Source organism: Gopherus flavomarginatus, chromosome 23 (genome assembly GCF_025201925.1).
Source record: "Gopherus flavomarginatus isolate rGopFla2 chromosome 23, rGopFla2.mat.asm, whole genome shotgun sequence".
NCBI classification, from domain to species: domain Eukaryota; kingdom Metazoa; phylum Chordata; order Testudines; family Testudinidae; genus Gopherus; species Gopherus flavomarginatus.
Genome location: NC_066639.1, coordinates 1,429,920 through 1,489,863, shown reverse-complemented (window position 1 = coordinate 1,489,863; position 59,944 = coordinate 1,429,920). Strand labels below are relative to the sequence as shown.

The 59,944-nt window shown below is 48.8% G+C and overlaps 2 protein-coding genes across 3 annotated transcripts; both read left to right on the top strand.

Annotated features, from left to right (window-relative positions):
• Nucleotides 1-6,564: 6,564 nt before the first annotated feature.
• LOC127039434 (butyrophilin subfamily 1 member A1-like) lies at nucleotides 6,565-23,509 on the top strand. 2 transcript variants are annotated; one of them, XR_007770961.1, is made up of 7 exons: nucleotides 6,565-6,670; nucleotides 7,122-7,238; nucleotides 7,926-8,273; nucleotides 10,242-10,523; nucleotides 10,807-10,914; nucleotides 11,569-11,724; nucleotides 23,175-23,509. XR_007770961.1 is itself a non-coding variant. In XM_050933186.1 (6 exons), exons 2-6 carry the CDS (start codon nucleotides 7,139-7,141, stop codon nucleotides 11,616-11,618), a joined length of 888 nt encoding a protein of 295 aa, XP_050789143.1. In that variant the 5' UTR covers nucleotides 6,565-6,670; nucleotides 7,122-7,138; the 3' UTR covers nucleotides 11,619-12,134. The 2 variants fall into 2 exon arrangements, 1 of the variants encoding a protein (XP_050789143.1); XM_050933186.1 differs by lacking the exon at nucleotides 23,175-23,509 and having other exon boundaries at nucleotides 11,569-12,134.
• LOC127039442 (butyrophilin subfamily 2 member A2-like) lies at nucleotides 13,967-46,132 on the top strand. Its single transcript, XM_050933195.1, has 12 exons — nucleotides 13,967-13,981; nucleotides 19,880-19,900; nucleotides 20,913-20,933; nucleotides 24,729-24,749; nucleotides 26,103-26,123; nucleotides 26,813-26,833; nucleotides 32,906-32,926; nucleotides 33,601-33,621; nucleotides 37,166-37,186; nucleotides 38,700-38,726; nucleotides 42,304-42,336; nucleotides 44,379-46,132. Exons 2-12 carry the CDS (start codon nucleotides 19,897-19,899, stop codon nucleotides 44,939-44,941), a joined length of 774 nt encoding a protein of 257 aa, XP_050789152.1. The 5' UTR covers nucleotides 13,967-13,981; nucleotides 19,880-19,896; the 3' UTR covers nucleotides 44,942-46,132.
• The last annotated feature ends 13,812 nt before the right edge of the window (nucleotides 46,133-59,944 follow it).

Sequence of the window (59,944 nt, the reverse complement as noted above, 5' to 3'; positions counted from 1 at the left end):
TCCAGGTGCACAATAAATTCTGCCTCCTTAAGCTCGTGTTTCCATGCCTAGAATTCAACTCTCACCAGGGTAGATCAGACTGAACAGGTTTCAAACCTCCAGGAGGCTCTTACCTTCTAACAGGGATGGCTGTTTTCTAGTAAAATCACTACCAGGGAAGGAGAAAACTCAGAACAGGTTCCTCCTGGCGCTCATGTACGTGAACCCGAATACTCCCTCAGTCCTCAAAGAGAGACCTGGAGAAGTAGAGTTGCTGAAGCAAAGCCACAGGGGTCTCTGAGGTTTCCCTGGCCCCTCGCCCCTGTCCTGCCTGTCTGATGTCAGCATCTCTCTGTGAGGTCACCACCTTTGACGGATAGTCTGAGGTCCTACAAAGGTCTTTGTGATGTCACTGTCACACCCCTCCCTTACTGAGGCTAGTGTCCTGCCCCTGGCAGACACTTTGGAGGTTTGAGCTACTCCCTGTGGATCACCCCACTCAAGGAGCGTTCATTCTAGGAAACAAGCCGGCTAGACAGGAAACCTCAGATGCTGCTCCCAATGCTACACTCAGTTTTTCAGAAATTAGTTGATTTTATTCATAGATTCATAGACTCTAGGACTGGAAGGACCTTGAGAGGTCATAGATTCTGGTCCCCTGCCCTCATGGCAGGACCAAATACTATCTAGACCATCCCTGATAGACATCTCCAGAGATGGAGATTCCACAACCTCTCTAGGCAATTTATTCCAGTGTTTAACTACCCTGACAGTTAGGAACTTTTTCCTAATGTCCAACCTAAATCTCCCTTGCTGCAGTTAAGCCCATTGCTTCTTGTTCTATCATTAGAGGCTAAGGTGAACAAGTTTTCTTCCTTCCTCCTGATGACACCCCTTTTAGATACCTGAAAGCTGCTATCATGTCCCCTCTCAGCCTTCTCTTTTCCAAACTAAATAAACCCAGTTCTTTCAGCCTTCCTTCATAGGTCATGTTCATCAGAACCTTTAATCATTCTCGTTGCTCTTCTCTGGACCCTCTCCAATTTCTCCACATCTTTCTTGAAATGTGGTGCCCAAAACTGGAAACAATACTCCAGTTGAGGCCTAACCAGCACAGAGTAGAGCGGAAGAATGACTTCTCGTGTCTTGTTTATGTAACCCTTCTGCCCCTCTGAGTTGGCAGCAACAAGGGCCGGGTTCAGTATCAAGGGGTTCTGTTTCAATAACCCAATGCCAAACCAGCTCGAGCCCCCACCCAGTGACCTGGGGAAAATCTTACACACACCCCTAGGGCGCCTCAAAGAGGCAATGCTTCCCCTCTCGCAAGCACAGAGTCTCGGTGTAGCAGAAAAGGTTTAATACATGAGATAAACAACAAACACTAATTGGGAAAACACCTCAACTAGAGTTCATAGACCAAACCATGAGCAAAGACCCACCCCAGGAAATTGGGCTGTGTCCTCTTTCCTGGGCTGCTTGAGTCCAGCAACCCCCAAATCACCCACAGTCCCAAAAGTCCCACAATCCAAAAGTCTCTGTCCTGGGTCAGTGCAGCCCCAAAGTTCGAGAGTCTATCTGCAGAGGTCCCTCCCCCCAGCCTGGGTAGAAGGGGCACCTTACGTGGTCCGGGGCCAACTGCCCTGCCTCTCCATGGGTTCTGCTCCCGCCTTCTCCACGAACTGCTCCACTTTACCATTCACTCCACTCTGCTCCTCCAACCGTCTTCACAAACTGCTCCGCTCCACCAGCTGCTCTGCTCCACCAGCTGTCCCGTGAGCTGCTCCAGTCATCCCTGCAAACTGCTCGGCTCTGCTCGCTCTGTGGGCCGCTCCACCCGTCCTCACAGCTACTCAGCTCTGCCAGCTGCTCCGCTGCCACCAGCTGTCCCATGATCTGCTCCAGCCATCCCCGCAAACTGCTCCACTCCACCAGCTGCTCTGTTCCACAGTATAGCTTCAGGCTCCCCCACTAGTTAGCACAGTACTCAGTGCTCTCAGCTCTTTAGTAATTTCAGCTCATAGTAGGGGAGCCCCAGTGCTAGTGCACCATTAGCCAAAAGTGAGTTCAGCTCAGTAACCTATATCCGGATTCTTAAAGGAATAAAAAATCAACTCTGACATTCCACAGTGGAGAGAGGAGGATGTGCAATTGGTGTTCCAGGCCCTCACAAGGGGCCTATACCATCAGGTACACATACCAGTCCCCAACCTCTCTCCCTTCATGGGGTTTTGGAACCCATGTCCCATGTTTAGCAAGTACCACTCAACTGAGGTTGAGTCATCTCTGTCACGAAGCAGTCCCACAGCTCCCCATTCACACAATCAGGGTGACAAACTTTTTTTTTCTCCTGCCCCAATAACAAAGAAATTGGGGATCCCAGAGCTGTTAAAATAACCATCCCAGTCTGCTGTGGGCTTATGCTAAGTGGAGGGTGGATGCCAATGCAAATCTTTCCCCATTCTTTGAAATTATTGAAATTCTTTCCACATTCCCTACAAATCACCACCAGATATCAGGGTAGCGCTCATCCTAACTCTGCTTACATGTGCTTATATGGATTGTCCTGAACTTTACTATGCCTCGTGGTAAGGCAGGGCAGGGCAGGGTAGGGTTAGTAAATCAAATTTAGAGGCATTTGATCAAGCTTTCCTGAGATACAGGCCACTTAAAAAAAACCCACAAAGCAAAACAAAAACACAGCATTTCATAAAATTCATAGATTCTACCAACTTTCAGGTTTGAACCCAACCCTGGGTGAGAATCTGTAATCATGTGGGTAACATCTACCTCCATCTACATTTTTAAAAAATGATTATTGTTACTATTTTATTATATTATTTTGGAGAAATGTGAGTGGTCATATGGGTACCTTAACTCTGCATTTCCTGGTTTTCAGACATTTGAGTTTTGATGAACTTAGAGACTCAAGGTGGGGAAGGTAATGTCTTTTATTGGACCAACTTCTGTTTGTGAAAAAGACAAGCTCCTGAGCTATGCTGAGCTCCTCTTCAGGACTCTAGCTTGAAAGCTGAACTGAGGCTGAGATAGCAGCAGAGGACAGGGGTCTTCTTGCCATGGGGACTGTGTTTAATTATAAGTAAGTGAAAGTACAGTGTTTAATGCAATCTTGTGAGTAAGGATGAAAGGGTTGTAGAAAGCAGTCAGAAGATTCTCTTTGAAATGTATCAGAGGGGTAGCCGTGTTAGTCTGGATCTGTAAAAGCAACAAAGAATCCTGTGGCACCTTATAGACTAACAGACGTTTTGGAGCATGAGCTTTCGTGGGTGAATACCCACTTCATCAGATGCATGTCAGGAGTGTCTTTGAAATGGAGTCAGGTAACTTCGGAAGCCTGCATATTTGAGTCTGCAGGCAATTCCAGCTCAGCAGGACTGTAGCAGTTTCCTGTTTCTTTAAGAGAAGACTCTAACTGCCCCACATGACAGGCTTTGAAACGATGCCACCTTCAAGTCACAGTGTTACTTTCACTTTCCAACTCGGCAAATGCGGCAAGTCTGGAACAAAACCCAATTTCTTAAACAAAACAAAAAAAAGTATGGAAGAGTGGTGAGAAAATGCTCCAGCTATTTTATAGCCAGAATTAGCTGAGCATCTTGATAAACTGGAATAATCAATTAACATGTAACTAGCTCAACAAAAGGAATAAGGTCTGACCAAACTCTGAAGATTTAAAATTTCTCGGAAGAACCAACCAGGTGGGTTAACTTTGCTTCAGAATAACTGCTTATAACTGCTCATACATGCTTCTCTGGGCCATCCAGAGGATTCAGGGGGCCTGGGGTAAAGCGATTTTAGGGGCCTCTTCCAAAAAAAAAAAGTTGCAATACTATAGAATACTATATTCTTGTGCGGGCCCCTGTGAGTTCTGGGGCAAATTGCCCCAGTTGCCCCCCACCCCTCCGAGTAGCCCTGATTATTAAAAATGATTAAATAATCCTGTGATAATTTATTTTACTCTTCATCTAAACTTTCCATGACCTGTAGGTTAAAAATGATTTACTGTCAAATACACTGCAGATTATGTTCCTAGCAATGTAACATGAGATTTTTACATTTTGTTGAATCAGTAATCTATTTCTTTTGCTACTGTGCTTTATTCAAGATTACTGGGCCTCGTACTGTTTTCAGGGGAAGATTTATAACAAGCAACTTCCTATATTTTGAATAAGGAAAGAACTTTACTGCACCAAACCTAGGTGTCATCAGTCTAGTTTTCTGCTGGTTGTCATTGCAGTTTTCTATCTCTTGATTGTGGGGGTGAATCCTTCTGCTTCTGTATAAAATAAAATTATGTCCAGAATTAATCAAAACAGAAAACTGCATCCTTTTCTCCTTCTGAAATCCATGGGAATTAAGCATGTGCCTAAAATTGATCATGTGTTTAAGAGTATTGCTGAGTAGGGACTTCAGGACATAACTAAAACGGGGCAAATTTATACACTGTGTGACAGATCATCTCCTCGTGTGTAAAAAACTATTGGAGGGGAGTAAAACTAGTAAAAATAATGGTGTTTTTGTTGTGAAATTACTTTTTTTGTTTTGTGTAAAGTATTTAGTTTATTTTTCAATTTTTAATCAAGTCGTATTGAACAAAAATTTAGATTTTAGTTTTCGTCTTTTCAGTTTTGATTTTAGCTCCCTTTTTCACCTTTAGAAAGAATAAGGAAGAGATCAAAAAGGGTTTTGATTCTATTTTATTAGGACTTCTCACTTTGAAGCATTTAAAACATTAAAATAATAGGGAAAAATCCGTTTTTAAATCAAATTGATAATTTTCCAAAAACTGCAGCACTGTAATTTTGAGATTATGTGAGAATCATAGAATCGTAGGACTGGAAGGGACCTCGAGAGGTCACCTAGTTGGTCCCCTGCACTCAAGGCAGGACTAAGTATTTTCTCGACCATCCCTGACAGGTGTTTTCCTAACGTGCTCTTAAAAATCCCCATTGATGGAGATTCCACAACCTCCCTAGGCAATTTATTCCAGTGCTTAGCCACCCTGACAGTTAGGGAGTTTTTTTCCTATTCTCCATCCTAAACCGCCCTTGCTGCAATTTAAATCCATTGCTTCTTGTCCTGTCCTCAGAGGTTAAGAAGAACCATTTTTCTCCCTCCTCCTTGTAACAACCTTTTGTGTACTTGAAAACTGTGATCATGTCTCCTCTCAAGCTTCTCTTCTCCAGACCAAACAAACCCAGATTTTTTCAATCTTCCCTGATAGCTCACATTTTCTAGACCTTTAATCATTTCTGTTGCTCTTCTCTGGACTTTCTCTAATTTGTCCACATCTTTCCTGAAATGTGGCCCCCAGAACTGGACACACTAGTCCAGTTGAGACCTAATCAGTGCGGAGTAGAGCAGAAGAATTTCTTCTCGTATCTTGCTTACAATACTCCTGCTAATACATCCCAAAATGATACTTGCTTTTTTACAACACTGTTGACTCCTATTTAGCTTGTGATCCACTCTGACCCCCAGATCCCTTTCCACAGCATTCCTTCCTAGGCAGTTATTTCCCATTTTGTATGTGTGCAACTGATTGTTCCTTCCTAAGCAGTGTGCTTTGCATTTGTCCTTATTGAATCTCAGATTTAATTTAAAGTAAAAGCAAATTTCTAGCCCTTATGGTTGCAGAAGAACATTTAAGACTATGACATGAGTGTACCCTCAGGGCTCAGAAACCAAAAGCAAGAAATAGGAATCAAAATGGTTTTTTTAATTGATTTTTAAGTTAATCACATATCTTTTTTGACCCACTCTGTAATTTTTTTTACAAATTATGTTTGTGTGTATGTGTGTGTGGGGGGGGGTTGGTATTGGCTTTCATAAAGAAACAAATGTAAAGTTTAAAATTAATTACAGCATGCATATGTTGCCAAATACCACATTCGTCATGGATACTCCAAAAGCATTATGCAGTTTTACAGCTAATGAAAGCTACAAGAGGAGACCATACAAAACCAGACTATACCACACAGACGTAATCCATTAGGGTGGGACTTATGCTGACTTTTGATTTTTGAATATTGGGCCTGGCAGTGCTGCTGCTCTGTTATGAAAGGGACAAAGAAACAAATTTCAGCTTTCTACAATAATTCATGCAATCTACACAAACCAAGGAATCACACCTTTTAATTGAATTCCTCAAAGTGCTGTAATTCTTTGGCAAAAGGGGTCCCAAGAAAATATCAGATGTTCAGAGTGGATGAAAATAGATTTTTTTAAAAATTATGTTTTTAGTTTAGACCAGAGCTTTTTCTTTAACTTGGATTTTTTCATGTTAGTTAAATATTGGTTTAGTTTTCTAATATAAAATTGTGACAACTGATGTTAAGGCCTTAATTTATTATAATCTATTAGTATTGTGAAGCAAGGAGATTCTTTTCCCCAAGAATCAGGCAGCACAAACGATACTGAAGAGGTTTATTCACGGCACCAGGAAGACTGATGGACAGCTTCCAAAGTATGGTGTTACAGTAACCAGTTATGTACATTTTCTTATCAATTCATTTGCATTTATCTTGTATTTACAGAGACAAATATTGTTTCAGAAAGAGAATACTTAACATGTTTGTACTGTTCTTCCTCACTGAGAGGCTGAGTTACTGGGCGGACATCTGACCATTTAAGTTATCAAGTGTTTACAGCTGCCATTGTCCTTGGGCCTCAGGTAGGCCTGCTTGCTGGTTATGTGAGTTTCTAACTGAATTTGTAACTCTTGCCTAACAAGATCATTTACATTTATATATAAAAATAATATTCAAGTAGCACATGTTTGCTGCAGACGTTTCAAAGAAAGTCAGATGAATGAACTGGTTCCAGTCTCCTGGAACCGGAATTTGTTGAAGGGCTCAAACAGCTGCAGAGAAAATATTTTCTTCATTTCAATGAACCCAACTAGCTCTGTTCAGTGATAGGAGTTGAAAAAGCAGGAAAGCTTGTTTACCTCTTCAGTAAAAACAAGGTGTGAGAGGATGATCTATGCCAGCTCTAAAATCCTGAAGAACAGGGTCACCCAAAACAATCAATTCAGTTCACTAACTGTGGGTATTAGTTACTTTGTTTAACAAATCGGATTTAAATGTAAAATGTTTTTTTTTCTTCCCCATCCTGTTGTCTAGATCAAGTTACAGTGAGGATGAAGGTTCTCTCATCCTGTGCTACCTCCATAGGCAGCTCTTCTCTGCTCGGTTTGATCATTTTCTTCATTACTTTTCACATTCACAAGCTGGAATCAGGTAGGAATCCCATTGTTCCTACTGCTGTTTATAGGATTTGTTTTATCATAATGATTTATAAGTTGTGCCTATTCTATTCTTTTATACAAAACTGAACAAAAACTACAACAAATTCCAGATTCAGTCAATACCGGTAAAGAATAAGTCTCCTCTTCCTCCCCAGCCCTTCAGGAGGAGTAATGCCTACCCACCGAACACGACACAACTCATTATCTCTATCTCTCTAGGTACTTATACGGCTTTCATCACCATAGTATCTGAGCTCCCTACGTTACATCCTCTGTGACCTAACCGTTTGTCAAACACCCAGGCAGCCTGGCCTGAAGCTGAAGAGATTTGGGCTCAGTGAGACCAAGTAGTGACCCAGTCCCACTAAAAACAGGACGAGGGGGGTAGAGTTGAAAAACTCAGATCACCCTACCCATTCATTGGGCACTGAAATGTCTCTATGGCATATTAAAATTAATATAAGTGAAGTTACCAGTGACACCTATACCAAAGCTTGCCTATCACTTTCTAATACAGCCCACCTTTTCAGTTGCTTGTAACTTTGCTAAATTTTAAATGTTCAGGCTGTAAATTTGCATGCCAGGTGTCTTGGACCATTGAAGTTTGGACCATTAAATCTGTCATTTATATTGTTTTTTCCTTCTAAGTTTGTTTTTTTTGCTTTGGTGCATTTGACAGCCCAGTTCAAAGTGAACGGTCCTGGTCACCCTGTAACTGCCATTGTGGGTAAGGCTGTTGTGTTACCCTGTTACCTGTCCCCCAGGATGAGCGCTGAGAACATGGAGGTGAGATGGTTCCGATCTGAGTTCTCTTCAGTTGTTCACCACTATCATGAGTTCAGGGATCAGTATGGGCAGCAGATAGCAGAATACCATGGAAGGACAGAGTTATTGAAAGATGGCATCCTGGATGGGAATGTTTCCTTGCAGATTCTTAATATCAGAAGCTCTGATGAAGGACAATACAACTGCTTTGTTCAAGATGGTCTTTTTTATGAAGAATCTTTGTTGGAACTGAAGGTAGCAGGTCAGCAGTTCATGCCTTATTATCTTATGCCATTGTGTATTATCTTAGTGTGGGCTGCAGGTTTTATTCTTTCCTACTGCCACAACTGTGACTAACAACTTGTGAATTATTGCAGAGTAACACAGTGTGTCTAGATTTCACCACACGGCCACAGTCATATACTTTGGGAAAGATGTTGAAAACTTTCCCAACATTTTGTTAAAGACATTTGCAGAATGGGCAAGAGATTTCCTTGCCCAAAAGAAATTCTTGATTGACTCCAAAAGGGGCCCTTAGTTAGGAGGGAAAGGACTTGTAGACAAATACAGGTCTGGTTTACACTAGACAATTAGGTCAGTTTAACTACATCACTCAGGGGTGTGAAGAATATATCCTCCCTCCTGCCCCGCCCCCCACCCCCGAGCAACATAATTAAGCTGACCTAAAACTAATGTCTGCACTTGACAGTTTTAGTGCAAAAAGTCAGGTGTTTGTGCAAAAACCACGCTAGCGTCTTCACTGGAAATCCACCCTAAACTGCTGAGATTCAGTGCAAAAATAGAACCACCCTAACAAGAGTCTTTTTGCTTTTTGTGCTGATGCTTTTGGCTGATGTACCAGTGAAAACTCTTGATTGCTTTTACTGATCTAATTGCCCTCCAGAACTGTCCCAAAATGCAGAGTGGGAGTGGCAGCTCTTTGAAGCTTGAAGGTCTGAGCTCCTCTCTTTTAGTTCTGTTCTAACAGCCGGTGCTGTCACTGCACCAGGACACAAAACAAATTATTATTGTGGAATGCTCCTGCTGCCTCCCACAATGCGAACAGAGGCAGGTAGACAGAATGTGCTGTGCAGAGTCAGGGAAGGAGGCAGGGGCTGAGGTCAGGGTCTTCTGTCCTCCTGCCTCAGGACTGGTGGCTTCCAGGGGCTGTCACACACACACACACACACACACACACACATCCATCCCTGCCACAATAATGATGTGCTTTATGTGCTGGAGCAGTGCATAGTGGGATAGGTACCAAAATGCACTCCTCTCAGTGTGATGCAAATGCTGCATATGTAAACATGCTCTGATGCCTGTGGAAAACAATGTGAACACAAACCAGTGTTTTTCTTTTAGAGCTTCTCTATCACTGACAAAAGTGTCAGTGAAAAAACTTTGCAAGTATAGACATAGCCTAAGTCTCCATGCAGACAGAACTGGGTCAACAGAAGAAATCTTCTGTGAACTAGTTACTGCCTCTCGGGGAGGTGTATTACCTATGATGCCGGGAGAAGTCCTCCCTTTGGCATAGGTAGTGTCTACACTGAAGTGCTACAGCAGAGAAGCTGCGCTGCTGTAGCATTTCAAGTGTAGACAAGCTCATGGCCTGCCAATTTCTCTGCCGTCATCTTGAGGATGTGTGGCTAAGGTGGGACTGCTAGGTTTATGTGGCCTTCTGATGTGACCACTACTGATTGTTATTTAGTGGTACAGTCAAAATCACCTGCAGCTTTCTGATTGGCTGAGGCCATATGATGGGGGCGGGGGTAGAAGTTTTGTATTTACCACTCGTAGATAAGGCTGAGATTTGTCCCCTGCTGTTTTGACACTGTAACCATGGAGCAAGTTAGATTTATTAATTTAAAAAGCAAACCAACAAAATGTCTATCCAATGCACTAAAAATGGATTTTTGAAAAAATCGTATCCCATTTAGATATTTAAATGAAATGGCCAAATTTCCCAATGTGTTCAACATTCCATTGCTCTTGGGCTGAGAGGGCAATATGTCTTACTGACTCAGCGAAATTATTTTAAATATTTGTTTACATGTTCTCCTGTGTACGTGAGTAGTGGGAATTCACAGATTCCAGTATTCATTTATCCCTTTTGCATTAATAAGTGATCTCTAGTGAGAGTAAGGGATCCACAACCTATCTCTCATCCTTTTAGCTTTTAAGCTAACTCGTGGAATTAACACACACTTATGTAATTTTCTTCTAGGTTTGGGCTCCAATCCTCTTATCTCTGTGGATAGTTATCAGGATGGAGGGATCCGGGTGCTTTGTCAATCAACTGGGTGGTATCCAGAGCCAGAGGTACTGTGGAGAGATCTCAATGGGCAAGAATTATCATCGCTCTCTGAAGCAAAATCCCTGGGGGATAATGGCCTGTTTGAAACAGAAAATGCCGTTGTTATAAAAGAACATTCAAACCAAAACTTGTCCTGTTGGATCAGAAACACCTTTCTCAATCAAGAAAAGGAATCAACAATTTATATAGCAGGTCAGTTATCAGCCAATTTGCCATTGAACTCTAAGAATCTCTGAATACCAATGAATCAAATCAGGCCTGTTCATTCACAGATAAATAATTGTTACAGCTGTGTTGGTTGGAGTCATTTTTAAAATCAGTTTCTGGTCTTTAGTGTAGATGACGTGATGTTTTCACTGTTATGACACAGAAGTCTTGACGAGGAGTTTTTATTTATTTGTGTGCAATACAAAAAAAAAATTTGACTTTGTCCCTGCTTCCAAATTAATGCAAATCCTGGGGTTTTGTTTTGCAGATCACTTTTTCCCAAGACTGAATCCCTGGATGGTGGCTCTGTGTGTGATCCTGATGGATTTGTTTGGTGTCAGTGGCCTCACTGTTTATTTATTGAAAATTAAAAAAGGTAAATGTTATAGGAGAAAATATAGTGAAATTAACAAGAAATGTTCTTCTAATAAACGAAAAAAGAACCAGAATGAAATTTTTGACTGGGCCAAGCAGGGAAAACAGATAGCTGCACTGCCCTACTCCCCGCCCAATCAGTGGCACAGAGAAGGAAATATTATTGAAGTGTCTCTTTGCTCCAGGGTGTAGTGATTTGCATCAGCCCATTACCGGGCACAGAGAGCGTCTCCCCCCAGAATTTCCTTTTCCTCATCTGACAAGTAAATATTTGGTTGAAAGTGAGGTCATTATAAAGAGTGTGTGTAATTTTATTTTGAGAGCAGTTGTTTGTCATTTCATTTAATGTTAAAAAGGAATTGTGATGAGATGAAACCTGATAAATTTCACCCCAAAAGGTTATATGAAAAAGTTATACATAGTAGAAAGTAGGGGATTAACAGACATCAGCTCTCATCCTAAACTTGAGTGCTGGCAATATGAGAAAAGGAAGTGGAGAAAGGAAAACCTTTTTCTCCTGGCATTGAGAACATTAAACCTATCAAAAGCTCATGAATTATATAATCACTGTGTGACTTTCACAAAACTCAGACAATTGCATAATAAAGAGAAAAAAATCTTAATAATTTATATTTATTTCTGTTTATTTTAGGAGAATGGGATAGAGAAATTGGTAAGTCTCATATTCTTTCCTCCAACAAGTAAATCTTTTGTACAACCTTGTCTCCTCAAGTTTAATTATTTAATCTTTTGAATATTTATCTCTAGTGTAGACACAAAATTAGTAAAACGTGAATGAAATGTTTTCCAGGTTCTAGGAATTGAAATGAAAACACTCCTTTCAGTCTGCATTAACTAAAAATATTCCAAATTCAATTTTATATATTCTGTTTGCTTTATTTATGTGTGTTTAGGGGAATATCTTTTAAAATATTTAGTTCAATTTTTCTCTTAATTGAACATCTCATGTGAAGTACTTTGCTGCTAGTTCTTAGCCTGTTTGCCAGAAGCTGGGAATAGGCAAGAGGGGATGGATCATTTGATGACCTGTTCTGTTCATTCCCTCTGGGGCACCTGGCATTGGCCACTGTTGGAAGACAGGATGCTGGGCTAGATGGACCTTTGGTCTGACTCATTGTGGCCTTTCTTATGTAATCGTCTTATTATTAATTAATAATAATAATAATAATAAACAGACATCAACTTGAAAGTCATATGAAATATCAGAGATAATGAATTGATAACAATTCAGTTAGGTAATGGGAAACCATAAAGAAAACATTATTTATAATGTATCTTCTCTGAGGGTGAAATTCACTCAGTGCTGGAGGCACCATGAAGTGGGGGACCAGGAACATTGTGCACCCCCAAATGTCCTTTTCCCTCATCTGACAAGTAAATAGTTTGGTCAAAGTTGAATCATCACAGAGACTGTGGGTAATTTCATTCGGGAGCAGTGATTTAATTTGATTTTTTAAAATACATTGGGATTAAGCCAGGGGTCTAAAACACGCGGCCCGCGGGGTTATTTTCTGCGGCCCACGAGCTCCCCATGGTCCCCCCGCCCTCCCCAGTGTTTACCTAGAGCGCACTGGGGGCAGGGTAGGCTCCCTCCCTCCCTCCCTGCTTGCCTGCCCTGTCCCCGCACCGCTCTGGGAAGCAGCCAGAATCTGGGGGAGGCAAGGAACTGGGGTCTGTGCGTTGCGCTTGCTTCAGGCACCTCCCCCAGCAACTCCCATTTGCCGCCCGCGTGTTTTAGACCCCCAGAGCAACACACAGACCCCAGTGCCCCGTCTCCCCCAGGTTCCAGCCGCTTCCCAGAGCAGTGCAAGGGAGCCTGCCCTGCCCCCAGTGCACACCGGGCCAGAACCACCCCCCAACCTCTCCTGAAGCCATACCCCCTGCTGCACCCTTCACCCTGACCCCTTGCCCTGAACCCCCTGCCACACCCCGTACCCCTCCTACACCCCAACTCCCTGCCCTGAGCCCCCTAACCCCCTGCACTAAGCCCCCTTCCACTCCCCGCACCCCTCCTGCACCACAATGCCCTGCAGCACCCCTCACCCCTCCTGCACCCCACATCCCAACTCCCTGCCATGAGCCCCCACCGCACACCACACCCCTCCTGCACCCACTGGGGGCAGAGAGAGGGCGGAGCTGGGGTGGGAATTTTGGGGAAGGGGTTGGAATGGGGGCAGAGAAGGGGAGGAAAGAGGTGGGGCGGGGCGGGGCTTCATGGAAGGGGAGGAGTGGGGACGGGGCCGAGGTGTCAGTGATGCGGCAGTCAGACAATGTACTAGTCCTCGTGTGGCCCTCGTGGTCTTCTGAGTTTGAGCCCCCTGGATTAGACTAAACCTGACAAATTTCACGTCACCAGACGCACAGGGAAATGTTACGAAGGTTCCCCTCTGCTCCAGTGGGTAGTGATCTGCATCACCCTTGACCAGGCACGGAGTATTTCTCCCGCAGAACTGCCTCAATTCAACTCACTCATTGGAGCACTTAGGGGGCAGGCTGGGGGGAAACAAAATCGTATCCAGTCTTCACTCTTTTCTGCCCCCTCCCCACCCACTGTTCACTTATTCCCTCCTCCATACCAATAGATTTGGGGAGTTAGAAGTGTCCTTTTCCTTCCTCTGACAAGTTAATTTTTTGTACAGAATTGAATCATCATAAAGATTGTGTGTGATTTTCGTTTAGGAGCAGTTTGTCTTTGCATTTAATGTTGTAAAGAAATTGAGAGGAGATTAAGCCTCATAAATTTTATGACCAGTAGATAATATGAAAAACGTATACACACTAAAAAACAGGGGTTTCCAAAGAAATGAGCTCTCTGTCTTAACGTGAGTCCTGTCAATAGTGAGAAACAACAGGTAAGAGATGGAGAAAGGAAAACCTTTTTCTCTTGATGTTGAGAACATGAAACCCTTCAAAGAGCCATCCGATAAACAGTTCCTGTGCCACTTTCAGAAAAGTCAAACAGCTGACTCTCCTAGTAAAAAATACTCCTAATAATAATGTATATTAATTTTCTTCTTTTTTTTTACGGGAACACGATAAAGCAATTCGTAAGTGTCATACTCTTTCCTCCGACAAGGAAAAGGTCGTACAAATTTGTCTCCCTATAAGACTGTGGTTTATTTAATTGTTTACTATTTTGGGTGGGATTTTTTTAACCAGCAAAGGATTAAAACCCTGATGCTGCACCATTAATATTGGTTAGAGCTTTGCCAATGACTTCAGTGAGTGTGGGATCAAACACCACCTGCCCAAGTCATATCACTGAAACAACAATGCTGACCATTTGCGGGTCAGAAATTCCATTCTTTGCACCAGCATAACTCTGAGCAAAGCTAATGGAATATGTGATATACGAGGCGTCACACTGTCTGGAGTGAGTTAGGAGTGTGGGCACATCACAGAGAGAAGACTCATAGACTCATAGACTCTAGGAATGGAAGGGACCTCGAGAGGTCATCGAGTCCAGTCCCCTGCCCTCATGGCAGGACCAAATACTGTCTAGACCATCCCTGATAGACATTTATCTAACCTACTCTTAAATATCTCCAGAGATGGAGATTCCACAACTTCCCTAGGCAATCTATTCCAGTGTTTACTACCCTGACAGTTAGGAACTTTTTCCTAATGTCCAACCTAAATCTCCCTTGCTGCAGTTTAAGCCCATTGTTTCTTGTTCTATCATTGGAGGCTAAGGTGAACAAGTTTTCTCCCTCCTCCTGATGACACCCTTTTAGATATCTGAAAACTGCTATCATGTCCCCTCTCAGTCTTCTCTTTTCCAAACTAAACAAACCCAATTCCTTCAGCCTTCCTTCATAGGTCATGTTCTCAAGACCTTTAATCATTCTTGTTGCTCTTCTCTGGACCCTCTCCAATTTCTCCACATCTTTCTTGAAATGTGGTGCCTAGAACTGGACACAATACTCCAGTTGAGGCCTAACCAGCGCAGAGTAAAGCGGAAGAATGACTTCTCGTGTCTTGTTTACAACACACCTGTTAATGCATCCCAGAATCATGTTTGCTTTTTTTGCAACAGTATCACACTGTTGACTCATATTAAGCTTGTGGTCCACTATGACCCCTAGATCTCTTTCTGCCATACTCCTTCCTAGACAGTCTCTTCCCATTCTGTATGTGTGAAACTGATTGTTCCTTCCTAAGTGGAGCACTTTGCATTTATCTTTATTGAACTTCATCCTGTTTACCTCAGACCATTTCTCCAACTTGTCCAGATCATTTTGAATTTTGACCCTGTCTTCCAAAGTAGTTGCAATCCCTCCCAGTTTGGTATCGTCCGCAAACTTAATAAGCGTACTTTCTATACCAACATCTAAATCGTTGATGAAGATATTGAACAGAACCGGTCCCAAAACAGAACCCTGTGGAACCCCACTTGTTATACCTTTCCAGCAGGATTGGGAGCCATTAACAACTACTCTCTGAGTACGGTTATCCAGCCAGTTATGCACCCACCTTATAGTAGCCCCATCTAAATTGTACTTTCCTAGCTTATCTATAAGAATATCATGAGAGACTGTATCAAATGCCTTACTAAAGTCTAAGTATATCACATCCATAAATAGGGCACAAAACCCCAAACTGAGAGCGCTATATTTAGATTTCACCAGCCAAGGAACAAGTGAAAGCCCCTTAGGCACTATAAGCCCAAAGCCAGAAGTCACAGACAGTCTCCTTGGTACTCTGGTCCATGTACCACCCCAGCAAACTAGACTATGTGATAGATGGTTGCTTTACTCCAGATTATACCCAGTCCCAAAAGACCAGTCTCTCTCCCAGATCAATTTGCATTTTAGATCTCATACCAAAGAAAATGCTTGCTGGCAATCCTATAGTAAACTAACAAAGGATTTATTAAGTAAAGAAAAAGAAATGAGGGTTTTTGAAAGGTTGGAGCAGGCACAAATAAATGCACAAATGAGTTAGTCCATAGTTTCAAAAGGGAAGAGAGGTGTAGTAATCTGCCAGTTTCCAAATGTCTTTTAGGGCTAACCCAGGGTAACTCCAGGATTGCTGGTTTCTGGTTCAGTAATTCTAGCCCTGTTGGAATCCAAACAGGCAAGAGATGAATATTTTTCCTTATAAGCATTTTTAAAAAATCATCTAACAGAATCCAAGCTGACAGGACAGCATACACAGGTCACCTGTTTGTAGACTCATAGAATATCAGAGTTGGAAGGGACCTCAGGAGGTATCTAGTCCAACCCCCTGATCAAAGCAGGACCAACCCCAACTAAATCATCCCAGCCAGGGCTTTGTCAAGCCTGACCTTAAAAACCTCTAAGGAAGGAGATTCCACCACCTCCCTAGGGAACCCATCCCAGTGCTTCACCACCCTCCTAGTGAAAAAGTTTTTCCTAATATCCAACCTACACCTCCCCCATTGCAACTTGAGACCATTGCTCCTTGTTCTCTCATCTGCTACCACAGAGAACAGTCTAGATCCATCCTCTTTGGAACCCCCTTTCAGGTACTTGAAAGCAGCTATCAAATCCCCCCTCAGTCTTCTCTTCTGCAGACTAAACAACCCCAGTTCCCTCAGCCTTTCCTCATAAGTCATGTGCTCCAGCCCCCTGATCATTTTTGTTGCCCTCTACTGGACTCTTCCCAATTTTTCCACATCCTTCTTGTAGCGTGGGGCCCAAAACTGGACACAGTACTCCAGATGAGGCCTCACCAATGTCGAATAGAGGGGAATGATCACATCCCTCGATCTGCTGGCAATGCCCCTACTTATACAGCCCAAAATGCCGTTAGCCTTCTTGGCAACAAGGGCACACTGTTGACTCATAGCCAGCTTCTTGTCTACTGTAACCCCTAGGTCCTTTTCTGCAGAACTGCTGCCTAGCCAGTCGGTCCCTAGTCTGAAACAGTGAATGGGATTCTTCCATCCTAAGTGCAGGATTCTGCACTTGTCCTTGTTGAACCTCATCAGGTTTCTTATGGTCCAATCCTCTAATTTGTCTAGGTCCCTCTGTATCCTATCCCTACCCTCCAGCATATTCTACCACTCCTCCCAGTTTAGTGTCATCTGCAAACTTGCTGAGGGTGCAGTCCACGCCATCCTCCAGATCATTAATGAAGATATTGAACAAAACCGGCCCCAGGACCGACCCTTGGGGCACTCCACTTGAAACGGGCTGCCAACTAGACATGGAGCTGTTGATCACTACCCGTTGAGCCCGATGATCTAGCCAGCTTTCTATCCACCTTATAGTCCAATCATCCAGCCCATACTTCTTTAACTTGCTGGCAAGAATACTGTGGGAGACCATATCAAAAGCTTTGCTTAAGTCAAGGAATAACACATCCACTGCTTTCCCCTCATCCACAGAGCCAGTTATCTCCTCATAGAAGGCAATTAGGTTAGTCAGGCATGACTTGCCCTTGGTGAATCCATGCTGACTGTTCCTGATCACTTTCCTCTCCTCTAAGTGCTTCAGAATTGATTCCTTGAGGACCTGCTCCATGATTTTTCCAGGGACTGAGGTGAGGCTGACTGGCCTGTAGTTCCCCGGATCCTCCTCCTTCCCTTTTTTAAAGATAGGCACTACAGTAGCCTTTTTCCAGTCATCCGGGACCTCCCCCGATCGCCATGAGTTTTCAAAGATAATGGCCAATGGCTCTGCAATCACATCCGCCAACTCCTTTAGCACCCTCGGATGCAGCGCATCTGGCCCCATGGACTTGTGCTCATCCAGTTTTTCTAAATAGTCCCAAACCACTTCTTTCTCTACAGAGGGCTGGTCACCTCCTCCCCATACTGTGCTGCCCAGTGCAGCAATCTGGGAGCTGACCTTGTTTGTGAAGACAGAGGCAAAAAAAGCATTGAGTACATTAGCTTTTTCCACATCCTCTGTCCACTAAGTTACCTCCCTCATTCAGTAAGGGGCCCACACTTTCCTTGACTTTCTTCATGTTACTAACATACCTGAAGAAACCCTTCTTCTTACTCTCAACATCTCTTGCTAGCTGCAATTCCAAGTGTGATTTGTCCTTCCTGATTGCACTCCTGGATGCCTGAGCAATATTTTTATACTCCTCCCTGGTCATTTGTCCAATCTTCCACTTCTTAGAAGCTTGTATTTTGTGTTTAAGATCAGCAAGGATTTCACTGTTAAGCCAAGCTGGCTGCCTGCCATGTTTACTATTCTTTCTACGCATCGGGATGGTTTTTTCCTGCAATCTCAATAAGGATTCTTTAAAATACAGCCAGCTCTCCTGGACTCTTTTCCGCCTCCCCCCTCACATATTATTCTCCCAGGGGACCTTGCCCATCAGCTCCCTGAGGGAGTCAAAGTCTGCTTTTCTGAAGTCCAGGGTCTGTATTCTGCTGCTCTCCTTTCTTCCTTATGTCAGGATCCTGAACTCGACCATCTCATGGTCACTGCCTCCCAGGTTCCCATCCACTTTTTGCTTCCCCTACTAACTCTTCTCTGTTTGTGAGCAGCAGCTCGAGAAGAGCTCTGCCCCTAGTTGGTTCCTCCAGCACTTGCCCCAGGAAATTGTCCCCTACACTTTCCAAAAACTTCCTGGATTGTCTGTGCACCGCTGTGTTGCTCTCCCAGCAGATATCAGGGTGATTAAAGTCTCCCATGAGAACCAGGGCCTGCAATCTAGTAACTTCTGCTAGTTGCCGAAAGAAAGCCTCATCTCATCCCGCTGGTCTGGTGGTCAGTAGCAGACTCCCACCACGACATCACCCTTGTTGCTCACACTTCTAAACTTAATCCGGAGACTCTCAGGTTCTTCTGCAGTTTTATACCGAAGCTCTGAGCAGTCATTCTGCTCTCTCACATACAATGCAATGTTCATGTTGGGAAGGTGGAAGAATGCACTTAAAGTCTTTGATCCTTGATCTCGCACAGTGGCTTATTTGCTTTCAATGCACAGGAATTGACTCCGTCATGTTAGAGTCCTTCATGTGCATTACCCAAGGCTTCATCCCTGTTTGAGGAGTTACTATGGGCTTGTCTTCACTACCGGGGTACGTCAACCTAGGTTACGCTACTCCCGCCATGTGAATAACATAACTGGAGTCGACGTAGCTTAGGTCAAATTACTGCGGTGTTTTCACTGTTCTGCATTGATGGGAGACATTCTCCCATACTCTTCTGGGGGAGCTGGAGTACTGGAGTCGATTGGAGGGCGCTTTGCTGTCAATCTAGTGGGTCTTCACTAGACCAGCTAAATGGACACTTGCAGCAGCGTTGATCTCCCCAGTAGTGAAGACAAGCCCTTAGTCACAGAGGTTTACGATGCAGATACTTGCTATCACTTTATAACATGGGATATAGATAATTCAGAGCAATATCTGCAGCATAGCACAAGATTTTCATGAAGTCTAAACACGAAACACATCCTTATGAGCTGAACATACAGGTGAGCTGGTCTGTTTCCTGCTATGAAATTGTCAGTTCTTATCTGACACCTATAGCCTCGGCAAGAGCTGGCACCTGGTATAACAGTGCATCCGACGAACACTCATGCTCCAAAACATCTGTTAGTCTATAAGGTGCCACAGGACTCTTTGGTCCAGACTAACACGGCTACCCCTCTGATACTTGGTATAACAGTGTCACGCAGGAAGCAGAAGTGAGCTCCCATGGCTTGACTTTTTAAAGGTATTTAGTCAGTTAACTCCCATTTAAATCAGTGGGTGTTAGGCAGCTAAATAACTTTAAAAATCTGGCCCTAATTCCACAAGGAATTCAAAACTTTCAGAAATGTGAATCCTTGAGATTAGTCGGTTACTTTTTGACACTTATCTCTAGCGTAGCCACAGGGTTAGTAAAACAAGAATGAAATGTTTATTATCTAGGGGCCAGGAATTCATATAATGGCAATACTCCTTGAAGTCTGCATTAACTGAAAATATTCTTCAATACTTTGTATTTATTTTTGTTTGATTTATTTTATTTATTCAGGGAATCATCTTCGTGCCATGAGTAAGTTTTCTCTTTTTCTCCAAATAAAACCTTTTCTATGAAATTGTATGCTGTTTTGTTATTTATTATTATTATTATTATTATTTTATTTTGAAAGAGATATCAACTTTAAAATCACATGAAATGTCAGTGTTAATGTATGGATAAAAAATTAGTATGAAGGTAATGGGAAAACATTATTTAAAATGTATCTTCACAGTGGGTGAAATTCACACGTGCTAGACCAGGGGTCGGCAACCTTTCAGAAGTGCTGTGCCGAGTCTTCCTTTATTCATTCTGATTTAAGGTTTTACATGCCCAGTAATACAATTTAACATTTTTAGAAGGTCTCTTTCTATAAATCTATAATATAGAACTAAACTATCGTTGTGTGTAAAGTAAATAAGGTTTTTAAAATGTTTAAGAAATTTCATTTAAAATTAAATTAAAATGCAGAGGCCCCCAGACTGGTGGCCAGGACTTGGGCAGTGTGAGTGCCACTGAAAATCAGCTTGCATGCCACCTTCGGCACCTGTGCCGTAGGTTGTCTACCCCTATGCTAGAGGCACCTTGAAGTGGGAGACCAGGAGGACTCTGTGTCCCCAACTGTCCTTTTCCCTCATCAGACAAGCAAATCGTTTCATAAAAGTTGGATCATCATACAGATTGTGTTTAATTATAGTTGTGGAGCAGTTGTTTGTCATTTCATTTAATGTTAAAAAGAAATTGGAATGAGACTAAGCCTGAAAAATTTCACCCCAATAGGTGATATGATAAAGTTATGCACAGTAGAAAATAGAGATTTGACAAAGACATGAGATATCAGCCTTAAATTTAGTGCTGAGAATAGTAAGAAATAACATACAAGAGAAGAAAAAAGGAAACCTTTTTTCTCCTGGTGTTAACAAGAAACCCCTCAAAGACTCATGAATTTTATAATCAATGTTCAACTTTCACAAAACTCAGAAAACTGGATAACCAAGGGGAAAATTATCCTAAGAATAATTGATATTTATTTCTGTTTATTTTTTAGGTGAATGTGATAGAGAAATTAGTAAGTGTCATAATCTCTCATCTAAAAGTAAAACTTTTGTACTAATATGTCTCCTCATGTTTTCTTCTTAACCCTTAAAAATTAATTCGTTAATCCTGCACACTAACATCAGTTAGAGCTGTGCCTTTCATTTCAGTGAGTGTGGGATCAAACACGAAATGCACAAGTCGCATCACTAGAAGAAAAATGCTGGTAATTTTAGGGCCGATATTATACCCCATGTGCATCTAAATTTCCCAGAAAAGCAAATGGGAATATGTAATATAATAGGAAACAGGCTTTGGCTAGAATTTTAATAGCTGTTGGCCACCTAAATTCCACTGAATTTAAATACCTACAGAAATCTGGTCCTAAATTCACAAGCAATTCAAAACTTTCAGAAGTGCAACTTCTTGAAAATAACCAGTTTATTTTTGATACTTGTCTCTAGGGGAGACACAAAATTAGTAAAAGATGAATATTTCATTATTATCAGTATTCTAGGAAAGGATAACATAAAAACAATCCTTTCAATCTGCACTTATGTAAATATTCCATGTGACCTTTTATATAGTTCCATTTGCTTTATTTACTTACATTGGGAAAATATCTTTAAAATATTTAGTTCAGTTTTTCTTCTAATTGAACCTATGCTTTGAAGTAGTATGCTGTTATTATTCATATTAATAATTGATAACAATAAATAATAATTAGTAAACAGACATCAACTGGAAAGTCATATGAAATATCAGAGATAATGAATTGATAACAATTCAGTATGTAGGTAATGGGAAACCATAAAGAAAACATTATTTATAATGTATCTTCTCTGAGGGTGAAATTCACTCAGTGCTGGAGGCACCATGAAGTGAGGGACCAGGAACATTGTGCACCCCCAAATGTCCTTTTCCCTCATCTGACAAGTAAATAGTTTGGTCAAAGTTGAATCGTCACAGAGACTGTGGGTAATTTCATTTGGGAGCAGTGATTTCACTTAATTTAAAAAATACATTGGGATTAGAGTAAACCTGGCAAATTTCACATCACCAGCTGCACAGGGAAAGAAATGTTGCCAAGGTTCCCCTCTGCTCCAGTGGGTAGTGATCTGCATCACCCTTGACCAGGGACAGAGTATTTCTCCTGCAGAACAGACTCCAGGCACGCAGTGGAGGAAGCACATGCCTGGGACAGCACATGCTAAGGAGTGGCATTCTGTCCATTCTTGGGGTGGCACAGTCCTAGTGGCCTTTTTTTCGTTTTTTTTTTTTTGCTTGGGGCAGCAAAAATGGTAGAGCCGGCCCTGACCAGGCACAGCGTATTTCTGCTGTAGAATTGCCTCAATCCAACTCACTTGAGCACTTGAGGAAGGAATGAGGGATCCAAAATCATTTCCACTCCCCACTGTATTCTCCCCACTCCCTGCCCAGCTGTGCTTTTATTCCCTCCTCCGTCCCAATGGACTTTGGGAATTAGAAGTGTCCTTTCCCTTCTCTGACAAGTTAATGTTTTGTGCAAAGTCAGACCGTCGTAAAGGGTGTGTGTAATTTTATTTTGGGAGCAGTTGTTGGTTATTTCATATAATGTTACTAAGAAATTGGGATGAGACTACGCCTGATAAATTTCACCCCTGCTGGTGTTATGAAAAAGTTCTACACACTAAAAAACAGGGGATTCAAATGAGCTCTCCACCTAATATTGAGTACTGATAATAGTGAGAAACAACAGGTAAGAGATGGAGATCAGAAAAGCTTTTCTTTTGGTGTTGAGAACATGAAACATCAAAGAGTCATCAGTTATGTAATTCTTGTTCAACTTTCACAAAACTCAGATGCTTCTAATAATGATTTACATTTATTTCTGTTTATTTTGTTTAGGGAAACGGGACACCGAAATCGGTAAGTGTCATACTCTTTCCTCCAACAAGGAAGAGGTTGTACAAATTTGTCTCCTGATAAGACTCTGACTTATTTAGTTACTTACATTTTGGGTGAGATTTTTTTAACCAGCAAAAGATTAAAATCCTGATGCTGCACCATTAACATTGGTTAATGCTAAGGGCTAGTATTTTAAGCTATTTGGACACCGAACTCCCATTCAAATCAGTGGGAATTGCGCAACTAAATACCTTTAAAAATCTGTCCCTAATTCCATAAGCAATTCAAACCTTTAGAACTATAAGTCCTTAAGAATAATTGTTGCATTCAGATATTTATCTCTAGTGTAGACACAAAATTAGTAAAACGTGAATGAAATGTTTTCCAGGTTCTAGGAATTGATATGAAAACACTCCTTTCAGTCTGTATTAACTGAAAATATTCCAAATTCAATTTTATATATTCTGTTTGCTTTATTTATGTATGTTTAGGGAAATATCTTTTAAAATATTTAGTTCAATTTTTCTCTTAATTGAACATCTCCTGTGAAGTACTTTGCTGCTAGTTCTTAGCCTGTTTGCCAGAAGCTGGGAATAGGCAAGAGGGGATGGATCATTTGATGACCTGTTCTGTTCATTCCCTCTGGGGCACCTGGCATTGGCCACTGTTGGAAGACAGGATGCTGGGCTAGATGGACCTTTGGTCTGACTCATTGTGGCCGTTCTTATGTAATCGTCTTATTATTAATTAATAATAATAATAATAATAATAAACAGACATCAACTTGAAAGTCATATGAAATATCCGAGATAATGAATTGATAACAGTTCAGTATGTCGGTAATGGGAAACCATAAAGAAAACATTATTTATAATGTATCTTCTCTGAGGGTGAAATTCACTCAGTGCTGGAGGCACCATGAAGTGGGGGACCAGGAACATTGTGCACCCCCAAATGTCCTTTTCCCTCATCTGACAAGTAAATAGTTTGGTTGAAGTTGAATCATCACAGAGACTGTGTGTAATTTCATCTGGGAGCAGTGATTTCACTTAATTTAAAAAATACATTGGGATTAGAGTAAACCTGACAAATTTCACGTCATCGGCTGCACAGGGAAAGAAATGTTACCAACAAGGTTCCCCTCTGCTCCAGTGGGTAGTGATCTGCATCACCCTTGACCAGGCACGGAATATTTCTCCCGCAGAACTGCCTCAGTTCAACTCACTCATTGGAGCACTTAGGGGGCAGGTTGGGGGGAGCGATCGCTCAGTGGTTTGAACATTGGCCTGCTAAACCCAGGCTTGTGAATTCAATCCTTGAGGGGGCCATTTGGGGTTTTAGTTAGCAATTGGTCCTGCACCAAGCAGGGGGTTGGACAAGATGACCTTCTGAGGTCCCTTCCAACCCTAATAATAATCTATGAAAATCTTATCCAGTCCTCACTTTTTTCTGCCCCCTCCCCACCCACTGTTCACTTATTCCCTCCTCCATACCAATAGATTTGGGGAGTTAGAAGTGTCCTTTTCCTTCCTCTGACAAGTTAATTTTTTGTACAGAATTGAATCATCATAAAGATTGTGTGTGATTTTCTTTTAGGAGCAGTTTGTCATTGCATTTAATGTTGTAAAGAAATTGAGAGGAGATTAAGCCTCATAAATTTTATGACCAGTAGATAATATGAAAAATGTATACACACTAAAAAACAGGGGTTTCCAAAGAAATGAGCTCTCTGTCTTAACGTGAGTCCTGTCAATAGTGAGAAACAACAGGTAAGAGATGGAGAAAGGAAAACCTTTTTCTCTTGATGTTGAGAACATGAAACCCTTCAAAGAGCCATCAGATAAACAGTTCCTGTGCCACTTTCAGAAAAGTCAAACAGCTGACTCTCCTAGTAAAAAATACTCCTAATAATAATGTATATTAATTTTCTTTTTTTTTTTAGAGGAACACGATAAAGCAATTCGTAAGTGTCATACTCTTTCCTCCGACAAGGAAAAGGTTGTACAAATTTGTCTCCTCATAAGACTGTGGTTTATTTAATTGCTTACTTTTTTGGGTGGGATTTTTTTAACCAGCAAAAGATTAAAAACCTGATGCTGCACCATTAATATTGGTTAGAGCTTTGCCAATGACTACAGTGAGTGTGGGATCAAACACCACCTGCCCAAGTCATATCACTGAAACAACAATGCTGACCATTTGCAGGTCAGAAATTCCATTCTTTGCACCAGCATAACTCTGAGCAAAGCTAATGGGAATATGTGATATACGAAGTGTCATAGAACTGTTTCCACTCAAGAAAGAGAGGTTAGAGTCACTGTGGATAGTTCTCTGAAAACATCTACTCCATGTGCAGTGACAGTCAAAGATAGCAAACAGAATATTGAGAATCATTAGGAAAGGGATAGACAATAAAACAGAAAATATCCTATTGCCTCTATATAAATCCATGGTACCTTCCACATCTTGAATCCTGTGTGCAGATCTGGTCGCCCCATCTCAAAAAAGATACATTGGAATTGGAAAAGATACAGAGAAAGGCAACTAAAATGATGAGGGGTATGGGACACCTTCCGTATGACACAGATTAAAAAGACTGGGATTTTCAGCTCGGAAAAGAGACAACTGAAGGGGGAAATGAGAGAGGTCTATAAAATCATGACTTGTGTGGCGAAAGTAAATAAGGAAGTGTTACTTCCTCCTTCTCATAACACAAGAACTAGGGGTCATCCAGTGAAATGAACAGGCAGCAGGTTTAAAACAAACAAAAGGAAGTATTTCTTCACACAACACACTGTCAACCTGCGGGAACTTTTTGCTAGAGGATGTTGTGAAGGCCAAGACACTAACAGGGTTCTAAAAAGAACTAGATAAATTCATGGAGGACGGATCCATCAATGGCTATTAGCCAGGCTGGGCAGGAATGGTGTTCGTAGCCTCTGTTCATCGGAAGCTGGGACTGCGTGACGGGGATGGATCACTAGATGATTGCTTGTTTGGTTCATTCCCCCGGAGGTACCTGGCTCTGGCGGCTGTCAGCAGACAGGATACTGGGCTAGATGGACTTTTGGTCTGACCCAGCAGGGCCGTTCTTATGAACTCAAAACATTCAGAATTGTAAATCCTTCAAGATAGTTAGTTACTTTTTGACACTTGACTCTAGTGTAGCCACATGATTAGTAAAACATGAAAGAAATGTTTATTATCTAGGGGCCAGGCATTCATATAATGAAAACACTCCTTTAAATCTGCATTAGCTGAAAAATGTTTTTCAATAACCTGTATGTACTTCTGTTTGCTTTGTTTTATTTCCTAGAGAAACATCTTAGAAAAATCCGTAAGTTCAATTTTTTTCTCCAAATAGAACCTGTTTATTGAGTTGTTTGCGGTTTTATTATTTATGTTTATGATTGTTATTAAAGAGCTATACCAAGCACAGAGTATTTCTCCTGCAGAACTGCCTCAATTTAACTCACTTGAGCACTTGGGGAAGGAATAGGGGGATCCAAAATCATTTCTACTCCCCACTGTATTCTCCCCACTCCCTGCCCAGCTGTGTTTTTATTCCCTCCTCCGTCCCAATGGACTTTGGGAATTAGAAGTGTCCTTTACCTTCTCTGACAAGTTAATATTTTGTGCAAAGTCAGACCATCGTAAAGGGTGTGTGTAATTTTATTTTGGGAGCAGTTGTTGGTTATTTCATATAATGTTACTAAGAAATTGGGATGAGACTACGCCTGATAAATTTCACCCCTGCTGGTGTTATGAAAAAGTTCTACACACTAAAAACAGGGGATTCAAAAGGAATGAGCTCTCCACCTAATATTGAGTACTGATAATAGTGAGAAACAACAGGTAAGAGATGGAGACCAGAAAACCTTTTCTTTTGGTGTTGACAACATGAAACGTCAAAGAGTCATCAGTTATGTAATTCTTGTTCAACTTTCACAAAACTCAGACAGCTTCTATCTATGCAGAAGATGTTTCTAATAATAATTTATATTAATTTTTGTATATTTTGTTTAGGGAAACTTGATATAGAAATCGGTAAGTGTCATACTCTTTCCTCCAACAAAGAAAAGGTCGTACAAATTTGTCTCCTCATAAGACTGTGGTTTATTTAATTGTTTACTATTTTGGGTGGGATTTTTTAACCAGCAAAAGATTAAAACCCTGATGCTGCACCATTAATACTTGTTAGAGCTTTGCCAATGACTTCAGTGAGTGTGGGATCAAACACCACCTGCCCAAGTCATATCACTGAAACAACAATGCTGACCATTTGTGGGTCAGAAATTTCATTCTTTGCAGCAGCATAACTCTGAGCAAAGCTAATGGGAATATGTGATATACGAGGCGTCACACTGTCTGGAGTGAGTTAGGAGTGTGGGCACCTCACACAGAGCAGACTGCCATAAATAGGGCACAAAACCCCAAACTGAGAGCGCTATACTTAGATTTCACCAGCCAAGGAACAAGTGAAAGCCCCTTAGGCACTATAAGCCCAAAGCCAGAAGTCACAGACAGTCTCCTTGGTACTCTGGTCCATGTACCCACCCCAGCAAACTAGACTATGTGGTAGATGGTTGCTTTACTCCAGATTATACCCAGTCCCAAAAGACCAGTCTCTCCCCCAGATCAATTTGCATTTTAGATCTCATACCAAAGAAAATGCTTGCTGGCAATCCTATAGTAAACTAACAAAGGATTTATTAAGTAAAAAAAGAGAAATGAGGGTTATTGAAAGGTTAGAGCAGGCACAAATAAATGCACAAATGAGTTAGTCCATAATTTCAAAAGGGAAGAGAGATGTAGTAGTCTGCCAGTTTCCAAATGTCTTTTAGGGCTAACCCAGTGTAACTCCAGGATTGCTGGTTTCTGGTTCAGTAATTCTAGCCCTGCTGGAATCCAAACAGGCAAAAGATGAAGATTTTTCCTTATAAGCATTTTTAAAAAATCATCTAACAGAATCGAAGCTGACAGGACAGCATACACAGGTCACATATTCATGTTGGGAAGGTGGAAGAATGCACTTAAAGTCTTTGATCCTTGATCTCGCACAGTGGCTTATTTGCTTTCAATGCACAGGAATTGACTCCTCCATGTTGGAGTCCTTCATGTGCATTACCCAAGGCTTCATCCCTGTTTGCGGAGTTGCTATGGGCTTGTCTTCACTACCGGGGCAAGTCAACCTAGGTTACGCTACTCCAGCCATGTGAATAACATACCTGGAGTCAACGTAGCTTAGATCAAGTTACCGCGGTGTTTTCATTGTTCTGCATTGATGGGAGACATTCTCCCATACTCTTCTGGGGGAGCTGGAGTACTGGAGTTGACTGTAGGGTGCTCTGCTGTCAATTTAGCGGATCTTTACTAGACACCAGCTTGCCCCGGTAGTGAAGACAAGCCCTTAGTCACAGAGGTTTACGATGCAGATACCTGCTATCACTTTATAACATGGAATATAGATAATTCAGAGCAATATCTGCAGCATAGCACAAGATTTTCATGAAGTCTAAACACGAAACACATCCTTATGAGCTGAACAATATTAACATATATACAGGTGAGCTGGTCTGTTTCCTGCTATGAAATTGTCAGTTCTTATCTGACACCTGTAGCCTTGGCAAGAGCTGGCATCTGGTATAACAGTGCATCCGACGAACGCTCATGCTCCAAAACATCTGTTAGTCTATAAGGTGCCAAAGGACTCTTTGATGCTTTTACAGATACAGACTAACACGGCTACCCCTCTGATACTTGGTATAACAGTGTCACACAGGAAGCAGAGGTGAGCTCCAGTGGCTTGATTTTTAAAGATATTTAGTCAGTTAACTCCCATTTAAATCAGTGGGTGTTAGGCAGCTAAATAACTATAAAAATCTGGCCCTAATTCCACAAGAGGAGATGCAATTCTTGATTTAGTCCTAAGTCAAGCACAGGATTTTTGTCCAATAGGTGAATAGAGCTGAACCATTTGATAATAGTGACCACAATACTGTATTATTAAATTTAACATCGCTCTGGGGGATATAACACAAAAGAAGTGCACCAGAGTAGCATTTAATTTCGGAAAAGGGAACTACACAATACTGAGAAAGCTCGTTACACTGTAATTAAAGTGTACAGTTCCAAAAGTGCAATGCCTGCAAGTGGAATGGAAACTTTTAAAAAACAACAGAATACAGCCTCAAATTAAATGTGTAACCCAAATTAAAAAACATAGTAAGAGGACCAAGATAGTGCCATTGGCTAAATGACAAACTAAAAGAAATGGTTAGGGTCAGAAAGGCATCCTTTAAAAACTGGAAGGTAAAACTTATTGACAAAAATAGAAAGGAGCATAAACTCTGGAAAGTCTAATTAGGAAGGCCAAAAAAGAATTTGAAGAGCAACTAGCCAAAGAATCAAAACAAACAGCAATTTTTTTTGAAATACATCAAAAGTAAGAAGGCTGTTAAACAAGCAGTGGGGCCACTGGATGATCGAGGTGCTGAAGGAGAACTCAAAGTAGATAAAGCCATTGCGGAGAGACTAAATGAATTCTTTGCGTTAGTCTTCACTGCAGAGAATGTGAGGGAGATTCCCAAACCTGAGCTATTCGTTTAAATGATAAATCTGAGTATCTGTCCCAGATTAAGGTATCATTAAAGGAGTTTTTGGAAGAAATTGATAAACAAAATAGTAATAAATCACCAGGACCAGATGGGATTCACCCAGGAGTTCTTAAGGAACTCAAACGTGAAATTACAGAACCACTAACTGTGGTATGTGAACCTATCGTCTAAATCAGCTTCTGTACCAGATGACTGGAGGATAGCTAATGTGACACCAATTTTTTAAAAAGGCTCCGGTAGTGAACTCAGCAATTACAGTCTGGTAAGCTTAACTCCAGTACCAGGCAAATTGGTTGAAACTCTAGTAAAGAACAGAATTATCAGACTCAGAGATGAACATGACTTGTTGTCAATCAACTGTACATGGTTGTTGTAAAGGGAAATCGTGCCTCGCCAATCTATTAGAATTCTTTGAGGGGGTCAACAAGCGTGTGAACAAAGTTGATCCAGTACTTAGACTTTTAGAAAGCCTTTGACAAGTTCCCTCACCAAAGAGTCTTAAGCAAAGCAAGCAGTCATGAGATAAGGGGGAAGTCCTCGCATGAATCGGTAACCGGTTAAAAGTAGGGCTGTCAATTAATTGCAGTTAACTTACACGATTAACTCAAAATAATTAATCGTGATTAAAGAAATCACAATTAATCACAAGTTTTAATCACACTGTTAAACAATAATAGAATGTCAATTGTAATTTATTAAATATTTTTGGATGTTATTCTACATTTTTAAATATATTGATTTCAATTACAACACAGAATACAAAGTCTACAGTGCTCACTTTGTTATTTTTTATTACAAATATTTGCCCGGTAAAAATGGTAAAGAAAAGAAATAGTATTTTTCAATTCACCTCATACAAGTACTGGGGTGCAATCTCTTTTTGGTGAAAGTGGAATGAACAATGGTAGATTTATTTTGTTACATAACTGCACTCAAAAACAAAACAACCTAAAACTTTAAGCCTACAAGTCCACTCAATCCTTCCTCTTGTTCAGCCAATCACTAAGAGAAACAAGTTTATTTACATTTATGGGAGATAATACTGACCGCTTCTTGTTTACAATGTCACCTGAAGGTGAAAACAAGAGGTCACATGGCACGTTTGTAGATGGCATTGCAAGGTATTTAATGCCAGATATGCGAAACATTTGTGTATGCCCCTTTATGTTTCGGCCATTCCAGAGAACACGCTTCCATGCTGATGACGCTCATTAAAAAAATAAATGCATTAATTGAATTTGTCACTGAACACCTTTGGGGAGAATTGTATGTCTCCTGTTCTGTTTTCCCCATGTTCTGCCATATATTTCACGTTATAGCAGTCTTGGATGACAACCAGCACATGTTCATTTTAAGAACACTTTCACAGCAGATTTGACAAAATGCAAAGAAGGTCCCAATGTGAGGTTTCTAAAGATAGCTACAGCACTCAACCCAAGGTTTAAGAATCTGAAGTGCCGTCCAAAATCTGAGAGGGACGAGGTGTGGAGCACGCTTTCAGAAGTCTTAAAAGAGCAACACTCAGATGCGGAAACTACAGAACCTGAATCACCGAAAAAAAAGAATCAACCTTCTGCTGGCATCTGACTCCCATGATGAAAATGAACACGCATCGGTCCGCTCTGCTTTGGATCGTTATCGAGCAGAACCCGTCATCAGCATGGACACACGTCCTCTGGAATGGTGGTTGAAGCATGAAGGAACATAGGAATCTTTAGTACATCTGGCACATAAGTATATGGTGCAGTGCCGTCTACAACTGTGCCCTGCGAATGCCTGTTCTCACTTTCGGGTGACGTAAACAAGAAGCAGGCAGCATTAGCTCCTGCAAATGTAGACAAACTTGTTTGTCAGAGCAATTGGCTGAACAAGAAGTAGGACTGAGGGGACTTTTAGGCTGTAAAGTTTTACACTGCTTTATTTTTGAAAGCAGTTATTTTTTGTACATAATTCTACATTTTTAAGTTCAACTTTTGTGATAAAGAAACTGCACTATGCTACTTGTATTAGGTGAATTGAAAAATCCTATTTTTTTTGGTTTTTTACAATGCAAAGATTTGTAAAAAAAAATAAATATAAAATGAGCGCTGTGCACGTTGTATTCTGTGTTGTAATTAAAAATCAATATATTTGAAAATGTAGAAAACATCCAAAAATATTTTAATACATGGTATTCTATTATTGTTTAACAGCACGATTAATCAGGTGATTAATCATGATTAATATTTTTAATCACTTGACATTCCTACTTAAAAGAGAGGAAACAAAGGGTAGGAATAAATGGTCAGTTTTCAGAATGGAGAGAGGTAAATAGTGGTGTCCACCATAGGTCTCTACTGGGACCAGCACTGTTCAACATATTCCTAAGTGATCTGGAAAAAGGTGTAAACAGTGAGGTGGCAAAATGTGCAGATGATACAAAGTTACTTGAAATAGCGAAGTTCAAAGTAGACTGCAAAGAGTTACAAAGGGATCTCACAAAACTGGATGACTGGGCACAAAATGGTAGATGAACTTAGTGGTGATAAATACAAAGTGATGCACATTGGCAAACATAATCCCAACTCTACATACAAAACAATGGGTCTAAATTAGATGTTTCCACTCAAGAAAGAGAACTTGGAGTCACTGTGGATAGTTCTCTGCAAACATCCACTCAGTGTGCAGCAACAGTCAAAAATAGCGAGCAGAATGTTGGGAATCATTAAGAAAGGGATAGATAATAAGACAGAAAATGTCATAACACCGCTATATAAATCCATGATAAATCCACATCTTGAATACTGCATGCAGACGTGGACGCCCATTGGAACTGTGAAAGATACAGAGAAAGGCAACTAAAATGATGAGGGGTATGGGACAGCTTTTCTGTATGAGGAAAGATTAAAAAGACTGGGATTTTCACCTTGGAAAAGAGACAACTGAAGGGGGATATGATAGAGGTCTATAAAATCATGGCTGGTGTGGAGAAAGTAAATAAGGAAGTGTTACTTATTCCTTCTCATAACACTAGAACTAGGAATCACCCAATGGCATTAATAGGCAGCAGGTTTAAAACAAACAGAAGGACGTACTTCTTCACACGATGCATGGTCAACCTGCGGAATTCCTTGCCAGGGGATGTTGTGAAGGCCAAAACTATAACCGGGTTCAAAACACGGATCACTCAACAATTGCTTGTTTGGTTCGTTCCCCCTGAGGTAGCTGGCACTGGCGGCTGTCAGCAGACAGGATACTGGGCTAGATGGACCTTTGGTCTGACCCAGCAGGGTCATTCTTATGAACTCAAACCATTCAGAATTGTAGATCCTTCAAGATAGTTAGTTACTTTTTGACACTTGACTCTAGTGTAGCCACATGGTTAGTAAAACAGGAATGAAATGTTTATTATCTAGAGGCCAGGAATTCATATAATGAAAACACTCCTTTAAATCTGCATTAGCTGAAAAATGTTTTTCAATAACTTGTATGTATTTCTGTTTGCTTTATTTTATTTCCTTAGAGAAACATCTTAGTAAAATCGGTAAGTTCATTTTTTTCTCCAAATAGATTCCTTTTTCTTAAGTTGTTTGTTCTTTTATTATTCATGATTATGATTAAAGAGATATCAACTTGAAATATCAAATATAATGTATTGATAATAGTTTAGTATGTAGCTAATGAGAAATCATAAAGAAAATATTATTTAAAATATATCTTCTCTGAGGGTCAAATTCTCTCAGTACTGGAGGCACCAGGAAGTGGGGGACCAGGAACATTGTGTGCCCCAAATGTCTTTTTCCTTCATCTGACAAGTAAATAGTTTGGTCAGAGTTGAATCATTAGGGAGACTGTGGGTAATTTCATTTTGTGAGCAGTTGTTTGTCATTTCATTTAATGTTAAAAAGAAATTGAGGTGAGACTAAGTCTGATAAATTTCACCCCAATAGGTATTATGAAAAAGTTATACACGGTAGAAAATAGGAGTTCAAATAGACATGAAATCTCAGCCTTAAATTTAGTACTGGCAGTAGTGAGAAATAACACATAAGAGATGGAGAAAGGAAAATGTTTTTCTCTTGGTGTTGAAAACATTAAACCCATCAAAGACTCATCAAGTATATAATCACTGTGCAACTTTCACAAAACTCAGACAACCATATAACCAAGGAAAAATGCTCCTAATAATAATTTATCTTTATTTCTGTTTATTTTTAGAGAAACAAGATGCAGTAATTAGTAAGTGTCATACTCTTTCCTCCAGGAATGAAACCTTTTGTACAGATTTGTGGCCTCATGTAACCCTTCTGCCCATCTGAGCTGGCAGCAACAAGGGCCGGGTTCAGTATCCAGGGGTTCCGTTTCAATAACACAATGCATAACCGGCTCGAGCCCCCACCCAGTGACTTGGGATACTTACATACCACACCCCCCTGGGCGCCTCTAGGAGGCAATACTTCCCCTCTTGCAAGCACGGAGTCTGAGTGTAGCAAAATCCTTTTAATAAAGGAGGGAACAATGCGGCATCCCATTGGAGAAATACCACAAACAGGGTTATAACACAAACCATGAGCAAAAGACCCACCGAGTAAGTTTTGGCAGCGTCCTTTTCCCCGTAGGGTCTCAAGTCCAATCACCCCAAAGTCCAACAACCCAAAAGTCTCTGTCCCTGCTCAGTGCCACCCCAGAGTTCAAAAGTTTATCTGCAGAGTTTTACCCCCCCAGCATGGGTGGAAATGGGGGTGGAACACAGGGTGTTAACGGGCACCTTACATGGTCCGAGGCTGACTGCCCTGCCTCTCCATGGAGTTCGCATTCTGTGGGCTACTTCAACCATCCTGCAAACTGCTCTGCCAGCTGCTTAGCAATAGATCTGCAGGCTCCCCCACCAGTTAACACAGCACTCAGTGATTTCAGCTCTTAGTAGGGGAGCCCCAGTGCTGGTGCACCATTGGCCCAAAGTGAATTCAGCTCACCAGCTTCTAGCTCAATTTCTAATAAAATCAAAATTAGCTCTGCTATTCAACAGTGGAGAGAAAATGAGGTGTAATTGGTGTTCCAGGCCTTTAAAGGGGGCCCATACCATCAGGTACACATACCAGCCCCCAACCTCACTCCATTCACTGGTTTTTGGAACCCATGTCCCTTGTCTAGCGAGTGCTACTTAGTTGACGGTGAGACCCTCTGTCATAAAACAGGTTCATAGTCCCTCATTCACATAATCAGGGTAACAACACTTTATTCCTCCTGCCCCAATAACAGAGAAATTGAGGATCCCACAGCTGCCAAAGCAACCATCCCAGGTTGCCGTGGCCGTGTCAGGCGGGGTGAGTGTGCCTATGCAAACACGATCAGCCCCTGAAATTCTTTTCCACACTCGCCCTAATTCACCATCCGATGTCAGGGTAGAGCTCATCCTAACTCTGCTCTGCTCTGATGCTGCACCACTAACATGAATTAGAGCTGTGACTTTGATTTCAGTGGGTGTGGGAATGCACAAGCCATATCACTAAAAGAATAATGTTGATAATTTTAGAAATTGCTATTACATTCCTTGCACCCCTAAATCTCCCAGCAAAGTGAATGGGAATACGTAATATAGAAGGAACCAGAACTGGGCTCCGAGGGCTAGCTTTTTAATGATATTTGGAAATGGAACTCCCATTGAAATCAGTGGGAGGTAGGCCCCAAATACCTTTAAAAATCTGGTCCTAATCTCATAAGGAATTCAAAACTTTAGAACGATAAATCCTTGCAAATAATGTTATTTTTTGATACTTATCTGTAGTGTAGACACAAAATTATTCAACATGAATAAAATGTTTAATTAGTATCTAGATTCTAGGAATTGATATAATGAAGCACTCCTTTAAATTTGCATTAACTGAAAATATTCCAAATTTCCTTTTATGTATTTCTTTTTGCTCTATATAGTTATGTTTAGAGAAACATCTTTAAAATATTTAGCTCAATTTTTCTCTTAATTGAACCGCTTCTATGAATTAGTTTGCTGCCATTATTAGTATTAATTGTAAATAATTAATAGATGACATCAACTTGAAAGTCATATGAAATATCATAGATACTGAATTGATAACAATTCAGTATGTAGGTAACCGCAAATCATAAAGAAAACATAATTTAAAATGTATCTTCACGGAGGGTGAAATTCACCTAGTGTTGCAGTCAGCATCAAGTGGGAGACCAGAGGGATTATGTGCTCTGCCTCTAACACGCACACACATGCACAGATGTGACCAATCTCCTGGGCCCTTAATTTGCAGTCAGGAAAATCCATTTTAATCTACCTGGGTTAGCTTTGTTCTGGTCACACCACATGGCCCAGTGCCTTGGGTGGTAGCTCCCATTATTTTCAGCTATCTCACTACATGAAGGGGCTTAATTGCTCTTCCTGTTGAGCCTCAGAGGGTACGTCTACACTACAGCATAATTTCGAATTAACTAAAACCGGTTTTATAATACCGATGATATAAAGTCGATTTTATGCGTCCACACTAGGGCACATTAATTCGGCGTTGTGAGTACATGGTCCTAGGCTAGCATCGATTTCCAGAGCAGTGCACTGTGGGTAGCTACTGTAAAAGAATGAGGCCAATAATGTCGATTTGCGTCCACACTAACCCTAAATAGATATAGTAATATCGATTTTAGCGTTACTCCTCTCGTTGGGAAGGAGTACAGAAATCGATTTTAAGAGCCCTTAAAATCGATTTAAAGTGCATTGTAATGTGGACGAGTACAGCGTTAAATCGATTTAACGCTGTTTAAATCAATTTAACTGCGTAGTGTGGACCAGGCCAGAGAGGATGTTTGAGCACACCCACTGGCTTTTACAGGGGTTGTGATTCTCTTTGGATCAAAAGGACCCCCTCATGGCAGCCGTTAGCACTTCCAGCATCACATCAGCAATCTCTGAGAGAGGCTAATGGGGCGAGACTATAGGTGCTCTTCATTTCAATAGGTGGCAGAAATTGGGACTACAGAGGATGTTTTGCAAAAGATCTACAGTGAAATACAGAGAAAAATGACGACAGAGAGCAAGACCATGTGGCTTTATGGACAGCCCTGTTCTCCTCATTATAATGATATTCTTTGTTCAGTGGCAAAGAAAATGACTCTCTGATGTTCTGTACTGTTGTCATATGACACGTATGAGGGCATCAAAGAAATGGGAGCGATGTACCAGTGTAGACAAGGCCTTAGATCAAGGGGAGTATAGTAGCTACTGAAGGATTTCAGAGGTTCTCTCTGTCCTACCCATGCGCTGGAAAGGGACTCCCAGACCTCTGTAGTTTCCCTGCTCATCGCTGGGATAAATGGGTTTGTGAGGGATAGGCTGCATAATGGGAGGCTGGGGCTAATGCCCATAGGTGCCAACTCCGTGCACCCACCAGCTGCCCCCCTATTAGCTTCCCGCTACCCACCCAGCATCTTCTGCCCGCTGGCGGGCCCTGCCGATCAGTGCCTTCCCCTCCCTCCCCGCACCTCCTGCCCTCCACAGTCAGCTGTTTTGCAGCATGCGGGAGGCTGAGAAGGAAGGGGGAGGACCAAGGATGTGGCATGCTCAGGGGAAGGGGTGGAGTGGGGGTGGGAAGGGCGGGATGTGGGTAGGGCCATGGGGGAAGAGGTGGAGTGGGGGTGGGGCCTGGGGCAGAGCCGAGGGTCAAACACCCCACAGCACTTTGGAAAGTCAGCACCTGTGCTAATTCCATCCTCTAAAGAAAGCGTGTAATTAGTGTATATTTCTTTCTGTATTACTTAGGTGACCTTCAAAGAGAACTTGGTAAGTTTTTCTTTAAAGCAGCTTTTTCCATGGTATTGAATATCTATCTATCTATCTATTCCCATCCAACCCATCTATCTATCTATCTATCTATCTATCTATCTATCTCCATCCCACCTCTCTATCTATCTATCTACCCCCATCCACCCCCTCTATCTATCTATATATCCATCCCCATCCAGTCCCTCTATCTATCTACCCCCATCCACCCCCTCTATCTATCTATCTAGTCCCATACTAGGGGCGGCTCCAGGCCCCAGCATGCCAAGCGCATGCTTGGGGTGGCATGCCATGGGGGGCGCTCTGCCGGTCGCCGGGAGGGCAGCAGGCGGCTCTGGTGGACCTCCCGCAGGTGTGCCTGCGGGAGGTCCACCAGAGCCGCGGGACCAGCGGACCCTCCACAGGCACGTCTGCGAGAGGTCCACCAGAGCTGTGGGACCGGTGACCGGCAGAGCACCCTCCATGGCGTGCTGCCGTGCTTGGAGCGGTGAAATGGCTAGAGCTGCCCCTGCCCTCTCTCCAGTGTAGTTGTTGTCACGTGGGTATCAGGATGCTAAAGAGACAAGGTGAGTGAGGTCATATCTTTTTAAAAGATATTATCTCACCTACCTTGTCTGTCTGTCTATCTATCTATCATCAGTTTTATACTGTTGCTGATCACTGTGCTATCTGAAGATATTGTAGAGAAATTCAATGCAAATAACAAAGTCCCTGAACAACTTCTGGGAGTCTCTGACTCTTCTCCTTTTGATAGTAAAAACTCCGCTTGGAGTAGAGGTTTTGCTTTTTTTGTTTGGTTAGCAGAAGGTGTATCAGAGTTGTGAGTTTCATTCTTGCTGTGGTGGAAAGGCATTTTGGAACAGGAAGGTTCTGCAGCAATTCCTAGAAGTGGCCAGATTCTCACTTCTCCTGATCTCCTCTGGAAGTTTGTCCCAGAACCAGGCCCCTCTGACCATGAATGCTTCATCTCCAGCTGTCATGCACATTGTCCTGGGATTTGTGATCTGCACCGGCTCAGAGGAGCATAGCTGTGGCAGAGATTCTAACGGAGAAGTTTGGTCATTAATGTAGCTGGGGCTGGATTCTTTAATTGATTTGCTGCTTAGGACCAAGGTCTTAAACTGGCATGGCATCAGAAGGTGACTTTAATCCAGGCTGGAGGTGGCAGAGGCCAGGATCACTGTGGCCAAATCGTTGTCCGTGGGAAGATGCAGAGCTTCCTAGTAAGCTGGTGTCTTTAGTTGCTGACACTATCTGGTCACCTAAGCATAATGAGGGGTCAGATAGGACCCTGAGGCTTTGCACCTCTTTGGTGAATGGGGGTTGTAGAAATTCAATGGAGTGAAGGGGGCAGTGTCTCATCTAGTTCTTCAATATGGTTCCCTCTTTTTGACCAGAATCACTTTGGGTCTTGCCTGGGTTCAGCGTAAGCTGCTGCTCTTCATCCCAGAGCCTTGATATGGTTGCGTTTGCTCACCTGAGTTCTCATCCCTCTCTCTGTGTTTTGTTTCAGACTGGAGAAGGATCATAGTCTGTCCAGGTAATTACAGCTCATATGGAATCAATATCCAAAGCTCCCCTTCCGGAGATTTCCCATCCTCTTTTCTCATGCAGTTAACATTTTGCATAGCTCTTCGGGGCAGGGATGGCTCTATATTTAGGTGAAAAGACGCAAAGGCCTGTGTGGCCAACAGTGCTGGGCATGGGCCCTGAGAGGAATGATACTTTTTCCAGGGGGCTGCAGCTGAGGTTGGCACCAACAATGCAATCATCAATCGTATCGCTGATGTTCAACGGGGAAGTGTGAGAGAGACGGGTGGGGTTGGGGGTGAGGGAAGGGAGGAGATGAAGAATGTTGCTAAGAAGCTAGAAGATTTCTTTACATCAGATACTATCAGAGACTGAGGTATTAGCAGAAGAAAGTGATATTATAAAGTAAAAATTCACCAGCTGCATATGGCACATCCAAGAGTTCTGAAGGAGATTAGGTGTTTGAAGAGATGTATTGGAGAACTGTAGGGTAGCAAACATGGTACCTATATTTTAAAAGGAACCTAGGGGTGCTCCAGAAAATGACATACCAGGAGGTTTTACAACTGTACCTGGTAAATCATTACAAATGATAATTAAGAAGAGAATCACAAAACACCCAGGAGATCATGTGGCTAGAGGTCGGGGTGGGGAACAGGGGAACGAAAGGGGGCAGGAGTCCTGGGGGCGCAATCAGAAAGGAGGAGGGGTTGGATGGAACAGCAAGGGGCAGTTAGGGAATAGAAAGAAGGGATGGTTGGATGGGGCAGGGGTCCCGGGGGGGGAGGCTGTCAAGAATTAGAGGACAGGTTGGATGGGGCAGAGGAGGTTTGGGGGCAGTCAGGGGACAGGGAGTGGGGGTGTGTGTATGGGGCAGGGGTCCCAGAGTGACCGTCAGGGAACAGCGAGGGTTGGATGGGGCAGGAGTCCTGGTGGGAGGCAGATAGGAGGTGGGGGCCAGACCACAACTCTCTCTCCTAACCGGCTCTCCATACAATTTACGTAACCTGATGTGGCCTTCAGACCAAAAAGTCTGCCAACCCCTGTACTGGGTCCAGTGTTGTTTAATTTATTTATTAATGATCGTGGAGTCCAGAGATATGAGCAGTGTAATTGGATGATAAAACTATTGTAATGATGAGCCTCTACGTGGCGCCATCTGTAACATAACTTACCTGAACTGATAACAGCCAAGCTAGTGGTGCATTAAAGTGACTTTTCAGCGGAGACCTGCTGTTAGCTAAGTCGACCCAGAAACATTGCTCAGGGTATGTCTACGCTACCCGCCGAATCGGCGGGCAGTGATCGACCCAGCCAGGATTGATTTATTACATCTAAACGCGATAGTGACGAAGTGGCAATGCTCTTAATGTTTGCTCTGATTACTATGTTGGTGCCTCAGTGTCCCCTCTGCAGTTCTTAATATCTCGGTGGGGGGATCAGGGGGTGTGATTGCTGCGGAGGAAGGGGCCAGTGCCCCTAAATGCCTGGCACTCTGTCTCCTAGCAACTAATGGCCTGGGCCCCTCCTCTGCAAAAGTGCCAACTGAAGGTGTTGGAGACAAAGAGGTCAGGTGGCCTCCTGGTCCGAGAAAGAGACAAAACCCAGAGGAGGAGGGGCTGGAGGGGGGGTTTCAGTTTGGAAGCTGGCTGGAAAATAGAGAGGGGTGCCCAAATGGCACTTGGGCATCCCAACGGGGCTGTGGCCTCCCTGGGGGCCCCAGACGGACCTAACTAAAGGGGGTCCTGCTGTCTGTGCCTGCAAGACCTGTCTTGGACTGTGTTCCTGTTGTCCAAATAAACCTTCTGCTTTACTGACTGGCTGAGAGTCACGGTGCCCCACCCAGTGCAGACCAGGGCCTGTTAGGTATGAACAGCCCTGAGCAATGTTCTTAAGATGAACTAACTGGCAGCGTATACAGCACTAGATCAATGGAAGAATTCTTCCATTGACCGTGGACCAACTTTTGGAGAGTTGGATTAACTACAGTGAAGGGAAAGCCTCTCCAGAGTGAGCATATAAACAATGTTTCAAGTGCAGACTAGCCCTTAAGAGAAGACACCTCTTGTCCCTCTCTCCATGATGGAAGCACTGGACCCTCACTGCATCTCATAAAGGGTATCGAAGAAGAAAAGGGGGCACAGAGAATGACAAGGAGAATCAGTATGAGGAGAGATGGAAAAGACTGGCAATTTTTACCTTTTAAAGGAGACAAGTGAGAGGGGACATGGTAAATGTATAGAATATTACACAAAACCCTTGAACAGAAAATGATTTAGGTTACAATGTGTCAGATATTTGATAGCTAGAAAATAGCAGTTTTATCCTTGCCTTTACAATCTTAATTCTCACCCCTAGTGCCTCCATCCAGTGCAGTGAAAGAATGAGGCAAGTGTGTGATCATGTAATTGGAGAGTGTATCATAAGACGCACACACACACAAGGGGGACTGGTTAATGATCCAACCCCCAAAACACATTATCTTGCCAGAGAACACACGAGAGGGATAGGGAGAGTGGAGAAAGGCGTTCCACAGGCACAGACACTGGGAACTGGTGGGAATAATTTCTGTTATTCCCGCTCCTCCAGCAGGTCTGGTTCTGCGGTGCTGCCTGTGGTCTTTGCAGTCAAGGTGTGATGGGGCTGAGACTGCATCAGGGTGAGCCAAAGGGGGGTGTGAGATGTGTGTGTCTGCTAGTTAGTCTATCTATTGGACTTAGTCTGCTAAGTGCCTTTGGAAAATGGAGCTTAGGCACTTTGGATTTTGAAAATCATACCCAAAGCCAACAAGTTCATCTCAGTCTCTGCCTTTGGTTAAGGATGGTGACTCCTAACCCCAACAGACTGCCTGCAGGGACAAAAACTTGCTACACTAGGCAACTCTGGAGGGGAAATGTCCCATCTCCTCCCATGCCCCAGCTGCCCTCTGGCCTTCATATCATATTCAGAGGAGCCAAAAGAAAATACTTTTCTCCTACCTCCTTTCAAAATGCCCCTTCCGGCCCCAGGCCTGCTTCCATGGAATTCAAGGGGAGATTGGCCAGTGAGATGATTGGCAACAGAACCAGGTCTTCGTTAGCAGGCTGGCAGCGTCACATCAGAAGGGAACGTCTAATTTATAATTATGAACAATTGTGTAGGCAATAGCTATTCTGATCATAAGAAAGTCTGGTAAAAGTGTAGCCACTGACAGAGAAATGTTCACACATTGCATACTGGGTGTTATTGCTATTTTATTCATTTATATAATTAATGTTGCCATTCACACGTTCATGAAATACAGTACGTGTCCTGACTGCCGGGAATGGCATGGCCCCACCCCTGGCCAGCTTCACCTCTGCTGTGACCACACCCCTGTTGGTGTGACAGTATGGGCGAGGTCACACTGCCGGGGGGACACCATTTTTAAGAGAGTGAGGGGGCCTTCAGCACTGAACAAAACCACATCTGGTTTTGACTCAGTGCTAGATAGGGGACAAACCTCTCAAAAAGACGCCGATCCATTTTAATTCCGGACAAGTGACCTCTCAACAACACTGAATTCTGTTCATACGCGTGTTCAGATGAGCCCTCATCTCTTATTTCAGGTCTGGGAAGAACCATGCCACCCGTAGAAGAAGGTAACTAAAGTTCAGATTCTATCAATGTCCAAATCTCACCTCCAGGTAGAACACGTTGCTTCTTGTCCCTGGCTGTGGCCATGGGAGGGGACTTTAGCGTTCAGGGCAGAGCTCCCAAGCAGGGCCAGCCTTAGGGGTGGACGAGGACAGCCACTGTTAAGGTCAGCCAGGCCTTGGCGGGTGCTCGTATCTTCCACCTGACCTGCTTAGAGCCAGCTGGGCAGCCAGGCAACATCCTGCATTTCACAATAACCTGTGAGGGGAGGGAGGTTGTGTAGACGTGTCCTGACATACAGCAACAAATCCAGCCAATATTGTATCTACTTCTCCTGTCCCTCCTTCACCTTCATGTGCAGTGCCACCCGCAGAGCTTCCTGGCACACCATCGAGCCGGGCTGCACAGCCACTGTTCTTTTCCCTGCCCCCATGAGTGTCCCAGTAGTTGCTGAAATGATCCCGTCTGAGGGCGGGCAGGGACTGTCCCTCTGTTACACCCCTGCTTCCATCACAGACAGAAAGAGCAGAGCGCTCACCACACACCGGTGACCTCCTGGCTTGAGCTCGGAGAGCGGGGATCTCCAGCGACCACAGCAGTTTCTGGAGTTTCTCTTCTCCTCCGTCCAAGCACCATGATTTGGTTGTTCTCCTTTCTCTGTTCCTCAAGGCACCACCCTAACCACCCTGCTTTAAGCACAGCCCTCCTCTTTTCGTCAGTCAGGTACTGCCTCCTCCATCCTTCACAGCTCCACCTTTTTTCTCCTTATTTCTACTGTGAGACTCCGCTCGTTTATGCAACTCCCAATTAGCATAGAGATTCCTTCCTTTTGGGCCCAGGGACTCCAGAAATTGTGCCTGTTTCTGATCAGTAAAACCTGGGAAATGCATCTTGGTACCATATGGACTTTTCTCCTCTGAGATTCCAATGCCTCAGAGATGAGGCGTGTTGGAGCGGGAACGGTTCTGTGGAAAGGCGCCTACTGGAATGAGAGAGTGGGGCATAAGGGACACAATGAGGTTTAAGATGGGAACTAGAAACTGCAAGGGGAGGTGAGTTGTACCAATGAGCATGGCACCTGAGTCTCTAGTCCCCTCCCTGGGGAAAGGGGAGCCGGAGATGAAAGACCCTGAGTCTCAGTCCTGGCCCAACTGATCCTTTTTCACAGCGGCTGGCCCATCTCTTCCAGGGCCGTGACTCTGCTGAGATCTCAGAGCTGCTCCCTCTTCAGAGCTGGGTAAATCCTGGAGGAAAGACGGTGGTGGATTAGCCACTGGGCCTACAGTGCCCATGCCCAGGGGCCCCAGCCAAATGGGGGCCCCTGGAAAAAATCTGCTGCTGGGTGGTGGAAGCCCAGAGCCCCAGCTGCCTGGTGGACAGGCAGGGTGGGGAAAGCCCCCGCACCCCGACCCCACTGCAGAAGCCGGGGGCAGGGAAAGACCCATGCCCCCGGACCACATCCCTGGCAGAGTCAGGGGGTGCCAGGAGAAGCTCCCACCACCCTCTGACCCTGTCCCCAGCAGAAGCACCAGGAGGGGCGAGAAAAGCCCCAGTGCCCCCAACCGTGGCTCCCCGCCAAAGCGCCGGGGCTGGCGGGAGAAGCCCAAGTGCGTGGACACCCATGGTGGCCCCAGGACTGGAGGAGGTCTTGCTACCTATCACGGCCTCAGGACTAGGGGAGCCTGGGGCCGTGGCAGGGGGACAGAGCTTCTCCAGTCTTGGGGCTGCTGTGGGGCAGGGGGCAAAAAATAGCAAATGGGTTGGGGGGCTGCAGTGGGGGGCAGATCCTGGGTGGAACAGGGAAGGGGCAGAAATGAGCGGAGCCACAAGCAGAATGGGCAGAACGGAGAAGGAGCTGCAAGTGGAAGGTCTGGTGAGGGGGCCCGCACTTCCTCTGGCTCAGGGCCCCAGGAAACCTTAGTCCACCTCCGAGGAAGGCGATTCCCTGAGCCACTTGCCAACTGAGGCAGATTCTGTCACTGGCAGGATCGAACCCTCCTCCAGGGCTGAGCTCTGCCTCTAACCCTCTGAATGTCTCTCTCCTCAGCCAATGTGAGTCTGGACCCAGACACGGCTCATCCTCGGCTCGTCCTGTCGGAGGATCGGAAACACGTGAAATGGGAAGACGCACGGCAGGAACTGCCTGACAGTCTTGAGGAATTTGACCCTGATCCCTCGGTGCTGGGCTGTGAAGGATTCACCTCAGGGAGACATTGCTGGGAGGTGGAGGTGGAGGAAGGAGGATCCTGGGCTGTGGGGGTGGCCAGGGAGTCTGTGAGCAGAAAGGAAGGGAGCAGCCTTAACCCTGAGGGTGGGATCTGGGCTGTGCAGCGGTGCTGGTGGGGTCAGTTCCAGGCTCTCACCTCCCCTGCTGTGACCCCTCTGCCCCTGACCTGGGTCCCCAGCAGGATCCGGGTTTGTCTGGACTGTGAACGGGGGCAGGTGACATTTTTCGATGCTGGGAATGAGGCCCCGGTCTTCACTTTCCCGCCGGCCTCTGTCACTGGGGAGAGATTTCAACCCTGGCTTTGTGTGGGGGATCAGAAACCCAGCTCAGATTGTATCCCTGAGACATGGCGGGGGCCGGGGGGGGGACATACCCAGTGGTGAGCTGGGGCCGGTTCCCACAGCTCCAAGAACCGGTTGCTAAAATTAGACCTCCGTGGAGAACCGGTGGTTAAAGGGCCAGGGGGTGGGCGAAAAACTCCAGTCCGCGGGCCGGACCATCCCATTGCTCTCGGGATTCCCAGCTGGGGAGGCTGAGGCTCCCCTGGCCCTTCGCCCACTTCCCCCCAGCTGCAGCGTGGCCAGCCGCCCGCACCAGCTGGGCAGCTCAGCTGAGCTTGGAAGTCGTCCTGCTGCTGCTTTTTGAGCAGCTCTGCAAGGTGTGTGTGTGGGGGGTCCTGCTGCAAGCTCCAGGGCTGGCCAGAGGGGAGGGGGCAAGTGGGGCAATTGGCCCGGGCCCTGCAGGGGCCCCTGGCCCCACGAGGATGTCTTCCCCAGGCTCTCCCCTGCTACCCACACCCCAAAGAGCTGCAGCATGGCCAGCAGCTGGGCAGCTCAGCTGAGCTCTGGGCTGCCGGCAAGGTAAGGGGGCTGCAAGCTCCAGGGCAGTGGGGGGAGGGGGGAAGTGGGGCAATTTGCCCCAGGCCCCTGGCCCCACGAGGATGTCTCCCCCCAACCCCCCTGCAGAGCTGCAGCATGGCCAGCAGCTAGGCAGCTCAGCTGAGCTCCTGAGTTGTCCTGCTGCTTTGAGCTGCTGGCTAGGTAAGCGGGGAGGGGGCTGCAAGCTCTAGGGTTACTGGGGGGGGCAAGTGGGGCAATTTGCCCCAGGCCCTGCAGGGCCCCCCCCATGGGTATGTCTCCCCCTATCCCGGCCTCCCCTCTGCTCCTCCCCTTAAATAAGAACTTTTTATAGGGAACCGGTTGTTAAGATTTTGGCAGCTCATCACTGGACATATCCCCTGGGGACCCTGAAATCAGCCTCTGACACCCTAGTTTCTACGCCCCTGGAGGACTGTCATCTGCCCAGCTCTCTGCCTTTTATCTCTGTGACCCTGGAAACTCCTTCCCCTCCCTCCCTTCAGCAGCAGGGGCTTGAATTTCTAGTTGAATTTCTGAACATGCCAGATCCCACCGCAATGCCTTCCCAGCCTCAGTGATCTTCAGTACCATCTCTGTCGGCAACGTCTGGGTCATTTCAGTACCAGTCAAATGTCCAGTGGCAGAACACACTCTCTGAGCATGAGTCTGATTATTTACTACTTGGGTAACTGCGACATTATTGATATAAACTGGGACCATGTAGAACATGGGTTGCAACCAAGGTCCTGTAGTGGCACCAGATCCTAGGTTAAGGGGGTCAGATAAGGTGTCCAAGACCAGGTTCTGGGTTGCTGGTTAGGATGATGCTGTCTGTATGTCTGTATCATTTTGTAGTTGAAGTTATAAGTATTGGCTGTATACTGTCTGTATTTCAATTTGGTGCTGCAGTTCTGGGAAACACCCCAGACAAGTGTTAGCTCTGCTTAGCCTGCTTGATGGCCCATTAAGGACCATCAGCTACACAACTGACCCACTGAGAGGAGGCAGATATGTCTTGTAACTCAGCAAAGTATGCAGGGACTTGCCCATGTGACTCCGGACTCCATTTTGCTGTAATTTTCCACAGTAAGAACAAAGAGGTTCTTACACCTGGAAAAGAGACTATATAAGGCTGATGCCTCATCTCCATCATGTTTTCAATCCTGCTTCCTACCTCTGGAGGGACTTTGCTACAAACTGAAGCTCTACACAAAGGACTGAGGACCCATCCCAGCGGGGGATGTTCTCCAGAGACTTGATTTGAACCTGCAGTTTACTCCATCACTGCTACAAGCCTGAACTAAGAACTTTGCCATTTCTGTATGTAATTGATTCCATGTCACCAATTCTAGCTCTCAGCTCTATCTTTTTCCTTTTATGAATAAACCTTTAGATTTTAGATTCTAAAGGACTGGCAACAGCGTCATTTGTGGGTACGATCTGATGTGTATATTGACCTGGGTCTGGGGTTTGGTCCTTTGGGATTGAGATAACCTTTTTCTTTTATTGGGTTGTTTGGTTTTCATAACCATTCATCCCCAGGACGAGTGCACTGGTGAGGATACTGGGAGACTGGAGTGTCTAAGGGAATTTCTTGTGTGACTTGTGGTTAACCAGTGGGGTGAAACCAAAGTCCTCTCTGTCTGGCTGGCTTGGTTTGCCTTAGAGGTGGAAAAACCCCCAGCCTTGGGCTGTAACTGCCCTGTTTAAGTGATTTGTCCTGAATTGGCACTCTCAGTTGGGTCCCGCCAGAACCGCATCGTCACATGGGGGCAGGGCTGGACTGGCAGGGGCTGTGGGTCAGGAGTGAGGGGCACCGGCAGAGCAGGATGGGGGGGCAGGGCTGGCCTGGCAGGGGCTGCCGGTCGGGAGTGAGGGGCACCAGCAGAGCTTGGGGGGGGCAGGGCTGGACTAGCAGGGGCTGCAGGTTGGGAGTGAGGGGCACTGGCAGAGCAGCAGGGCCAGGGCTGTGCTGGCAGGGGCTGCGGGTTGGGAGTGAGGGGACCATCAAAACTGAGGGGGGGCAGCGATGTGCTGGCAGGGGCTATGGGGGAGCCCGGCGCTGGGAGGGCAGGGGCTGGTAGTCAGGAGTAAGGGACACCGGCAGAACTGCGGGGGGGGGCACGGTTGGGCTGGCAGGGGCTGCAGGTCAGGAGTGAGGGGCACCGGCAGAGCTGGGGGGGCAGGGCTGGGCTGGCAGGGGCTGCAGGTCGGGAGTGAGGGGCACCGGCAAAGCTGGAGGGGCAGGGCTGGACTGGAAGGGGCTGCGCGTCGGGAGTGAGGGGCACCACAGAGTTGGGGGGGAGCCCAGGGCTGGACTAGCAGGGGCTGCAGATCGGGAGTGAGGGGCACCAGCAGAGCAGGGGGACGCAGGGCTGGGCTGGCAGGGGCTGCGAGTTGGGAGTGAGGGGCACCAGTAGAGCTGGGGGGGGCACGGCTGGGCTGGCAGGGGCCGTGGGTCAAGAATGAGGGGCGCCATCAGGGCTGGGGTGGGGCAGGGCTGGGCTAGCAGGGGCTGCAGGTTGGGAGTGAGGGGCACCATCAAAGCTGAGGGGGGGCAGGGGCTACGGGTCGGGAGTGAGGGGCACCGGCAGAGCTGGGGGTGGCAGGGCTGGGCTAGTAGGGGCTGTGGGTCGGGAGTGAGGAGCACCAGGAGAGCTCAGGGGGGGCAGGGCTGGGCTGGCAGGGGCTGCAGGTGGGGAGTGGGGACATGATCAGAGCTGGGGGGGGCCAGGGCTGTGCCGGCAGGGGCTGCAGGTCAGGAGTGAGGGGCACCGGCAAAGCTGGGGGGAGCAGGGCTGGACTGGAAGGGGCTGTGGGTCAGGAGTGAGGGGCACCACAGAGTTGGAGGGGAGCCCAGGGCTGGACTAGCAGGGGCTGCAGGTCAGGAGTGAGGGGCACCGGGAGAGCTCGGGGGGCCGGGCTGGGCCAGCAGGGGCTGCGGGTCGGGAGTGAGGGGCACGATCAGAGGTGCGGGGGGCATGGGTGGACTAGCAGGGGCTGCAGGTCAGGAGTGAGGGGCACTATCAAAGCTGGGGAGGGGGCAGGGCTGGGCTAGCAGGGGCTGCGGGTTGGGAGTGAGGGGCACTGGCAGTGGTGGGGGAGCCAGGGGGTTGCAGGTGGGGAGTGAGGGGCACCAGCAGAGCTGGAGGGAGCCCAGGGGGATCCGTGGCAGTTCAGGATGGTGGAGTACAGGTGGATCTGGGGCAGGGCGGGATGGCGGAGCTCAGGGGGAACTGGGGCAGGGCAGGATGGGGGCCCAAAGGGATATTGGACAGGCTGGGCTGGGGGGGGGGGCCAGGGGGATATCGGGCAGGTCGGGCTGGCGGGGCTCTGGGGGCTCTGGGTCAGGGCAGGATGAGGGGTCCAGGGGGATGTGGGGCAGGCCGGGCTGGCGGGGCCAAGGGGGATCTGGGGCAGGGTGGGATGGCTGGGCCCAGGGGGATCTGCCGCAGGGCAGGATGGGGGGTCCAGGGGGATATCGGGCAGGCCGGGCTGGGGGGGGCCAGGGGGATGTGGGGCAGGGCAGGATGGGGGGTCCAGGGGGATATCAGGCAGGCCGGGCTGGGGGGGCCCAGGGGGATGTGGGGCAGGGCAGGATGGAGGGTCCAGGGGGATATCGGGCAGGCCGGGCTGGGGGGGTGCAGGGGGATGTGGGGCAGGCCGGGCTGCGGGCGCCCAGGGGGATGTGGGGCAGGGCAGGATGGGGGGTCCAGGGGGATATCAGGCAGGCCGGGCTGGTGGGGCCCAGGGGGATCCGGGGCAGGGCAGGATGGGGGGTCCAGGGGGATATCAGGCAGGCCGGGCTGGTGGGGCCCAGGGGGATGTGGGGCAGGGCAGGATGGGGGATCCAGGGGGTATAAGGCAGGCCGGGCTGGTGGGGCCCAGGGGGATGTGGGGCAGGGCAGGATGGGGGATCCAGGGGGATATCGGGCAGGCCGGGCTGGTGGGGCCCAGGGGGATCCCATTCACCCTGCACCGTCCACCAGTGCTCACGGGCTCGCAGCTTTGACCCCTCCCCTAGTCCTGGGACAGGCCCAGATCTGGCCCTAACGGGGCTGCTCACGACCCCGCCAGCCTGGACCGGCCCCACCTCATCCCACCCCCCTCTACTTCGGGTCCCCTGCATCTCCCCCCAGTCTCTTCCCTGCCAGTGTCTCCAGGGGCCCCTCGCCCCACAGCAGGGTCCCCAGCTCGCCCTTGTGCCAGGGGCCGTGTGCACCTCTGGTCCCACTTTGCCCCACGCCCGGGGGTGCTGCCTCCCTGGGGGGCCAGAGCCGTGAGCCACCCCCTGCCCTTACCGGGAAGGTCTGCGCCAACCGGGGGCAGTTCTCCAGCTCCGCCAGGCCCGGGCGATGCAAACCCTCCCCTCCCGGGAGCTGGGACCCGAATCCAGAGCCGGCCAGGGGGAGCCGGGACCTGACCCCAGAGCCGGCTGGGGGGAGCTGGGAGTGACCCCAGAGCCGGCCGGGGGGAGCCTGAAGCGAGCCCAGAGCCGGCCGGGGGGAGCCTGAAGCGAGCCCAGAGCCGGCCGGGAGGACCCGGGACCCGACCCCAGAGCTGGCCGGGGGGACCCTGGAGTGACCCCAGAGCCGGCCGGGGGAGCTGGGACCCGACCCCAGAGCTGGCTGGGGGACCCGGGAGCCAGCGGTGGGGCCCCGTTCCCGGCTAAGGACGTCTCCCACCCGTAGCCTGTGCCGAGCCGTCCGGGAGCCTCCGCCCAGAGCCCAAGCTGAGCTTTGTATCCTTGGGGCAGGATCGGGGGGGGTCAGTCCCCTGGTGCCCCCCCCAGGGTCCGCACCCTAAACAGCCCCCCCCGCGGGGTTCGGTTCGTCCCGGCGCTTTCCCCTGGGACTGGAGCGTCGGGCTCAGCGCGGACAATGGGCCCCTTGAGGGCCCGAAAATGCCCCCGGCCCCAGAGCAGCAAGAAAACAACCCCCAGTGACAGCTTCTGCCCCCCCCGCGTGACAATCTTCCCCCCACGCCCTGCCCCGACACCCCCGGGATGTGGGGGGAGAGGGCTCCGGCTGAGGGGCTCAGGGCCAGCTGGGGGGCCGGGCACCCGGGGGTGGGAACGGGGCGCCAGGCTGGGAAAGCCCCCCAACCCCCAGGCTGCCTGCCTGCGGGATGGGGGGAGGCGCTGCCTGGCCCTGCGGCCAGCGTGGAGCGGAGCCAGGGGACCTCATTCACAGACCGGCGTGGGGGGGGTGAACTTCGGCCCGTGGGACCCTCCTGTCCAGCCCCTCCGAGCGCCCAGCTGGGGAGAGCGAGTGTCCCCCGGCCCCCCGCAAAGAGCCCCTGGAGCCCCCTCGTTCCCCTGGCCCCCGCACAGAGCCCCCAGAGCCCCCCTGCTCCCCCAGCCCCCCGCACAGAGCCCCTGGAGCCCCCTCGTTCCCCTGGCCCCCCGCACAGAGCCCCCAGAGCCCCCCTGATCCCCCGCACAGAGCCCCCAGAGCCCCCCTGCTCCCCCAGCCCCCCGCACAGAGCCCCTGGAGGCCCCCTGCTCCCCCGGCCCCCCTGCTCCCCCAGCCCCCCGCACAGAGCCCCTGGAGCCCCCCCTGCTCCCCCGGCCCCCCGCACAGAGCCCCCGGAGCCCCCTCTGCTTCCCCAGCCCCCCGCACGGAGCCCCCAGAGCCCCCCTGCTCCCCTGGCCCCCCGCACAGAGCCCCCAGAGCTCCCCTGCTCCCCCGGCACAGAGCCCCCGGAGCCCCCTCTGCTTCCCCGGCCCCCCGCAAAGAGCCCCTGGAGCCCCCCTGCTCCCCTGGCCCCCCGCTCAGAGCCCCCGGAGCTCCCCCTGCTCCTTTGGCCCCCTGCTCTGCCCCATCCTCCCCCCATCCTCAGCGCCCTCCCACCCTCCTCCTCTCCCCCGCTGAGCTCCCACACCCAGACACCCCTGTACTGAGCTCCCCCCACCCAGACACCCCACTGCCCCATCCACCCCCCAACGAGCCCCTGTGCGTCCAGATCCCCAGCTGAGCCACCAGCCCCCCCGACTGCTCCACCCCGAACCCTCCTACCCCCACCTGGACACCCCCCCTCACTGTGTCAGGGTCGAGTCCCTGTCCCGGGAAGGGAGGGGGGAGGCTGCAGGGGGTTGTCCCACCACCATGCGGCCAGTGGCCTGGGCTCCCCCCCGCGCGGCTGGAGCCTCCACGTCCATTTATTGACAAATAACAGTGGCAGAGATTTCAAACAGTGCCCAGCGCTCGTCATGTTGGGGTGCTGGGTCCCCTCATGACATTGGGGTGCTGGGCAGTTGGGGGGGCTGGGGGGTGTGTGGCAGAGCTCGCTGGCAGTGTAGTGTGTGGCTGGTGGCTGCGGGATTATGAGAGGTGCCCTCGTGTGGGGCTGCCCGGACCGAGGCTGTGCCACCCCCCGCGTCCCCCCGCTCTGGGGATCGACCCCTCCCACCATGCCCCATTCCCCACCAATACGTCTGGTGCCGGGCCCGCAAAAGGTTAATCGGGCCCTGTCCTCGCCCCCTCGTGCTCGGAGCTGCACGGCCAGCGGGATGTGAGGGAGATGGATGGGGAGGGGGCCATACGGGGGGGCGAAGGGGGGGTTGAGGGCTGGCTGGACGGCGGGACAGGAGCAGAGCTGCAGGGACGGACGGTGACCTCGCAGGCGGGAAGCGGGACGGGATCCGCTCCTGGCCCCCGGCCCCCGGCCCCGTCGTCTCCGGCCCCCGTCGGCCTCGGCCCCCGTCTCTCCCAGCCCCCGGCCCCGTCGTCCCTCCACTGCCTGTGTCCTGGGCGCACCCCTGGGCGTGACGCGGTCCTGGGCACAGCCAAGCGGGCGAGCCCCCGGGGGCTGAGCCAGCCACGCCCGAGCCTGCCCCGGATCTGCCCCCCCTGGGGCGGCAAGGGGAGTCCTGGCCCCTAATCGCTGCCCAAGCGGCTGCTGAGCCCAGAGCCCGAGGTCCCCTGCCTGCGCCCGGCCTCCCCCCCGAATTGCTGGGGGCCCAGCCTGGCTGGGTGGGGGCGAGGTCCCAGCGGGGGCCGGTCTCTCACCCCGCTGCATTGGGAGTCTCCCCACTGCGGTGAGCGGCGCTTTCTCTGCTCCCCGCGGCCCCTCCCCAGAGCCGGGCCTGGGGTCTCTGCTCTCCGGGGGACGCTGCTTCGGCTCCGGGCAGGCGCTCGGCGGGGCGAGGGCTGCAACTCGGAGCTTCCTGTAGCAGAAATGTCAGGAAAATCAGCCTTGGCCCCTTCCTTAGCGCCGCGTGACACCCAGCCCACGCCCACACACGGGGATTAGGGGTGGGTGGGCGTCCGGGTGCAGCACCCCCTGCTGGCCAGGTGGGGCAGTGCATGGGGAATATCGCTCCTGGGGGGCACTGCCCCCTGGTGACCAGCTGGGGCAGAGCCCTATGTGTGTCCCCCCCAACACTGAGATAGTGACCCCTGCTGGCCAGGAGCAGGAGTGCCCTGTAGGTGCCACCTTGTAGGAGCAGTGACCCCTGCTGGCCAGGCGCGGCAATGCCTGCCATGCATCCCCCCTCCCAGCACTGCTGCAGCGACCCCTGCTGGCCATGGAGGGCAGCTGCCTATGTGACCCCACCCCTAGCGCTGGCGGATGGGTCGGTGGGGCAGGGCCCTGTATGTGTATCGGCCCCCAGGGCGGTTCCCTCTGCGTCTCCCACTCTCATCCAGGTGACTGGTGCTGCCCGGCTGGGGCAGTGCCTTGTGTGTATTTACTCCCCCCAGCCCCTGCACTGGGCCCGTGGCCACTGGTAGCCAGAGGAGTCGGTGCCTGCGGTGCGTTTTCCCCTCCCACAAGGTAGCAGGGTGCCTGACGATCAGGCAGGGCCCTGAGGATCTTCCAACCCCATTGCGGCAGCGAGCCCGGTTCCCGGTGTGCATCACTCCCCCGCTAGGGACGGGCACCGGTGGGCAGGTGGGGCAGTGCCATAGTGTGTGACCCCCATCACCCTCTGGGGCCAGGTAGGGCAGGCACTAATCCCTGGTATCCCCGTGGGGCAATAGCCTCTGTGTATCCCCCAGCTGGGGCAGTGACCCCTGCTGGCCAGGTGGGGCAGTGCCGTGTGTGTGGCCCCCACCACCCTCTGGGGCCAGGTAGGGCAGGCACTGATCCCTGGCATCCCCGTGGGGCAATAGCCTCTGTGTATACCCCAGCTGCGGCAGTGACCCCGGCTGGCCAGGTGGGGCAGTGATCTCTCTGGGGTGGCCTGGTCTGGCAGTGCCCTATAGTATCTCCTCCCGCCCCCCCACCCCATGCACCCCATTCTGGTAGTGGCCACATCAGGCAGCGAGTGGCCTGTTTATCATTCCCTGCCACCACCAGAATTCCTGCAGTAACCCCCAGCAGCCATGTACAGCACTGCACTGCATGTACTCCCCCAACAATCGCTGCAGTGACCCTAGGGCCCTGCGTGTATCCCCCCCAACCATCGCTGCAGTGACCCCAGGGCCCTGCCTGTATCACCCCACAACCATCGCTGCAGTGACCCCAGGGCCCTGCCTCTATCACCCCCCCAACCATTGCTGCAGTGACCCCAGGGCCCCGCCTGTATCCCCTCAATCATTGCTGCAGTGATCCCGAATCCTGCCTGTATCACCCCACAACCATCACTGCAGTGACCCCAGGGCTCTGCATGTATCCCCCCCCAACCATTGCTGACGTGACCCCAGGGCCTGGCACGTATCCCCCCCAACCATCGCTGCAGTGACCCCAGTATCCTGCCTGAATCCCCCCTGATCATCGCTGCAGTGACCCCAGGACCCTGCATGTATCCCCCCAACCATCGCTGCAGTGACCCCAGAGCCCTGCATACATCCCCCCAACCACTGCTGCAGTGACCCCAGGGCCCTGCACGTATCCCCCCCGACCATTGCTGCAGTGACCACAGGGCCCTGCACGTATCCCCCCCCAACCATTGCTGCAGTCACCCCAGGGCCCTGCCTGTATCCCCCCAGCCATCGCTGCAGTGACCCCAGGGCCCTGCCTGTATCCCCCCCCCCAACCATCGCGGCAGTGACACCAGGGCCCTGCCTGTATCCGCCCACAACCATCGCTGCAGTGACTCCAGAGCCCTGCCTGTATCCCCCCCCACAACTATCGCTGCAGTGACCCCAGGGCCCTGCATGTATCCCCCCCCCAACCATCACTGCAGTGACCCCAGGACACTGCACGTATCCCCCCCAACCATCGCTGCAGTTCCCCGGGGCCCTGTCTGTATCCCCCCCCCGACCATCGCTGCAGTGACCCCAGGGACCTGCATGTATCCCCCCACAACCATCGCTGCAGTGACCCTAGGTCCCTGCCCGTATCCCCCCCCAACCATCAGTGCAGTGACACCAGGGCCCAGGGCCCTCCATACATCCATCACTGCAGTGACCCCAGTTCCCTGCCCATATCCCCCCCAACCATCGCTGCAGTGACCCCAGGGCACTGCACGTATCCCCCACAACCATCGCTGCAGTGATCCCAGTTCCCTGCCCGTATCCCCCCCAAAACCATCACTGCAGTGCCCCCAGTTCCCTGCCCGTATCCCCCCCAACCATCGCTGCAGTGACCCCAGGGCACTGCACGTATCCCCCACAACCATCGCTGCAGTGATCCCAGTTCCCTGCCCGTATCCCCCCCAACCATCACTGCAGTGCCCCCAGTTCCCTGCCCGTATCCCCCCCAACCATCACTGCAGTGACCCCAGGGACCAGGGCCCTCCATATATTCCCTCAAACACTGCTGCAGTGACCCCAGGGCCCTGTCTGTATCCCCCAACCATCGCTGCAGTGACCCCAGGGCCCTGCCTGTATCCCCCCACAACCATCACTACAGTGACTCCAGGTCCCTGCCTGTATCTCCCCTACAACCATTGCTGCACTGACCCCAGGGCCCTGCCTGTATCCCCAACAACCATCGCTGCAGTGACCCCAGGGCCCCGCCTGTATCCCCCCAACCACTGCTGTAGTAACCTCAGAGCCCTGCATGTATCCCCCCGAACCATTGCTGCAGTGCCCCAGGACCCTGCACGTATCCCCCCCAACCATCACTGCAGTGATCCCAGGGCCCTGCATGTATCCCCCCCAACCATCGCTGCAGTGACCACGGGGCCGTGCATGTATCCCCCCAACCATAGCTGCACTGACCCCAGAGCCCTGCATGCATCCCACCAACCACTGCTGCAGTGACCCCAGAGCCCTGAACATATCCCCCCCAACCATTGCTGCAGTGACCCCAGGGCCCCACCTGTATCCCCCCAACCACTGCTGCAGTAACCTCAGAGCCCTGCATGTATCCCCCAGAACCATTGCTGCAGTGCCCCAGGACCCTGCACGTATCCCCCCCAACCATCACTGCAGTGACCCCAGGGCCCTGCCTGTATTCCCCCCCAAACATCGCTGCAGTGACACAGCGCTCTCCATGCATCCCCCCAACCATCGCTGCAGTGACCCCGGGGCCATGCCTGTATACCCCCCACAACTATCGCTGCAGTGATCCCGGGGCCCTGCCTGTATCCCCCCTACAACCATTGCTGCAGTGACCCCAGGGCCCTGCACATATCCCCCCCTGACCATTGCTGCAGTGACCCCAGGGCCCTGCCTGTATCCCCCCCCACCATCGCTGCAATGACCCCAGGTCCCTGCCTGTATCCCCCACCAACCATCGCTGCAATGACCCCAGGTCCCTGCCTGTATCCACCTCACAACCATCGCTGCAGTGACCACAGGTCCCTGCATGTATCCTCCCCACACAACCATTGCTGCAGTGACCATAGGGCCTGGCAGGTATCCCCCCCAACCATCGCTGCAGTGACCCCAGGTCCCTGCCTGTATCCCCCCTGATCATCGCTACCGTGACCCCAGGTTCCTGCCTGTATCCCCCCTCAACCATCGCTGCAGTGACCCCAGGGCCCTGCATGTATCCCCCCAACCATCGCTGCAGTGACCCCAGAGCCCTGCCTGAATCCGCCCAACCATCGCTGCAGTGACCCCAGGGTCCTGCATGCATCCCCCCCAACCATCGCTGCAGTGACCCCGGCGTCCTGCCTGTATCCCTCCCCACAACTATCGCTGCAGTGACCCCAGAGCCCTGCCTGTATCCCCCAACCATTCCTGCAGTGACCCCAGGGCCCTGCATGTAACCCCCCATAACCATCGCTGCAGTGACCTCAGAGCCCTGGATGTATCCCCCCCCAACCATTGCTGCAGTGACCCCAGGGTCCTGCAGGTATCCCCCCCACAACCATCACTGCAGTGACCCCAGGGCCCTCTACTTATTCCCACCCCACAACCATCACTGCAGTGACCCCAGGGCCCTGTCTGTATCCCCCCTCAACAATCGATACAGTGACCCCAGGGCCCTGCCCGTATCCCCCCACAACCATCGCTGCAGTGATCCCAGGGCCCTGCCTGTGTCCCCCCAAAACCATCACTTCAGTGACCCAAGAGCCCTGCCTGAATCCCCGAACCATCGCTGTAGTGAACCCAGGGCCCTGCATGTATCCCCCCCGACCATTGCTGTAGTAACTCCGGGTCCCTGCCTGTATCCCCCCCCCCACAACTATCGCTGCAGTGACCCCAGAGCCCTGCCTGTATCCCCTAACCATTGCTGTAGTGACCCCAGGGCCCTGCATGTAAACCCCCACAACCATCGCTGCATTGACTTAAGAACCCTGCACGTATCCCCCCCGCAACCATTCCTGTAGTGACCCCAGGGCCCTGCATGTAAACCCCCACAACCATCGCTGCATTGACTTAAGAACCCTGCATGTATCCCCCCCGCAACCATTCCTGCAGTGACCCCAGGGCACTGCACGTATCCTCCCCCGACCATAGCTGCAGTTACCACGGGGCCCTGTCTGTATCCCCCTCCGACCATCGCTGCAATGACCCCAGGGACCTGCATGTATCCCCCCAAAACAATCGCTGCAGTGACCCCCGGTCCCTGCCCGTATATCCCCCCAACCATCACTGCAGTGACCCCAGGGCCCAGGGCCCTCCATATATTCCCCCAAACACAGCTATAGTGACCCCAGGGCCCTGCCTGTATCCCCACAACCATCGCCGCAATGACCCCAGGACCCTGCCTCTATGCCCCCCCAACCATTGCTGCAGTGACTCCAGGGCCCTGCATGTATCCCCCAACCATCGCTGCAGTGACCCCGAGGCCCTGCCTGTATCCTCCCCGACCATCGCTACAGTGACCCCAGGGCCCTGCATATATCCCCCCCGACCATTGCTGCAGTGACCCAGGGCCCTGCCTGTATCCCCCCAACCACTGCTGCAGTGACGTCAGAGCCCTGCATGTATCCCCCGCAACCATTGCTGCAGTGACCCCAGGGCCCTGCCTGTATCCCTCCAACCACTGCTGCAGTGACCTCAGAGCCCTGCACGTATACACCCTAACCATCACTGCAGTGACCCCAGGGCCCTGCATGTATCCCCCCCAACCAAGGCTGCAGTGACCCCGGGGCCGTGCATGTATCCCCCCAACCATCGCTGCAGTGTCCCCATCGCCCTGCACGTATCCCACCCACAACCATCACTGCTGTGAGCACAGGGCCCTGCACGTATCCCCCCCAACCATCGCTGCAGTGACCCCATCGCCCTGCACGTATCCCGCCCACAACCACCACTGTTGTGACCCCAGGGCCGTGCATGTATCCCCCCCCCAACCATCACTGCAGTGACCCCAGGGCTCTGCACGTATCCCCCCACAACCATCGCTGCAGTGACCCCAGGGCCCTGCAGGTTTCACCCCCTCAACCATCGCTGCAGTGACCCCACGGCCCTGCACGTATCACCCGCAAAAGCATCACTGAAGTGACCCCACGGCCCTGCCTGTATCCTCCCCCGACCATCACTGCAGTGACCCCAGAGCCCTGCCTGTATCCCCCCACAACCATCGCTGCAGTCACCCCAGATCCCTGCATACATCCCCCCAACCACTGCTGCAGTGACCTCAGGGCCCTGCACGTATCCCCCCCATCATCGCTGCAGTGACCCCAGGGCCCTGCCTGAATCCGCCCAACCATCGCTGCAGTGACCCCAGGGCCTTGCATGTATCCCCCCCACCCATTGCTGCAGTGACCCCGGGGCCCTGCCTGTATCCCCCTCCACAACTATCGCTGCAGTGACCCCAGAGCCCTGCCTGTATCCCCCAACCATTGCTGCAGTGAGCCCAGGGCCCTGCATGTAACCCCCCACAACCATTGCTGCAGTTACTCCAGGGCCCTGCACGTATCCCCCACAGAACCATCACTGCAGTGACACCAGGGCCCTGCATGTATCCCCCCCCAACCATCGCTGCAGTGACCCCAGAGCACTGCACGTATCCCCCAACCATTGCTACAGCGACCCCAGGGGCCTGCAGGTATTCCCCCCACAACCATCACTGCAGTGACCCCAGGGCCCTGCACGTATCCCCCCCGAACCATCGCTGCAGTTACCCCAGGGCCCTGCCTTTATCCGCCTAACCATCGCTGCAGTGACCCCAGGGCCCTGCCTGTATACCCCCACAACCATCGCTGCAGTGACCCCAGGGCCCTGCCTGTATCCGACCAACCATCGCTGCAGTGACCCCGGGGCCCTGCCTGTATCCCCCCCCACAACTATCGCTGCAGTGACCCCAGAGCCCTGCCTGTATCCCCCAACCATTGCTGTAGTGACCCCAGGGCCCTGCATGTAACCCCACACGACCATCGCTGCAGTGACCTCAGAGATCTGCATGTATCCCCCTCCAACCATTGCTGCAGTGACCCCAGGGCCCTACACGTATCCCCCCCACAACCATCACTGCAGTGACCCCAGGGCCCTGCATGTATCCCCCCCAACCATCACTGCAGTGACCCCAGGGCACTGCACGTATCCCCCAACAACCATCGCTGCAGTTACCACGGGGCCCTGCCTGTATCCCCCTCCGACCATCGTTGCAGTGACCCCAGGGACCTGCATGTATTCCCCCAAAACCATCGCTGCAGTGACCCCAGGTCCCTGCCCGTATCCCCCCCCAACCATCACTGCAGTGACCCCAGAGCCCTCCATATATTCCCCCAAACACTGCTGTAGTGACTCCAGGGCCCTGCCTGTATCCCCACAACCATCGCTGCAATGACCCCAGGACCCTGCCTGTATGCCCCCCCAACCATCGCTGCAGTGACCCCAGGGCCCTTCCTGTATCCCCCCCAACCATCACTGCAGTGACCCCAGGACCCTGCCTGTATCCCCCCACAACCATCACTACAGTGACTCCAGGGCCCTGCCTGTATCCCCCCCCAACCATCGCTGCAGTGACCCCAGGGCCCCGCCTGTATCCCCCCAACCACTGCTGCAGTGACCTCAGGGCCCTGCATGTATCCCCCCGAACCATTGCTGCAGTGCCCCAGGACCCTGCACGTATCCCCCCCACCCATCACTGCAATGACCCCAGGGCCCTGCATGTATCCCCCCCAACCATTGCTGCAGTGACCACGGGGCCGTGCATGTATCCCCCCAACCATAGCTGCACTGACTCCAGAGCCCTGCATGCAACCCCCCAACAACTGCTGCAGTGATCCCAGGGCCCTGA

Excerpts from the sequence above, each read along its gene's own strand:
- LOC127039434 (XM_050933186.1), top strand. The coding sequence starts at position 7,139 with ATGAAGGTTCTCTCATCCTGTGCTACCTCCATAGGCAGCTCTTCTCTG. Across the intron at positions 8,274-10,241 it reads GTTGGAACTGAAGGTAGCAG|GTTTGGGCTCCAATCCTCTT; the intron begins GTCAGCAGTTCA and ends ATTTTCTTCTAG. Across the intron at positions 10,524-10,806 it reads ATCAACAATTTATATAGCAG|ATCACTTTTTCCCAAGACTG; the intron begins GTCAGTTATCAG and ends TTTGTTTTGCAG.
- LOC127039442 (XM_050933195.1), top strand. Across the intron at positions 26,124-26,812 it reads GAAACATCTTAGAAAAATCC|GGAAACTTGATATAGAAATC; the intron begins GTAAGTTCAATT and ends TATTTTGTTTAG. Across the intron at positions 32,927-33,600 it reads GAAACATCTTAGTAAAATCG|AGAAACAAGATGCAGTAATT; the intron begins GTAAGTTCATTT and ends GTTTATTTTTAG.